The sequence below is a fragment of the Colossoma macropomum genome, unplaced genomic scaffold (genome assembly GCF_904425465.1).
Source record: "Colossoma macropomum unplaced genomic scaffold, Colossoma_macropomum, whole genome shotgun sequence".
In the NCBI taxonomy this organism is placed as follows: domain Eukaryota; kingdom Metazoa; phylum Chordata; class Actinopteri; order Characiformes; family Serrasalmidae; genus Colossoma; species Colossoma macropomum.
Window position 1 is genome coordinate 18,951,288 of NW_023494797.1, and position 72,089 is coordinate 19,023,376.

The window sequence follows — 72,089 nt, forward strand, 5'->3', positions numbered from 1 at the left end:
GGGTGGAACAACAAGCTCTTGTTCCCTCTGGGCTCCTCTCAATGAGAGCCAGCTGATCTGGCTGGCGGCGTGAGCGCCTTTTAAAAGAGCAGAGTTTGGGAATTGCTTTCGTGCCTCTGGTGGCCGTCATCATTCTTATTGTCCCCTCTCTTGTGGCTGACGTCCTCCTTCCGTTGTCACTCATGTCCCTCGGCGGTGGTCGGGATTTGCACACCGTTCCCCTCCCACTTGTGGCTCTCTCCCGGCCATCCTCGCCGGGGTTCGTCAACGCTCAGTGTTTGGCCCCCGTCTTCCTGCAGGCTCTCATGGCCATCATCAGGGCCGGGGGAACGGGCGCATGCTACGGATATATATATCTCGCTGCTGACAGAACAAAACCTCATATCTCCAAAATGACAGCTTTACAGGAGAAGGAAAAAAACATACTGTTAATGTAAGTCAATGGAACCAGACTTTTTTTTCAAGCAATTTTGGGCCGTTTCTTTTGATCCACTCATAATAAAAATTATGCACAATGCAGTCAAACTCAAAAACTGAAAAACAACAAAAATGGGCCGTTGCTTTTGGTCCATTGTTCATGAAATTTACACACAATATAAAGAGCAACAGGTTTTGTTCCAACAGAAGCAAGATATATACAGGGTGATTCAAAAAGATTCATCTGATTTCAAAATGATTTATTTCTCTTGTAAATCATTACAGATCAATGCAGTAAACTGTAAATGGTTTAAATGAGCATAAAGTTTATTATGTAATTGTACAAGGTCTCAGTATGAACCTCCTCCAGCTGTACAGACAACATCAATGCCATAGTCAAATTCATCCCATGCTGGATTGAGCATGTCGGGTGTCGCTGCACTCACAGCTCTTTCAGTGCGATTTCAGAGATCATCCAGTGTTGGGAGTGGCACATAAACAGAGTCCTTAACGTACCCCCACAAAAAGGTCACATGGTGTGAGATCTGGTGATGCTGGTGACCTTTTTCTTGGAACTGTTGGTACCAGCGACGAATGCTCTGAGCTGTTGGAGGTTCACTGCCGTACTGACAGTCAGAAACTCTACGACCCCCTCTTTCAATTGGATTGTGATTGGTTCCTTGGCACCTCACATTTATTAAAAAAGGGTCTTTGAAATCGGATGAATCTTTTTGAATCACCCTGTATGTCCTATAAATAATGCATGGAGTAGATCAAGTAAAGGTTCTATACTAATTTAAGGGTTCTTCCGTTTACAGTATGAATAGGCACTTAAAACTTTAACAAAAGTAAAGTGTTATTACTTGAGGTCTGATCTCATTTTCTCTGTGTTTGGTTAGTTCCTCTGTTTCTGTTTTTGACTCTACACTCAGAAAAAAAAGTGCTAAACTATCACTGGGGCTGGAACGCCGTCAGGATCTTTAATCAGGGGCAATAATTGTGCCATAATTCATTGCAATTATGTTTTTTTAAGTATTGACTCCTGTCTTCTCTCCAGCCTTTTTTATTTTATTGCTCTGTTTTAAAACATTAGCTTACTTTGGTGCAGAGTTGGACTTTTTGGAACTATTTTTTGTACCTTTGAGGTTACATTTATAATGTTTGTACAAAAAAATGGACCTGCACAGTTTGTTTGTACCTCGACTATGAGCAAGCCTGTCCTGTATTAGCATGTCTGCTGATATGTATTATTATTATTATTTGCTTTAGACTGTGTTCCCTTGTCTTTGTGGATTTATAAAACTGTCTGTGATGGCATCCACTCTCCTCTTATTGGTGACAAAGCTCTTCTATGACGTTTACAAGGTGCCCTTTTTAGCACTTTTTATCTTTAAGAATGATTTCTATCTTACTTTAAAGCTAACACGATTTTTCAATCATTTCCAGTGTTTCCAGTGGATTTAATATTATTGGTGTGGCTAACTTAGTATGAAGTTTACACTCTTACAAGATGTTTTTCGGGGTTCTTTAGCAAAGGCATTGCTTGAATGCTTAATTGGATCAATCAAAATTCAGAGAACATAATTTGGTAACACTTAAACTACATAACATTGATATAATTATGCCATAAACATGTTATATCCTGTCATCAGTTGTCAACACAGAGTTTATCCAGTAATATAAGAGTGTCATGTTACTAAAATGTTTGACATCACTACAGCTATGTCACATGTTAATTCTTGCTAAGTCTATGCACTGTTAGTAATAAAGGTTCTGTGCAGGTACATTCTATGTTCTTTAAGGTACAAACAGTGTAAATGTTCCCTCAAAGGTTCAACAGTGGTTTTAAGGTCTGATTGTGAACCTTAAATAAGTTTTTCCAGGTGAAAAGTTTGTATTTGTACCTTTTCATAACCAAATGTTTTAAAACAGAACAGTGAAATAAAAGCCTGGAGACGAGACGGGGTGTGTGGAGTCAGTACAGCTTAGAACATATCATTTCAGTGGATTATGGTTCAGTTATGTTCCCTGACTAAAGATACTGAGATGGAGCCTTGAGGGTTCCACCCCAGTGACAAGAGAGAGGTACTACTTAGCTGTCACAACATTATGGCAAATGTCATGACAATTAACAGTAATATGACACTTTTATGCTAAACATGATGCGTTTATGGCATGATTATGTCAGTGTTATGTAGCAGGGCTCAAGTACTGTGTTACCGATCATTCTCTGTAGCATATAAATGTTGTATGGAGAAACATAAATGCCATAAAAAGTTATAAAATTAGGTTCTTTTTTGCTTCTATATTGCACTAAAAAGTCATAAAACCTTATTTTTATTACCTTTTTCCTCTTAGTGTGTATCAAGCACAACACCGGGCTGGTTTTATTAGGCCAATAATGTGAACCTGCAACCTTTTGCAATCTCTCCCTCGCTCTATCTCTCTCTCTTTCCGAGCAAGCCTAAGGAATCAAGGGGGATAACCCTGAGGTCAACCATTAAGACTTGGCAGTGTTGGCGAGAGGATGCAACCGACCCTAATTAAAAGGTGCAGAGGCAGCATCTCCAGGCCTGTTGTAGAGGCGGCAGAGAGAGCGGACGTTTGGACGCTGTTCAGCAGATGCATGCGGAGGTATAATCTCTTGTGTTGACATGGCTAATTGCCCCGGGTTAAGGCGAAGCAAAGCTGATCGTATATCACGCTCTCCTTCTCAGCTCCATTTAGCATTCTACTTTGGGGGATTCCTACCCTTCTCCCTCTACCTCTCTCTCTCTCTCTCTCTCTCTCTTCTGTTCCACTGCATGGGTGTTTGGGCGGGTTTGGGGGGGTGGAATGGTGGGGAACAATATTAAAGTTAAATACTCATTTGTCTGGTTTCTAAATGAGAGAGAGCAGAACAAAACCTGGGCTAATATTCCAAAGGGCCTAATTAAAATTAGGCGTGATCTTGAGGAAGGCGGAGGCGCAGAGGTGATTTTAGTCTTGGCTCAAGCGAGAAGACCTAATTAAGGAGAGTGATGGCCTTTACTTACAACCCGCCGGAGACGGGCAGAAGGGGGGCAGCGTGTGTTTGTCCCCGCAGAAGAACACATGGATTAAATGCTGTCTGTGTTTTGTCTGTGCTGTCTGTTTCTGTGCTGGATGAAATATCATGTATTATTGTCAATTTCAGCTTTTGCTGTATTATAAATCAGTTTTTTTTTTTTTAGTTTTAGTAAAATCAGTGTCGCTTAATGATCCTTGGCTTGGACATGTGGTTCTACATGCTGTTACAATGAGCTCATTGTCCCTTTTATCAGCTCCACTTACTATATAGGAGCACTTTGTAGTTCTACAGTTACAGACTGTAGTCCATCTGTTTCTCTGCATACTTTGTTAGCCCCCTTTTACCCTGTTCTTCAGTGGTCAGGACCCCCATGGACCCTCACAGAGCAGGTACTGTTTGGGTGGTGGATCATTCTCAGCACTGCAGTAACACTGACGTGGTGGTGGTGTGTTAGTGTGTGTTATGCTGGTCTGAGTGGATCAGACACAGCAGTGCTGCTGGAGTTTTTAAACACCTCAGTGTCACTGCTGGACTGAGAATAGTCCACCAACCAAAAATATCCAGCCAACAGCGTCCTGTGGGCAGCGTCCTGTGACCACTGATGAAGGACTAGACGATGACCAACACAAACTGTGCAGCAGCAGATGAGCTATCGTCTCTGACTTTACATCTACAAGGTGGAGCGACAAGGTAGGAGTGTCTAATAGAGTGGACAGTGAGTGGACACAGTGTTTAAAAACTCCAGCAGCACTGCTGTGTCTGATCCACTCATACCAGCGCAACACACCACCACCACATCAGTGTTACTGCAGTGCTGAGAATGATCCACCACCCAAATAGTACCTGCTCTGTGAGGGTCCATGGGGGTCCTGACCACTGAAGAACAGGGTAAAAGGGGACTAACAAAGTGTGCAGAGAAACAGATGGACTACAGTCTGTAACTGTAGAACTACAAAGTGCACCTATATAGTAAGTGGAGCTGATAAAATGGACAATGAGCGTAGAAACAAGGATATAATGTTATGCCTGATTGGTGTATACAGTCATGAAATATAAAAAAAATAAAATCTATAACAACATAATAAGTCATTAACTGGACTCTGGAGCAGGAAAAATATTCTGTGGACGAATCACTCTTCTCTATCTGGCTCATGGACGAGTCTGGGTTTGGCTAATACTTTTGCCTATGTAGTGTATTTATATATGCAGCCATTAGAAAACTGGAAACTGCATTCACTCTGTGGAAATCATGTGATTTTCATGTCCAGGTTCTGCGTTCACATAATGGAAATTGTTACTGAATCACTGAAAGTAATACACACATTCTGATGAAGCTCATTTCGTCCACTCATACAGCTGTAACACATGCACTGGAGTCGAATTTGAGCAGCTCAGACAACGGCGATTAATGGTGGTTAGTTATTTTAGTGGTTTGACTGCCTTAGTTCCAAACCAACACCGCAGATATATCATCACCCCATGAGCACAAACAATAAGAACAACAACAACAACAAATTCTATTGACTGTCTCCATCAGAGAGATCAAGTAAGATGTATTTTATTTCACCAACTTTTCCTAAATGCTGTCAAAACAGTTTGGCCAAGTTTCAGACATGTTCACACTTCATATTCCTCCAGCGCCAGTATTGACGGTACATAACAAATCAATATTAGACTGCATTATGAAATGATTTGATTTGAGTTTGTCTAAGCTGTAAGTTTTGTCTGTCGACAGAAAGGACATGAACACTAATAAAGAAGGAATGGATCTCCAATAGGCTGTGGATATTACATAACGAGATTAAGCCTTCACGATCAGACTTTTGCTGTGAATTTAAGACGGACGAAAAGACGAAAAAGAAGAAAGGGCTGTAAGGCAATAAGACAGAAGACACAAGCCCATCTCTCTGAGATTTACAGAGCGCAATCCAGCATTTGCCAGGGATCCATTTGGAATTGTTACATGGCATCAATAATTTAGGAGGATTGTAAATTGATCCAAACAAAATATCTTAAAAGTAATTGCTCATCTGCTCTGAAACAGTGCAAGCGGCACCGAAGGTGTCTTCCCATTACCAATAAATCATCCGTGCGGTATTTGGGGGAATATTAAAGAGTGACACCAATAAAACATAAGGCAGAGACAGCGCTTCCTCTCTGACCTTGCATGACAAATTCATAACCATTATCTACGCCCACTCAGAACAGCAGCGGATCTGAGAGCAAGACCACTGAAAAGGACGGCTCTGAATATATCAGCCGAGATATTTCTTTATTTCCGCCTTTTCTCCATTGTGTTTCATCTTTCAAGGCGAAATAAACAGAAAAATAAATTCATGGACACAATTTACATTTCAACAGTGTTCAGAAATGCCATTTGAATGTGATTGATTTAAGCGTTATAGTGTAATAAGATATAATGTAATGAAACAGATTAAAACCATTTTACTCTTACTGTCAATAGCAGTGAGAGTAAATGCAGCAGAGCAACACCACTCATTCGTCAACGTTTGATCTAAAAAATGTTATTATTTATTTTCAAGGCCTGTGAATTGTTTGTGTACTGATTTGTAAATCTGCCTCTAAGCCTCGGAAAGAGTAGGAAAGGTGAACACACAAAAACAAGGCAGATATTTTCAACCTGTAGGTCAATGTAGGCATGTTATAAATCAAAGGCTCAACGATGACTTAAATAAAGGCTCCCATTAGAAACGTGACCTTGTTTAGAGTCCATTTAATACTGAAAAGAGTGAATCATTTATTGTTAAAACATGGAGACACACTACATGAAGACCTAATACCACTTTACTAAAAAATGGTTCTTCAGATTGATGGAGAATGTGTTGCGTATCATTCTATGTAGCACCAAAAAGGGCTCTGCTATTACTTATGATGTCAAGCTTGTGTACAATAAAAGAACCCTTTTTGGTGCTGTATGTAGAACCCTTCACAAAAAATGCTGTGTAGAACCATATACAACACATTCTCCATCAATCTGAAGAACAATTTCATTATGCAAAGAACCATTTTAGCATGCAAATGGTTCTCTGAGTGTTCATGGGTCCATATAGAACCATTGCCATACTAAGAGTGCAGAAGGAAAGAACCTTCTTAACTTTGAATTGAAGATATAAGAGCTACATTTTGGTCTATTTCTGTATTCTCCTTTGGTCTTTGGAAAATTTCAAATTCTGAAAATATTTTAAAAAAGTTCTGCCAATCATAATATTATATATATATATATATATATATATATATATATATAGTGCCTACATATACAGAACAGTGCAAAAAGCAGCTGAGGATATTATGTAAAGGTATTTACCAGCAGCAGTAAGAATTATGCAGTTTTTTTTTCAAATCATATATATATATATATATATATCCATTTTTGATGTTTTTCAGATTTTGACATAATTTGAAAATACCTGTGACTCTTTCCATGATTTGTAAATTTCATGATGAATAGACTAAAAGCAATGACCCAAAATGACTTGGAAAAAAGTCTGGTTACATTGACCTTCTCCTGTAAAGTCAGACAACGGTGATATATTTATATATATATATATATATATATATATATATATATATATATATATATATATATATATATATATACAGATATATACAGATATTTGATTACTATCCAAAAAAAGGTTTTATCTGGAATGTTGATGATGGTAAAATAGTGAAAAATCTGAAACATTACATTTTCTTCATAACGCCCTTCATGTATCCCTCCACCATGAAAAGACCTCAAGGCCAAAAATCTCTCAAAACTGTCATCAGTCAGAACAGCGACTCAGTCATCAGGCAGTGAATTCATAACCATTTCATGTAGTAACTTTCTGTGAGGGAGCTTTTAGAGGTGGATGTCTGGTTCCTATCACCACCACTGTGAACAATTCTGACTTTCACTAGGACACCAACCCACCCCTGAATGACTTTGTTTACATCTTAAACAATTAATTACGCAGACATTTTTACTATGGGTTGTTTGCATATATTCTAATTTACTTTTTTTCCTAACACATAAATGCTTACTGCCCTGATAAATGACTTCGCACGTCATGTTCTCGGATGCACAGTCTACTGTACCGTCACTGTCATATACAAACCTCGTGTGAACATTTCATGATGAATGGACCAATAGAAATAGTCTAAAATCTCATTACAATAACTTACATTAAAGTTCAAAAAAGTTTTTTCCTTCTCTTATAAAATTATTATTTCATAGGTACAGAGTTTTGTTAAGACAGTGATGAGATGTGATATTTCTGTGGAACAGCGTCATTCATCACCGTGCAGAAGTTGCCAAAATAAATGTCCCATTTTTGAAACACAATAACAGATGGATGATGTGTTTGCAATAATAAAAACACTAATCTATACATAACACATTGACTGCCTGCTAGGTGTGCCTAAAGGCAAGAAGGAGCTCAGTGAAAGAGGAGTGACAGCAGGAAGGCCTTGTGGCTTTATAGTGACTGACAAAAGTAAATTTAGCAACAAATGGAACTCGGCTATTTACACAGTGAAGTGCTCCATACTTCCCGCCAACTCTCCAGACTCTGAAATATACGGCACGCTGCAAAAGGCACCCAAGGACATCATTTAAAACCATTTATCTTGGCAATAAGAATGTTTTTTCCTTGTAAAATCACCATATATTATTAGAATAAATGCAAATAAACATAAATAGGTAAAAAGTAGCATGAATTTCATGTTTTCAAAAAAAAGTAGTTGAGATCTTGTGAGCTTTGAAGAGCAAATTTGGTTCCAGATTTCTCCTGGACGCCTCCAGCCATCACACACATTTATTAAATTCCACCAGCAGCAATAATAAATAACCAGCTTCAATAAACCAGGTGTTGGATGTATAATAATACTAGCCTGCCACGAGGAGAGGATTGGAAATGGCTGAAGAGACACATTGATATACATAAAATCACTACAAATATTATTAATATTACTTAACTAACTATTCAAATATGGATGTACAACTTTTTTAGGTGTTGTGTAACATTGTGTAAAAATTGTATTCCGAACGGACCAATAGAAATGTGCTAAAATCTTATGGAATAAAACCTCTTTACATTAACTTACATTAAAATGCATCTTTCCTGTAAAGTTGCTATTTTGGAGAAGCATGTTTTTTTTTGGACAGTGATGATATATATGTATATATATATATTGCTGCTGTCAGAACAAAACCTTGTATCTCCATATTTTTTTCTCCAAAATGGTAACTTTAAAGTAAAAGGAAAAAAAAACCACTCTCAACTTTTAATGTAAGTTAATGAAACCAGACTTTTTTCCAAATAATTTTGGGTCTTTTGCTCCATTCATTATGAAATTTACACCCAATGTAAAGAGAAAAGGGCATTTTCAAATGATGTCCAAACCTGAAAAACAACAAAAATGGAGATTTTCCAACAGCAGTGATTATATATATATATATATATATATATATATATATATATATATATATATATATATATATATATATATATATATATATATATACATTTTATAATAATGTATAAAATTTTAAATACACTACAAATATCAATTAAATAATTAAATGTATTGCTATTTCTCATTATGCTAGATAACTATAGCCAAAAATTGAAGCTCGTCCAATAGGAATGTTCCCCATCTCTACTCCAGCTGGTCTTAGCCAGGTTTTAGACCAACTGAGAAATACTACTTTGTGAAATACCTGCCTAATCCCATTACACTAGAACTACTATCACTGAAATTAGTACTGAAATTTGTATTGCACATTATATTTTGTGCTTCTTTTAGTATATTTTATTGTATATTTTTACTTCTTCTATTTATGCATCTGTGTAACAGCATAAGACAATACTTTCCCTCTTGTTTTGCTCTTTTCTGTACTTTGTGCTGCTGTAATAGACAACTTTCCTTCTGGGGTTAATAAAGTGATCTATCTATCTATCTGTCTATCTGTCTATAAAATAATAATACAATAATAATACTAATACCTTACAGAATAATAATTAACCATGCCTCAGTATTGAACAGCAACTCACTTTATTTTCAGATAAGCTCCAAATAGATTTTTAAAACTATTTTTTTATAAAATCAAACTATACTTTGATACTAAAACGTCTCAGAATACCATAAACAAGAAATGTAACCATTAAAATCTTAAGCTTATTACACACCAAGGCTTATTATCTGGTAACTACATGGACTTCAGTGCAAACTGGCTGAGCTGTTCTTAGCTTATAGAAATGTGCAATAAAACTTCGGCCCTCCTGTGGCCATTTAAGGAGTTAAATACATGATTTATGAAGACACTTACTGAGAACTTGCATCATTCAGGGAAGTGCTATGAAGTTTTCCTTAAGAATCTGATGGATTCTACTCGTCACTCTTAATATCAAGCGTTATCATTCATAAGAATTTGTTTCTCTTGATCTTTTAAAGTATATTTTAGCAGAAAAGGCTGATTTTATTGCTTTACACTCTATACTCTAAGATATTCGCAGAAGCTGTGTGTGTTGAAGCGTTTTAAACAGACTCTTTTATATCCTCTTAAAAAAAGTCTGACATAAATTGAGCTATAAATGATGTATATAAAATGTATAGCGGAGTTGCTCCAGCCAAGCATGCATTCTCTTTAATTTAAGAAACTGCAGGGCTTTATGAAGAAATCTTACAGGGAGACGACTGGGACATTTTGCTCTTTAATAATGTTGAGTCAATCCAGTTCACATTAGCTGTGCCGTCTACCGTCAGACACATAATATAGAAAGATAATTAAGGATGAATTATTATTAAGTCGCCCCGGTTTGAGCATCAGAGGCATCAGGCGAACTTTGAAGCTGTTAAAGAGAGTATTTTTTTTTTCTCCTTACCTTCAGTTTGGCACACTTAGTTGAACCACAATCAGTTCTCATTCATTCTGCCTGGAACGGTTTATCAGACAGTCTGAAATTAGGAAATCAGATCATATTATAATCAAATCAAGTAGGAGATTTTTTATTACGCTTTGAATTTGATGAAAACTTATAGTAGAAAACATTTACATGTTTGCCACATTTTTGTTATTGTTTAATATCAGAACAAAAAAAGACTGAAACTTGTCAATGCAGAATGTAATTTGTAATTACAGTTTAATTAATTGTTTAATACAGTTTAATTATTTGTGTAATTACATTATTATACTGGAATAGTGCAGTGCTGAAGAAAATGCAGTGATTGTGAAGTTGAAGTGATTTCAGAATGGCTGCTAAGGTGTTGCCAGGCGGTTGCTATGGTATTTTATATAGTCGCTAGGGTGTTGATAAGTAGTTGCTGTGGAATTCCAGGTGATTGCTGTGGTGGTGCTAGGTGGTTCCTATAGTATCCCAGGTGGTTGTTAAGCTGTTGCTAGGCATTTATTATGGTATCCCAGGTGGTTGGTAAGCTGTTGCTAGGCGTTTGTTATGGTATTCCAGGTGGTTGCTAGGTGGTTGGTATGGTATCCCCGGTGGTTGCTAAGGTGTTGCTAGGTGGTTGCAATGGTATCCAAGGCAGTTGCTAGGGTGCTACTAGGTGGGTGCTGTGGTATCCCCAGTGGTTGCTAAGGTGTTGCTAGGTGGTTGCAGTGGTATCCAAGGCAGTTGCTAGGCAGTTGGTATGGTATCCCCAGTGGTTGCTAAGGTGTTGCTAGGCACTTGCCATGGAGTTCTTCGTAGGGGGTTGCCAAGTGGTAGCTATGTGTTGTTGAAAATGAATGGGAGTCTATGAAAGGAACGAGGGATGGAAAACAACACATAGAGGAGTGCAGGTCAGTGTGTCTGCTGATCAAGTCATCTCAGTACTCACTATTTTTCTCCCAAAACCCAAACACATCTGCACCGACAGCAAAGACAGACAGATTTAGCCAATCACAGTAAACCTGTTTAAAAAGGCCTTCCACTGCCTTTGGCAGAAGCTGTTTGATAGCTGAGAAATGAGATAACAGAAACAACCCAAAAAGCTGCCTTCATTTTTAAAAATTCCTTAAACATACAGTGTAAATCTCACAGATCTGCTTCTGAATGATGATCGAGTCTGGTCTGGTTTGGGTCAGGTTGGGTCTCTTTTCTTCAGCACTGTTCAGGCCCGGCGCCAGAACTAAATCATGAGTAGGGCATCCAAAAACCACAGAGGGGCAGGGATGGAGGGACATATCATCACACATATTATAGTCAATATATTATACTACAGTGCTGCTGGAGTTCACTCACTGTCCACTCTATTAGACACTCCTACTTTGTCAGTCCACCTTGTAGATGTAAAGTCAGAGACGATAGCTCATCTGCTGCTGCACAGTTTGTGTTGGTCATCCTCTAGTCCTTCATCAATGGTCACAGGACGCTGCCCACAGGACGCTGTTGGCTGGATATTTTTTGGTTGGTGGACTATTTTCAGTCCAGCAGTGACACTGAGGTGTTTAAAAACTCCAGCAGCACTGCTGTGTCTGATCCACTCAGACCAGCACAACACACACTAACACACCACCACCACATCAGTCTGAGAATGATCCGCCACCCAAATAGTACCTGCTCTGTGGGGGAGAAACAGATGGACTACAGTCTGTAACTGTAGAACTACAGAGTGAAACTATATGGTCAGCGGAGCTGATAAAATGGACATTGATTGTAAATACAAGGAGGTGGTTATGGCTGATCGGTGTATATGCATAATTTATATAGAGGAAATTAATGTTTTTAATGCCTCACACATAATGAATGTCACTCTATTAGAGACATATCAGTAACTCAGAACTAACCCTAACCTCAAGTCTAAACCTACACCTAGTCCTAAACCTAACCCTGAGTATCACCAACATGTATGTTAATAATATAAGTATCTGTTGATCATCAATAGGGGACCATCCAAATAAAGTGTGACCAAAAATAGAAGTGCAGACTCTAGGCTGTCGATACAGACTATGAATTAAAATCTAATGTGTAATTGACTTTGTAACTAGTTATACAATTACATAAATAAATTTAATAAATGACTCTGGTCTAATAAAGAAACAAGCCATGCATAAAAACTCCAGCAGCACTGCTGTGTCTGATCCACTCAGACCAGCGCAACACACACTAACACACCACCACCACGTCAGGGTTACTGCAGTGCTGAGAATGATCCACCACCCAAATAGTACCTGCTCTGTGAGGGTCCATGGGGGTCCTGACCACTGAAGAACAGAGTAAAAGGGGGCTAACAAAGTATCAGAGAAACAGATGGACTACAGTCTGTAACTGTAGAACTACAAAGTGCACCTATATAGTAAGTGGAGCTGATAAAATGGACAATGAGCGTAGAGACAAGGAGGTGGTCATAATGTTATAAACAAGTAATATATGAGTAACATATACAAGTAAAGCACAATAATAACTCTAGACTTCTAAGGGTTAAACAAGCCATCTGTATTATTCAGCCGCGATTGCCAAAATGTTTATTTTAGATCCACGTCCTGTAACTGCTTTCATATGAAGAGCAGCGAGAGAGTTTGTTTTGATCTAGTGGAGTGAGATAAACCTAACTGCTTAATTTTTCTCAGGGGCTTTGGAGTTTCATCTCGTAAAGAGAACATCAATTGCGGACTCTTCCCGCTGCCAAGAAAGCGATGTCACTCACATCAATCAAGCCATGGGGGCTGGAGCCGTTTATTAATGCAGAGCATTATGTATATGAGCTGTTTGTCTTTTTTGTGCCCCTTTTTTTATTTTTTTTTACACCGATCGTATAAGTTCATCTTACCTTTGACACTGAAGGAGCACCATCATCTTGTTGTTTATGACACAGTGATAGAACCGGCCTTAATGTTAATTGATGGCGCTGTTACTCATCGGCTAAAAGCCGCCTATATTTATACGCTAGCCCGGCGTACTCAGGCTAATAGCGATTGCTTTCTGCCACCCGTCCTTGGGAAGATGCCGGGAATGCAGAAAGAGGGTAAGAAGTATCATCTTAATGCCTAAAAAGCCACACTATATCTTAGCAGGAAGGATATGCCTGGGCTTTTATGCATTAGTAGTATGCTCTAGCTAGCACACACCATACTCAGTTTACACTGACGTCCAGAGCATTTAGATGGACCAACATGGATCAGCAAACTATTATGCACACGCCTACAGGATTGCTGATGGATGACTGTCCAGACAGATTGATACACACAAGGGTTTGTTTTTCATACAAAGTCAGGACATAGAGTGTCCATATGTGTGATAAATATATACAGGACTGGGCAAAACTCAGGGTTTCTTGTATTTAATTTCCAGTCAGATGGACATTAAGTCCAGGTTATCCATTTTTCAGGAGATATTTCTGAGGAGATTAGACATGAGATAATCCACTTGCACAAGGAAAGAGAAAATAAGTGGAAACAGAAGAGTTTCTATGATAAAACATAAAAGTTTACAGAGAAAGTGTGGCTCCTAACAACCACCCGGAAGACCTGGTGGACACCAAAACTGCTCCCATCAGATAAACAGCACTTAAAGCTTTCATCTTCAAGACAGAGGAGAAAATCAAGCTGCTTCAGATCTGAAAACATCCAGTAAGACTTGACTTGAAGGGTGTCTACATAACACATTTATAACATCGTACATAAACATTTCATAACATGTTGATGAATATATAAATCAGCACTGATAAAGCATATATGTTTTATATGATATTTCTGTGGACTACTGTCATTTACTGACAGATATTTTACTGAAAAATCTAATATTTCATGAAACACCTCATTTCTGGACAGCCAAAATAAAAAAGACCATGCTTGACCCCTTTGGTCATTAAGTGCTTTGACACTTATGCGTCACCTACACTGCAAAAAAGTAGTATCTTGTCAAGTGATGCAGCTAATATTTCTTGTTTTGAGATGGTTCTGCACTTATTATAAGATTATTTAGCTTATTTCGAGATATTTTTACCTTTTCAAAGTAATTTTATCAAGTAAAATTATTTCACTATACTGGCAAATATTTTTGCTGGTTTCAAGCATGTTTCTTAAAACAAGCAAAATTATCTGCCAATATAGTGAAATAAGTTTACTTAATAAAATCACTAAAAATAGGATGCAATGATGTGCAAATCATGTAAACCACATTTTTAAAGGAAAATACTACAAAGACAACATATCAAATGTTGAAACTGAGAAATTGTATTGTTTTTTGAAAATTATATGCCCATTTTGAATTTGATGCCAACAACACATTCCAAAAAAGTTGGGACGGGGGCCTGTTTACCACTGTGTTTCATCACCTCTTCTTTTAACAACACTCTGTAAGTGTTTGTGAACTGAGGAGACACTGCTGTAGTTTTGAACATGAAATGTTTTCCTGTTCTTTTTTGTTGTAGGATTTCAGCTGCTCATCAATTCGGGGTCTCCTTTATCATATTTTTCATTTTATAATGCGCCAAATGTTCTCAGTGGTGACAGGTCTGGACTGCAGACAGGTCAGTTTAGCTCCTGAACTCTTTTAATATGCAGCCATGCTGTTGTAATACATGCAGAATGTGGTTTGACATTGTCTTGCTGAAATAATCAAGGCCTTCCCTGAAAAAGACGTCGTCTGGATGGCAGCATATGTTGCCAAAACATGTATATATCATTCAGCATTAATGGTGGTTCACAGATGTGCACGTCACCCATGCCATGTGCACTAATGTACCGCTATACCATCATGAATGCTGGCTTTTGAACTGTGCATTGATAACAAGCTGAGTGGTCTTTAGCCCGGAGGACACAGTGTCCATGATTTCCAAAAACAATTTCAAATGTTGATTCGTTGGATCACAGGACTTTTCCACTTCCCCTCAGTCCATTTTAAATGAGCTCGGGCCCAGAGAAGGTGGCAGCGTTTCTGGATCCTGTTTATATTTGGTTTCTTTTGGAAATAAGTTAAAATAATCTTAAAATTAGCTTACAACAAGAAAACTAGAAAACAAGACAAGAAAAACATTAGATTTATTGACTGTATTTAAGATCATTTTAATAGATTTGCAGTGTACACTTTCATTTGTATTTTGCACTTTGTTATTCTTTCTAATTTTTACTTGGTGTCTTCTTTAAAATATTTTTGTGTCAAAAAGTTAATTAACAAAGAGGTAAAGTGATGTCATTTGTATTTTGGCTGTCCAGAAATGAGGCATTTTACTGAAAAATAATATAGTTTTTTTTTGACAAAATAAAGAAATAAGTACTTGTGGTTATTGTTATTATTATGAATGTGTTGGTGTAGACACCCTTCAAGTAAAGTGTTACCAAAAATCCACAGGTGTTTCTGCCATCCATCCACTGTAAGATGGCAACTCAACTAAAGGACCTCTGCCTGTTTGGTAGCCCTGTTTTTTCCAGTTTTGCTACAAAGTCAGGTCCTGAAAGTGTACATAAAACAAACATACGCAAACACACACAGATGGTGATGGGAAGATATATGAGTTTAATTTCTGGAGTGCACTAACAACACCAACGTTATGAACCAGAGTCAATCAAGATGCTAAATTAAGGCTGGGCTTTGGAGAAGAAAGAGAACTGCGCTAGGCCGATTTAGGCCGTATAAATTTAAGACACACTCGCACCGAAACATATTTCAAATATTCCGGAGTCTAAAAATAGTCAGCAATATGGTCTAAACAAAATAGAGCTTTGAGTGCAGTAGGCCTCTCCAGAATGGAAATCCATTCTAATCCTCACCGATTCCCCTGGGTGCGTGTGTCGTGGTTGCCCCCTCTGCTTTACAGGGGGGGCTTGATCCTCTTAGTTCTCTGAATGTTGTGTTTGTTGGCTGCATCTCCAAGAAAACGCAAGCAGACCTAGAGAACGAATTGGTGAAACGGGGTTGGCGCTTTCCAATGTAATGAAGTTCCCTCTCTGCTTCCCAATGGAGGATCCATACTTATCATGCCAAGAGAGAGCCTGCTGGGTTTATTTATGGGTTCCTATAGAGCAGTAGGTAAAGATTTGGACTGCTGTACCAACCATCATATGAGTGCTTATATTAGCGATGCACTGATGCCACTTCATTCTCTTGGTATTGATATTGATAGCTAAACTGGGGGCTTGGCTGATGGTGAGCACCGATCTGAAACCAGTACCTTTTCTTTCTTTCAGTTAAAATCTATTTACTTCATTATCTGGATTTGAAAAGGTCCTAAGAAAAAGTCGTTATGTTCATGATGTGTTCTTAAAGTGCAGAACTGTTCTCAGCTTTGTGCTCTTGAGTGTGTAGATTCTGTTCTTACCTAAGAACAAACCCCACATAAGAGAACACTGGTGAATATCTTTGTCAAGACTGGGTTTTAAGTGGGTTTTAAGAGGACATTTTCAGTAACACTTTCTATAAATGTCATGTTTTTAAGCATCTATACACACATTCATAACATGTTATAATGTAATCATAAGGCATTATAAACATGGTTATAAATATTTATACAAATGGATTACACTGAACTACACTTCATAGCCATGTTTATTATACATTATAAATTGTTAACATAATGCATTATAAGTAGTGTTAATAACATGCTATACTTGATAGTAGAGTGTTGTCATCGTAATTTGTTCCCTCACTGGTTCTAACACCAAGCGTTAGAACCCTTCCCTCTGTAATATCACTACACTACAGTACAGTAATGCTAAGTTCTGCTAGCATTCTATTGGATATGCAGTGTTAAGTTAGTGCCAAGCTAACGGTGGTGAACATTACCTTTCCCACATTGGGTAAAACACTGATGGCAGCTCTAGTTTAAACTCTGACATTTGAAGCCTGTAATGTGCTTTATTGTGAATGTTTTAGTGTTTCAGTAAATCCTTCAGTAAATACTTCAACTTGAAGCCTCACTCTTAACACTGGAGGAGGCTTTAGTACAGCACGCTTCACTTTACTTAGAGCGGACAAATACCACTTATGAGCTCTTATAATTTGTTATGATCAGTACTTATAATGTATTATGTTAACAATACATACTGCATAATAAGCATGGCTATAATGTGTAATGCATTTGTATAAATATTTATAGCCATGTTTATGATGCCTTATGAATGCATTATAACAGGTTATGAACGTGTTTATAGATGCTTAGAAATGTGACATTCATAGAAAGTGTTACCGAAATTTCTTCCTAATCTTTTCTAACGTCACATAAAATTTTAGCTACTAAAAATAAATGCATAAGATGAGAACATGTGAAGTTTATGCGAAAGTAGGCTGCTGGACAATGCCCTGTAAAATATTTATAATGCCTGTAAACAATAAACAGTATCAAACATGGATTGGTCACGTTTAGCTGATACCTGATGTGTCTGATCCACTCAGACCAGCGCAACACACACTAACACACCACCACCACGTCAGTGTAACTGCAGTGCTGAGAATGATCCACCACCCAAATAGTACCTGCTCTCTGAGGGTCCATGGGGGTCCTGACCACTGAAGAACAGGGTAAAAGGGGGCTAACAAAGTATCAGAGAAACAGATGGACTACAGTCTGTAACTGTAGAACTACAAAGTGCACCTATGTAGTAAGTGGAGCTGATAAAATGGACAATGCGTAGAAACAAGGAGGTGGTCATAATGTTATATATGTGAGATAATTTCACTTAGTAAAATTATTTAAAATAAAAAGTAAACAATATTGAAAAATGCTGGAAATCAGTTAAATAATCTTAATATAAGCTCATAACAATCTGAACAGGAGAAATATTATATATATAGACTAGATTTAAGACAATTATACTTGACAAGATACTATTTTTTGCAGTGCACTGAGATATTAACACTAATAAACATCAATTTTGGACCCAGAGAAGCCAGTGTGTCCTACTGTTCTGTGAGTAAATCCAAATAAAGGATGTGTAGACATATAAGCACATCCCCTACATGTTTACTTATGGGTTTTTATGATACAGCAAGCCGACCACTGTACTAACTATAGACACAGCTACATTATACATGTACATTGTAAACTCAGTGGTGAGTGATGGGCAGCACCTTGCCTGCATCTTCCCCTCCCACGCTGTAATTGACTTGGCTGAAGTGTCTGTGTGTCTGTGTCGGTGTCTTCCTTAAATGGCTATTAATTAGCATTAGCGAGAGCAGTCTGCTCACACCTCGCCTCTCTTAATCCAGAGCGAGTGGCTTTCGTGAATCCATTAGCCACGGCATGGAACTCGCGGCTGCTCCAGAGTCAATTGCTTTATTCATGCCGCACTGCCAATTTCGAGAGGCTCGGCTTTGACACTGTTGACAGCCAGACGAAAACAAAAACATCAAAAGGATCCAGCTGCTTTGAAATATCGGGGCCTGGTTTGATTGATTTCACACGTGTCGTTTCGTCATAATCGTAATTGTTGGTCCTTAACCTTTTCGGATTTATTATTTGATGCCGCGGTGATTCATTGTCGGCTCGCTCATTTGCATTTTGTTTACTGAGCCTTTAGTCAAATTTCTAAGGGCAATTTTTTGAACAAGTGTTCTATTTTTGCATGGCAGGCAATTAGAAATATCAGACACGTTCACTTTTACGGCTGATATCACTGAATATGAGGGATGATTGTACACTTATAAAACAGATGTGTTTGAAACCGTCTGTCCAGCGGTTAAAGGGTTCAAGCCAATCTGTGTTTTATTGAACTGGGTATCAGATAAATTAATGCGGTTTCCAGTTTTAATCACTGTCCAGTGAGAGCAACAGTGGCAGGTTCTCTTGTTCTTGTTTTTGAGGGGAACTTGCCATAAATCTTGTTAGTTTGCTGCTAGATTATTTATCCACACCTAATCTACACTCCTAAAAAAGTGTTCAAAGGTTCTTTAGTAAAGAAAATGGCTAGAACCATGAACACTCAAAGAACCCTTAGCATTATTTATGAGCTCTTTGCATGGTGAAATGGCTCTTCAGAGTGATGTAGAATGTGTTGTACATGGTTCTATATAGAACCTTTTTGAAAAGGGTTCTATATAGCACCCAAAAGGGTTCTTCTACTGTTACAAGCTTGATACCGTAACAAGAGAAGAATAGAAGAACGCTTTTCAAAAAGGTTCTATATAGAACCATATACAACACATTCTACATCAATCTGAAGAATATATATATAGAACCCTTCTCAAAGGGTTCTAAATAGAACCATCTATAGCACAGTCACACACATTTTTCATCAATCTGAAGAACTCTTTCATGATGCAAAGAACACTCAAAGAACCGTTTGCATGGTTAAAGGGTTCTTCGCATCATAAAGGGTTCTTCAGCTTGATGGAGAATGTACTGTAGATGGTTCATCTACAGCACATTTTCCATTAATCTTAAGAACCATTTCACCATGCAAAGAGCCTTTAAATCATGCAAAGGGTTCTTTGAGTGTTCATGGTTCTATATAAAACCATTTGGTAACACTTTCTATGAAGGTCACGTTTGTAAGCATCTATAAACACATTTATAACATGTTATAATGCCTTCATACGGCATTATAAACATGATTTTAAACATTTATAAAAATGAATTACACTGAATTACACTTTATAGCCATGTTTATTATACATTATGTTTATTATACATTATGAATTAATATAATGCATTATAAATAGTGTTAATAACATGTTGTAATGTCAGTGCCAAAGAAGTCAGTCCCAGCTTGGAGAGCGTAAAGTAAAGACAAATACCAAGCTAACGGTGGTGAACATTACCTTTCCCACATTGGGTAAAACACTGATGGCAGCTCTAGTTTAAACTCTGACATTTGAAGCCTGTAATGTGCTTTACTGTGAATGTTTTAGTGTTTCAGTAAATCCTTCAGTAAATACTTCAACTTGAAGCCTCACTCTTAACACTGGAGGAGGCTTTAGTACAGTACGCTTCACTTTACTTAGAGCGGACAAATACGACTTATGAGCTCTTATAATTTGTTATGAACAGTACTTATAATGTTTTATGTTAACAATTCATAATGCATAATAAACATGGCTATAATGCATAATGCATTTGTATAAATATTTATAGCCATGTTTATAATGCCTCATGAATGCATTATAACATGTTATGAATGTGTTTATAGATGCTTACAAAGGTGACATTCATAGAAAGTGTTACCAACCATTTTCTTTAATAAAGAACCCTTGAATCACCACCTTTTTTAGAGTGTATGTATATTTTAATGAATTGGATTTAGGCTAAAATAAGCTCTTTGCCTTTGTGCCTTTTGTAGAGGTGCCATAAACACCCATTATCCACAATCTGAGGCTGAAATGGGTTCTTCTGTTGTAACAAACCTGACGTCGTAACTATAGAAGAACACTTTTGGTGCTATATAGATCCCTTTTCAAAAAGGTTCCATATGGAACCATCTACAGCACATTCTTCGTCAATCTGAAGAACCGTTTCACCTTGCAAAGAACTGTTTAATCGTGCGAAGCATTATTTAAATGTTCTACATAGAACCATTTTCTTTGCTAAAGAATGCTTGAAGCACCATCTTTTTTTGAGAGTGTAGGTATATTTTAATGAAATGGATATCGGCTAAAATAAGCTCTGTGCCTTTGTAGAGGTGCCATAAACACCCATTGTCCACTATCTGAGGGTTCTTCTATTGTAACAAACCTGATGCCGTAACTATAGAAGAACCCTTTTGGGTGCTATATGGTACCCTTTTCAAAAAGGTTCTACATGGAACCATCTACAGCACATTTCTACATCAATGTAAAGAACTTTTTAATCATTCAAAGGGTTCTTTAAATGTTCGTGGTTCTATGTAGGACCATTTTCTTTACTAAAGAACCTTTGAAGAACCATCATTTTTCAGTGTGTAAACTGGCATATCTTAAATAAATTGCGTGGCTGTATTATCTATGAAAATACAAAGGCTGATGTACTCAAATCAGATGGCAAAATAGAGTTTTAACAATGTTTTTCTAATCTGATTAGACTCTAAACTGTGTTGATGTGATAACAACATTCTTTTAGCACATTTTGTGTCAGGCCACCAGTAAAGGAAGAAAACGACAGTAGAACAATAAGAAAAAAGTAAAAAAAATAAGAACAGACTGCCAAACCTCATAAACCTAATGTAAAACAAAAAACAAAAAAAAAAAAAAAAAAACGTCATCCTTAACTGGACTTGCTTTGTGACTTTTTTCAACACATCAATTTTGGACGTGTATTGTTTGTGACCTATTTGGAACAGACTCCGGTAAGTATGGAGAGGAATTAAGGTGCAGCCACTCAGCCTTTGGCTCGGATCCCAACAGCAAAGCCCATTAAAACGTACAGCTAAAACTTCCAGATTGGCACTTGGTTTGAAGCCGTCCCCTCGGTATGAAATTAGATTTGACTGTGCCGTGTTCGGAGAAACATGTGTTTCTACACTCCCTGAAGGAGCTGTCACTTACTCAACATGATGCTTGTCCCACAGTGGACCTGAGCCCCTGGTTGTTGAGACAAAAATGGATGTGTTTGTGGGGCAAGCAAAGCAGTATTTGCAGCCCTTTACCACCCACCTTCCATTTATTAGCGACAAAGCTTTCTCCAAGAGCCTGTTGTTCTGACCTATTCCTGACTGACACTGGCATTTAAGAAATACCAAGACAGAGGTAGGTGGGATCGACAGGGTAGGCAACAGAACCAGCGCCTAGCATTTCAAACGTAAAGTTGCGGGGAGGACACACTGTCACACTGCTGTCTCGACCCCAGGCCTCCCGGCTGCTGGGTGACGAAGGTTCATTCATAGATGATGAGCAGTGTTGAGGGGGGTCACAGGGTCCTCTGAGACACAGGCCAGCGTGAGAGTCTCTGCAACATGCTAGCATGATGACAGCTGTGTCTGAAACTGCACTATTCACTATACAGTGCACTATTTTGGGGTTCTGCCATTTTGTAGTGGTGTTTGAAAACATGCACACTAAAAAAGATGGTTTTCAAGGGTTCTTTGGTAAAGAAAATGGTCCTATATAGAACCATGAAGACTCAAAGAACCCTCTGCATGATTAAATGGCTCTTTGCATCATGAACAGGTTAATGGTTCTATTTAGAACCACGAATACTCAAAGAACCCTCTGCGTGATTAAATGGCTCTTTGCATCATGAATGGGTTCTTTAGTAAAGAAAACGGTTCTATTTAGAACCACAAATACTCAATGAACCCTTTGCATGATTAAATGGCTCTTTGCATCATGAAAGTGTTCTAGGGTTCTTTAGTAAAGAAAATGGTTCTATATAGAACCATGAACACTCAAAGAATCCTTTGCATGATTAAATGGCTCTTTGCATCATGAAAGTGTTCTAGGGTTCTTTAGTAAAGAAAATGGTTCTATATAGAACCATGAACACTCAAAGAGCCCTTTGCATGATTAAAATGGTTCTTTGCATTGTGAAACAGTGCTTCAGATTGATGTATGAATTATGAATGTGCAGTAGATGCTTCTAAATAGAACCTTTTGAAAATGGTTCTATATAGCATCAAAAAGGGTTCGTCTGCTGTTACAAGCTTGACATCATCACAAAAGAGAACCCTTTTGATGCTATATAGAACCCTTTTTAAAAAAGGTTCTATATAGAACCATCTACAGTACATTCTCGTTGAGTGTTCATGGTTCTAAATTGAACCATTTTTTTGTTACTAAAGAACCCTTGAGGAACCATCCTTTTTAAGAGTGTAGTGTACAACCCATGTACCCTAGGGGTTAGGGGATATGTGCTGCATTGCGTTGTTTGGTCTGAAGACTCACCAGAGAACTTTGTAGAGAGGAGAATTTCCACACTGCAATGTCTTCGGAGTTGCTCAAACACTAGAGGGCGCTCCTGAGCGAGTCCAAAATGAATGGGTTAAGATGGAGCATTTAAGCAAAATCATAGTTTATAAATGCTTAAACATTTTTAATATAAAATAATACATTCATTTTCTGAACACAGAACAGAATAAAACATTTGAACACTGCTTTTATATTTTTAAGAGCTTTTAAACTCGATTTACAGGAGTTTAAAACGGCGCCTCATGTACGTTCATGACGTCAGTGAGTGCAAACAGCCAATGAGCTGCTCCGCTCACCAGCCAATCAGCACTCAGTAGCAGTAATGTTAGCGTTCTGCTGCTCTAAACCCATTTACTGTAGAAAAAGGAAACATACAGGTGAGATTTCTTTGCTTTTTTAGTGAAATACATCCTTCTACTTTCTAAATTCACGGAAAGTTCTGGGTGAGTGATTAGAAACTATTTTAACTTTTCGTTTTTAGCTGTTTAGCTCCATTTACTCCCGTTTATTGAAGACTTGCTCGTCACCCTCTGGCATTTTGCAGTCATGTTTTTTGATATAATGGGGGAAATAGGAAGTGGCCAGACTCCTCATACACCGGCTCTGGACTCACAAGCCCAGCTACAATGGCAGTGTCTCCACAGACCTCTCTTCAGGCCTGTTCCAGATGTAAGCCAGCTGTTCTCATTTGTGCAGTCAGACTCGGTGGTTATAGTGAACTGGTAGCATCACATTTATAGTGTTCATGTGACAGAATCATATCAATCAGTAATAAGAAGCTCATACGACATAGTGTCCGAAATTGTTTACCACCATCACCAGTTCTATTCCTAATAATAGTGTTCCATGTAGTGATCCAGATATTCTAAAGTAGGGTGTAGGCATCAGGGAACCATTTATGGATTAGGGACACAGCAGGTGTAGCCAAAAATAAACATATGTACACTTTCCAGGTTATTAGTTACGTCTACGTTCTAGCTACACTTATTGGCCATTTTATCAGAAACAGCTGCCATGTAGGTGCACTTTGTAAGTTTACAGTTACTGACTGTAGTCCATCTGTCACTTCACCATTTATCAGCCCATCCTCTACAACATTCATCAATGAAAAGGGACCACCATAGGACCACCACAGACCAGATATTCTTTGGGATTGGCTGTTCTCAGCACCACAGTGACACTGACATTGTAGCATGGCAGTTTTGTGATCTCAAAAATACTGTCTGGAGACAACTTTTTAACTTTATCTTCAACTTTTAGTGCAGGTAAACCCACTGCTCTAAAACTCTCCCATAAGTCTTCCAGTCTGGCTCTTTTAATGTCCGGAATGCATTCGATAACACAAGCGAAACAAGCTAGCTAGGGAAACACTATCATTACCTGCTGTTAAATCTTCAAAATGAATGTTTTTGGAGGTGCGCATGATGAAACCACTTTCAAATACTGTGTTTGAAGACCGTAGTTCAGGTATCTGATATCTTCTACAGCTAAAGTGTAGCTGGGTTTAAAGAAACTGTTTTCCATTGTAAAGGAAGCACATCTATGTGCTTACTTGTAGTTTTTTTGAGGACTTTCCAGCCATGCTAACATACATTACAATGACAGGCCTGGACAACATTGACGAGCACGCCCCTACCTTGGAATAGTTTAGAAATTTTACACTCAGCTTGTTCCCTCTTGAATATAGCCTAACATCATCCCCATTTTTATTTTAGGAATCCATGCCTGGACTTGTGAAACTAGTGGCATGGTAGAGTGTGTGTGGTATCAGGCACAGTGGTTTTGCTTGATTTTCTACACATGTCAGTGTTACTGCTAAACATCCAGCCAAGAGCAGCTCTGTGGTCAGAATCCAACCACTGAAGGACTAGAGGACAGACAGACTTCAGCAAGGTGGAGCCACAAGAGAGGGGTTTCCGATAAAGTGGCCACCGAGTGTACAAATATTGTCAGGATGGAAGGAACAGCAGAGGTGCAGAAGTTCAGGTATTCGTGACTAGAACTGAGTTCATCTACATTACAGCACATCAGTCAGAGCTGAACTCATTAACACCAGCCTTCCTGCTTCTCCACTGCGGATTTGAACCTCACTCGACAGACGAGGACAGACGTGCCTCTCAGCACCGCCGGCTACTGTTAGGAACACCGGAGAGAGAGAGAGTTCTCTTTACTGTGAAGGAGCCATGGGCACCCACAGATAAATCACAGTCTCAGCACCAGGTAAAATTCACTGATGTTACTTTACGTGCTGTAATTGTCTTATTTACAGCATGTTTTGTATGCCCACATCATGTTATTCATTCAGTTGTTGCATGCAAATTAAGCCCTATTCGAGCTGGATTAGTTTAGCCAGAGGACGTCTAGTAACGTCATTTGTAAAAAATTTGATTGGCCAATTCATACAGGACCTGCATACTTTCCCAGATACAGTCAGATGCAACAAGTTACATTACGTTATCATGAGGTTGTTTTAAACAGGTCTACTATTATGAAAGGAGCTACTGGTTAGATCACTTCCACTGGAGTTATTACTTGGCAAAATTTGTAAAAAATGACAGATGTTGTGGATTCATACAGGATTAAAATCACAGATACAGTCAAATTACAGCAACTTTATAGCTCCCATAGTGTACCTTTAAACAAATTTATCTTTGTTGCCTTAAACCATGGTAGGCAGCCTTAGTGCTGGAGGGCTGGAGTCCAGCACAGTGTGGTGATTTCCTTTTCTAACACACCTGCTAAACCTGATAATTAACCTGATAATTGATAATTAAGATGCATTTGGCTTGAAAATCATCAAACTGTGCTGGACTCTGGCCTTGGCCTGCCCTAAACCCACATGAAGCCCATCTTTATAAACATCTTTGCTCAACAATAAGCTAAATGGCTGAACAGTAACTATGTTCTATGTTCTTTCCTTCTAGAAAGGTTTAACTGGGACAATATTCCACTACATAATATTCAAAGTTGCTTGCATACAGATAATAAACCCATCTGTTCTCCCATATGTCCAGTATCCAGACAGCCCTTGAGTGAATTCAGCTACTTTTCAGTGCACCCATTGCTGATCCTGGCATTTAATCACATACACTCAGCTCATATAATCCTCATAGAGAAGCATAATAGCTAATAGAATAGGATGCTCTGGTGCGTCCATAGAAGGGTATAGAGCCCCCCAGCACTGGGCTCTAGAGCAGTGGAACTGCATTCTCTGGAGTGATGGACCTCCATCCAATACCTTTGGGATGAGCTGGAGTGACCAGAACTGACCATCCAAACTCAGTACCTGACCTCACTAACGCTCAATCAAATCCTCACAGAAATGTTCCAACGTCTAATGCAAAGCCTTCCCAGAAGAGTAGAGGCTGTTACTGCAGCACATCACACCCGAATCCAGATACCACAACACAGGCCTGTGAAATAAAATAGTAAAATATCAACAAGATATCAAATGTTATTAGTAATTACCATGCAACGTATGAATGCCATAACATGTCATGTCAAGCCAAAAGGCACTAGGGCTCACTAGAGCTGAAAGATGAATCATTTTTTTATATGAAAATTGCAATTTAACAGATATTTAACCCAATAACACAGAGCATAGATGTAGATAAGACCAATTTGATCCAGCCAAACCTCAATGTGTTATGACATCACAACCACAACTTACTGGCCGTCAGGCACACTAAATTCAGGGGTCAAGCCTTGAGCTAGACAAGGTGCATTTTCAGGTCTTCTTGGCAAAATAAATAAATAAATAAATAAATAAATAGACCTCAACATTTATAGAAAATAATCGCAATTTAAATCGGGTCAGAAAAATCACAATTAGATATTTTCTCCAAATCATTCAGTACTAGAGCTCACTAATGCTCTTGTGGCTTACTGCAATCAAATCCAAACATGCAATGTTCCAACGTCTAGTAAAGCCTTCCCAGTAGAGTAGAGGCTGTTACTGTGGCAAAGGGGGACAACCTCTCTATAAATACCTTTCATTTCAGAAGACACGCTGCTGTCTACAAAGTTTTGGACATATAGAGGTCAGTGTAGGATCATAGCTGAAGAATCAGTCTACACTCCAAAGTCACGGCATTGACTGAAGGAGTACGCGGGAGTGGAGCGCAGAGTGAATGTGTGGTTTATATTGATGGAAGCCAGTGGGTGAGGGGTTATTGGAGTGGATTTTGGGGGAAAAGCCAGCGGTAGCAGGAAGATGATGGAGGGGCTGGAGTTGCACTGTTCTGATAGCAGACAGTGCGCTGATACCCCTCTGAGTGGCATACTCACTCTGGGCTCAGGCTTTAGGATCAATAGGATTAAAGGGTTTGCACTAAAAGCTTGTCTTATTTCTCCCAGTAGCTTATGTTGCACTTTCAGGCCAACTTCTGCTCTTGGCTAACCTCCTGCTCCTGTTCAGAACCATGCAGAGGTTAGACTATTACACTGCCATCTTTGGTGATGTTGGTACTAGAGTTAAGCCTTAAAGTGATGGATTAACAGTCCAAAAAATTCAAATGTTGCATTTGATTTGTCCATCTGAATTTACATGACCAGTCGTAAGGCAAATTATTCAGTAACTGCGTGAAATAAATGTAAATATTTATTTTATTTATTTATTCATTTTTTGTGAAAGCTCCCCTCAAATTAACAGAACATGTGTTTTATGATCACACATATTGCTACATGCTTACAATTTACTGCTGAAAGCCAAAAATCTTAGACGATCTTTGTATTATTTTATAAAAGTAATTTTTACAGAGCAGATCACTGAAAGACGCCATCTGTTTATAGTTTATAGCCCAGATTTGTGGAAAAATGGGTCGACTTTCAGTAGACAAAATAACTGAGTTTAGCTTCTTTTATTATAAGAGTTTAAAATTACATCACCCGTCTATTTGACTGGAAAGAAGACAGTTACAGCTCTCATATGACCCCCACCTTTAGAATGTATCTTATGAAATATGAAAGTTATGAAGAAGTGCGTTTTGGAACCACCGGTGGTCTCAAGGAGTTGAAAAGGTTAATTAGTCAAAACATGTTTGCTGTTGAGATTTTGCACTGCAGCTACGAGGCTACTGTAGTGAACAAGCGATGGAAGTTCATACCCCACCGATTAGTTATTTGGAACTGAAACACCATTTTTTATCTGTTTCTTTTTATTCTAACTCAATTTACCATTAAGAAAAACAGAGTCTAAGCAGGACCTGCTTTGTGAATTTACTCTATAAAGTAGAATCAGCTCCACCTTCGCTGACTATGATCCAGTTTCTCAAAGGCACCACAGATGAAAGACTATGGTAGAGTGAGTATCACTTACAATGCTCTCTTTAATTGTTAATCTTAAGTTCTTTAGTGTTTCTAAGACACTGGGTTCTGTTTAGCTAGCATTAGCTTAGCTGTTTTGGATATTTGTTACATAGAACACATTGTATATAGGCTGTTAAAATACTATAATTATAATTTTAATAATCATAATAGTAATCCTTATTTAAAGGAATTCAACTAAACCTGCTTACATAGTTAACAATGGAAAAGCTAGTACACTGTAAAAAATGATCAGTTCAACTTAAAACAATACAGTAACTGATTACATCGCTTTTCTTGAGTTGACTCAACTTGAGGATCCCCGAGTTCACACAACTCAAACTTCTTAGTTCAGTCAAAAATTCAGCTACTGTTTCTAGCTCTGCATCTCAGTTAGATAAACAAAACTGAATGTGTTTTTTTACTCGATTTCCCCACTAGCTGGCGCTCCTTCTATCACACAGTCCCATCTGGCATATTTTTGTCTTGGGCTTCCGGTTATGGACAGCTGTGGTATTGCTGGGATTCAAACTCACAACCTCCTGATGTTGGGATGAATTATTAGACAGCTGCACCACATGAGACGACACCATGATATAAAGTTGATACAACAAATATTCTCTCCAGTATATTAAACATTTGTAGACACAAAATCTGAGTGGATTCATGTGTTCCTGAGTGGTGCAGTGGACTAAACCGTCACCCCAACAGGAGGTTGTGAGATTAAACCCCAATGATGCTACAGCCATCCATATGTGCATACCAAAGAGGAAAAATGTCTAAGAGGGTTGTGGCTGGTGGGGGAAGCTGAGTATAAAAAACAAGTTCATTTTATTTACCGCAACTGAGACGCAGGACTAAAACATTAAGAGAACTTTTGACTCAACTAAGAAGTTTGAGTTGTGTGAACTCTTGTGTCCTCAAGTTGAGTCAACTCAAGAAAAGCCATGAAATCAGTTAACATATCATTTTAAGTTGAACTGACTTCTCATTTTTAACAGTGTATCCACCTATTGGCATGATGGAATTTACATCATAAACATAATGATAATCTTAATGTGTAACACTTTTTATTTTAGCTACAAAACATTTAAATGCTTTATGCAGAAAATACACAAAATATTGGACAAAAACATAATAGCTTAAATGAAAAGGATTACATTTACAGTCTATACCTTGTGGGACAACATAAGTTTGGGTCAGGAAGGTTTGGGTGAAGTAAGGTTTCATACGGCATTATAAACATGATTATAAACATTTATAAAAATGAATTACACTGGATTACACTTTATAGCCATGTTTATTATATATTATGAATTGTTAATATAATGCATTATAAATAGTATTAATAACATGTTATAATGTCAGTGCCAATGAAGTCAGTCCCAGCTTGGAGAGCGTAAAGTAAAGACAAATACCAAGCTAACGGTGGTGTACATTACCTTTCCCACATTGGGTAAAACACTGATGGCAGCTCTAGTTTAAACTCTGACATTTGAAGCCTGTAATGTGCTTTATTGTGAATGTTTTAGTGTTTCAGTAAATCCTTCAGTAAATACTTCAACTTGAAGCCTCACTCTGAACACTGGAGGAGGCTTTAGTACAGTACGCTTCACTTTACTTAGAGCGGACAAATACCACTTATGAGCTCTTATAATTTGTTATGAACAGTACTCATAGTGTATTATGTTAACAATTCATAATGCATAATAAGCATGGCTATAACATGTAATGCATTTTTATAAATATTTATAGCCATGTTTATAATGCCTTATGAATGCATTATAACATGTTATGAATGTGTTTATACATGCTTACAAAGGTGACATTCATAGAAAGTGTTACCAAAAGTTTAATTGTTTAATATGTGCACTAGATGATCACTTTTTTGCTAAAATATTGATTGTGCTTCTGATTAATGGTCTGTTTCATCAGTCTGAGAGAGATTACGCTGTATTAGAAATAAACTACAGTGCTTTTTAGCCAGGTACAGTGCTCCCTTAGGGCGGACATTACACCGGGCAGCTTTCCTCGTCTTTGCAAATTGCAAATAGTTTTGCATTCCCAATGCATTTGCATCTGCTCCGAATTAGGTTTTAGCTTTTTATCCAGTGGCAGTGCTTATTAATGGAGGAAGACAAAATCGGGAAGACTACAAAAACAAAGACATTGTTTTTAATAAAAACAGACATTAATGATCAGGGTAATTTCCCTAAAGCAGGGATTGTAGTAAGAGCTTTAATCAGGATATTCGCTCCACTATCTCATGACGATCCTTTCCTGCAGTGGGCCTAAAACCACAGCTAGCTCTATGCATTTGAAATGAAGACGCCATAAAAATGAATTCTGACTATTTCCAATGTCCTTGTGCTCAGTATACACAGTGAAAAGATGCCTTTGGATACTTGTGGCTCAGAATTGCCTGGCAGAATCCTGTCCAAATGGCTTTTTTAATACATTCAAACTATATTTTTACCCCCAAAATGTTCCTATTGCTCTGTATCGAAGGGTGTAATGGGATTCTACCTCATAACTCATAACTCTCTGGGAATTTCAATACCAGAATCCAACCTGAACCCTTCTCATCCAGCACACAAACACTTTTCCTTATCCCAGTAATCCCGTGCCCTCCCAGCGGGTCCGTTTTCTTTCCTTTCCCATGGTTCTCCGCTCTCCACGAGCTGTCCTGCAAGACATAATGGAGTCAGCTGACACCTTCTGAGAGAAATGAATATTAAAGAGGGATGCACAGGGGAATCTAAGCAAAACAGTGTTTCCTGCGCATTGAAAAACATTGGAGGAGAGGAGCTTTGAGAGAAAGAGGGAGTGAGAGCGAGGGGGAAAGTGGGAAAGAACAAAGAGCCTAGAAAAGAACGAAAGAAAGAAAGTGGGAGAAAAAAAGAGAGAGAGAGGGAAAGAGAGAGAGAAAGGGCCGGGTTGGTGCTGCATGAGCTGAGACCAGATTCAAAGGGGATTTTGTGCATTATGATTCCACGGCTGCGAGTTGCGCACTTCAAAGATCCTATTACAACAGTTTATTAGTATTCATGTGCCATTCAAAATGTAAGTCCGACACCTGCATGGGTAACAGGGCAGAATTGGAAATGAGGGAGGACGCGCAGGGGCGCATTACAAAGGGCACACCATGTCTGGAGGAGCTGCCGTCTGAGGGCCTTCCATAAGACATTATGATTTTAATTAACACCACTGTCTCAGCCAGCCAAATTGTACCCAGCTAATAAGGTGCACTGGGCTGAACACCAGAGAGCCGTGTGCTGGAATTAAGGACGGACGGAAAATAAAGCAAAATAAATAAATAAACAAATTAAACACCTGCAGTAGGCGCATGAAAATAAAACTGCCAAAAGGTTTCTTTGGAGCGACGCCACTGAAAAACCAGCTTTTATTCCCGAAAAAGAAGCTTTGGTAACATAACCCTGCTACATAACCTTGACATAACCATGCCATAAACGTATCATAACATGCTGTCTTGCTTGTTCTCTGTTTCATAATATAATACTGTCATGTTGCCATTACTGGCAAGGTACAGTTCATAAGGCTACATAACACCTACATAAGGTTGTCATAACAACTGACATAACCCTACATAAATGTTTATTAAGGCTAATTCCAACAGGCATCATCTGTCATGAAGGTTACTTTAGTTAACCTTAATCAAAATTGGCAAATGTAACCTTTATAGCAAATGACACCTATTGGAATAAGCATTTATAAACATTTATGTAGGTCTATGTCGGTTGTCATGACAAGCTTATGTGGGCGTCATGTAGCCATATGAACCATCACCTACAGTAAAGTGTTACTGAATAAGCTTTGGTAACATAACCCTGCTACATAACATTGACAATAACCATGCCATAAACGTATCATAACATGCTGTCTTGCTTATTTTCTGTTTAGTAATATAATACTCTCATGTTGCCATTACTCATAGTTATCAATACAGGCAATTGTCACTGTTACAGTACTGAACATGGCAACGCAATACAGTGTATGACATCTACTGTGACATGTTAATGGCAAGGTTATGTCAATGTTATGTAGCAGCGTTATTTAACCAAAGCTTCTTTGGTAACACTTTACTTTAGGGTACAGTTCATAAGGCTACATGACACCTACATAATCTTGTCATTACAACTGACGTAAACCTACATAAATGTTTATGCATGCTAATTCCAATAGGCATCATCTGTCATAAAGGTTACTTTAGCTAACTGATCAAAACTGGCAAATATAACATTTATAGCAAATGACACCTATTGGAATAAGCATTTATAAACATTTATGTAGGTCTATGTCAGTTGTCATGACAGTGTACCTTATGTACACCTTATGTAAGTGTCATGTAGCCTTATGAACCGTAACCTACAGAAAAGTGTTACCGAATAAGCTTTGGCGGCGTTACCTTGCTACATAACATTGACATAACCATGCCATAAACATTTCATAGTAGATGTCCTACATTGTTATGAGTTGCCATGTTCGATACTATAACAGTGTCAGTTGCCTGTAATGATAATTATGGGTAATGAAAACATGACACTATTTTATTACTGAACAAAAAATTCAGGACCGCATGTTGTGGTATGTTTATTACATAGTTTTGTCAATGTAATTTTGCAAGTGAAGTGTTACCAAACATTTTAATGTTCCAGTAATCTCTATTTATTTTTATTTAGCTTTATCTGTAGTGTACAGTTGATCACCATGGATACTAATGCTTTAAATGCTTTTATCTCTACTGTTTACTCAAAGCACACATATAATAGAAATGGTAACACTTTCTATGAATGTCACCTTTGTGAGCATCTATAAACACATTCATAACATGTTATAATGCATTCATAAGGCATTATAAACATAGCTATAAATATTTATAAAAAATGCATTACACATTATAGCCATGCTTATTATGCATTATGAATTGTTAACATAATACATTATAAGTACTGATCATAACAAATTATAAGAGCTCATAAGTGGTATTTGTCTGCTCTAAGTAAAGTGAGGCATGCTGTACTAAAGCCTCCTCCAGTGTTCAGAGTGAGGCTTCAAGTTGAAGTATTTACTGAAGGATTTACTGAAACACTAAAACATTCACAGTAAAGCACATTACAGGCTTCAAATGTCAGAGTTTAAACTAGAGCTGCATCAGTGTTTTACCCAATGTGGGAAAGGTAATGTACACCACCGTTAGCTTGGTATTTGTCTTTACGCTCTCCAAGCTGGGACTGACTTCTTTGGCACTGACATTATAACATGTTATCAACACTATTTATAATGCATTATATTAACAATTATAACATATTGTATAATAAACATGGCTATAAAGTGTAATCCAGTGTAATTCAATTTTATAAATGTTTATATTCATGTTTATAATGCTGTATGAAGGCATTATAACGTTATAAATGTGTTTATAGATGCTTACAAACGTGACATTCATAGAAAGTGTTACCATAGAATTACCATGTTGAAATTACTGTGGTAATCAAAAATACATTGCAGACACAGTACAGACATTACTAAAGTTTTATTTTGCAGAACCTTGCCTTGAAAGGTTCTTTAGGGACCCACATTATGTGCTTTATACACTTAGTGTCTTTTACATTTAAGTATATTTTTAACCTGTACATGGACTACGTTGTGTTTCTATGTGCTTGTAGTGCCTTTTATACTGTTTATACTATATGGCCAAAACTACTGGGACACCCCTTCTAATTATTGAGTTCAGGTGCATCAGCCCCACCCATTGCTATCAGGTGGATCAAATTAAGCACATAGCCTTGCAGTCTCAATGGACAAACACAAGCAGTAGAATGAGTGAGCTCATTGAGTAAAAGTGTCACTGTCATAGGATGCTCCTCTGCCACAAGTCAGTCTGTAAAATTTCTGTCCTGCTAGATCTGCCCCAGACAACTGTAAGTGCTATTGTTAGTGCATTCTATGGAGTTTTGAATCAGCTTCTCTGTCTGTCAGTCTGATGGACGAGTCTGGGTTTGGCGAATGCCAGGAGAACGTTACCTGCCTGACTGCACTGTGCCAGCTGTAAAGTTTGGTGGAGGAGGGATGATGATATGGAGCTGGTTTTCAGGGGTTGGTCTAGAACCAGTATTTAGAACCAGAACAGTTTGGGGAAGAACCTTTTCTGTTCCAGCATGACTGAGACCCAGTGCACAAAGCAGCTCCATAAAGGCCTGGCTGGGTGAGTTTTTTGTGGAAGAACTTGACAGAGCCCTGACCTCAACCCCATCAAACACCTTTGGGATGAACTAGAACGAAGATTGTGAGCCAGGGCCTCTCATCAACATCAGGGTCCTCACAAATGCTCTTCTGGATGAATGGACAAAAATTCCCACAGACAGTCCAAAATCTTGTAGAAAGTTTCCCAGAACAGTGGAAGCTCCTGTAGGTGTTCCAATACTATTATTATTATTGTTATTATTATTATTATTATTATTTTTATTATTAGAAGTAGTAGCAGTAGTGGTAGTAGTAGTGTTATCACCAATGTCTATGAATAGTCCATCACTTTATTTTTAACTCTAATCATGGTCTATTTTTGGGCCATGAAAGGCTGATCCCTAATCAGTCCTAAATCAGTCTTAGTCATAAATTTCATAATTTAAAAATATTCTGAAAAAAGAAATGAGGTGAATCATTAGCAGAAGCATTCCAATGAATCAATGCAAAGTGATGACTAATGGTAAGTCTGTAAAAGGTTATCTAAAAAGAATCAGAATGCAAATGAAGTCTGGTGGACTAATAATTGAGGTAAAGTGTTAGCCATCAGGGCAGGGTGTTCAGTTCAGGTCGCAAGTTTTTATTCCAACAAAGCAGGAGCTCACCTGCTCAGTTGTTTTGAATACTGAGGCCAAGTGATTAAACAGTCAGCTTTGTGTTGTATCTGCTAAGGCACAACATGACCGGTGTGTTTTCTCATTGTTTACCTTTCATAGCCTTCTGCTGTTAGTCATCGGTTTTCCTTGATTCACGAAAAAGCCTTTGCTAATGAATCACCTCTTTTCTTTTTCCATAATTTTAGTAATTCACTGTTCTTGTTGTTATTTGGTGTCGACCAGAGGAGGATGGGTTCCCTTTTTGAGTCAATGTTATGTAGCAGGGTTATTTAACCAAAGCTTCTTTGGTAACACTTTACGGTACAGTTCATAAAGCTACATGACACCTACATAATCTTGTCATTACAACTGACGTAACCCTACATAAATGTTTATGAATGCTAATTCCAATAGGCATCATCTGTCATAAAGATTACTTTAGCTACATAGATAGATAGATAGATAGATAGATAGATAGATAGATATAATTGCACATGAACGTACATATCGCTGCCATCAGACCAAAACCTTCTATGTCCAAAATGACAACTTTATAGGAAAAGGAAAAAAACATAGTTCACTTTCAATGTAAGTCAATGGAACCAGACATTTTTCCAAGTAATTTTAGGCTGTTTGTTTTGGTCCATTCATCTTGAAATTCACACACAATATAAAGGACAGTAGGTGTTTTCAAATTATGTCAAAAACTGAAAAATGACCAACATTGAGATTTTTTTGGTATGACATCAGCGATATATTTGGCAGAAATAAAAATAGAAATAGAAATAGAAAGTATGAGAGAATAGAAATAGAAGTATACCAAGTATATAATAGAAGCATCAGGGAGTTTTTTTCTCGCAACTCTCACCTCTGGCTTGTTCGCCAGCAGCTTGGACCAGGATTTCTGTGAAGCTGCTTTGTGAAGGCACCCACTGTTACAAAGCGCTTGAAGTTTTTACTCTGTAACTACTTGCAAAACAATACAAATGAATGCAGGAACTCTTCTACATCAAACAACAAGTCAATCTATTGCAATTGGGCTGTCAACATTTCACAAATAAACAGATTACCAACACAAGCTGTTTGGATTTAGTGATGTTCTCTACTAAATAATAGATATCGTACACTTGTCAGTAAGTGTGCGGGGTGTGTTATTTAATTCACATCGAACAGACGATCACTCAAGAACAGAAACGATCAATATGTGAGAACTCCATATATCCATAATCTGATTAGAAGGATAGTGTGACTTCTGCACTGTATTCAGATGCTGGAAGTGTAAGGAGATGAAGGACTAGAGAACAGACTTGACTTGTAAAAGGATTCAGAAAGAAAGAGGATCATAAGACATGAACAGCATCAGACATCACATATGAAGTGTTTAACCAAAACTAAACTAAATGCATGACATTGACAGGTGTTGAAAAAGCAACTGCAACAGTTGGTCCAGCATTTGATATGATTCTGTTAATACATTTCTTATTCTAATCTTATTCTAAGTGGAATTGAAGGGTCATGTACTAGCCATATTAATTGGTGGGGGGATGGAAAAGAAAGTGATCAAATGATTGGCTGAATCTGGACACCTGTTCCTCATTTCCTCATTATAATTATTTTGGTAACACTTTCTATGAATGTCACCTTTGTAAGCATCTATAAACACATTCATAGCATGTTATAATGCATTCATAAGGCATTATAAACATAGCTATAAATATTTATAAAAATGCATTACATGTTATAGCCATGCTTAGTATGCATTATGAATCGTTAACATAATACATTATAAGTACTAAACATAACAAATTATAAGAGCTCATAAGTGGTATTTGTCTGCTCTAAGTAAAGTGAAGCGTACTGTACTAAAGCCTCCTCCAGTGTTCAGAGTGAGGCTTCAAGTTGAAGTATTTACTGAAGGATTTACTGAAACACTAAAACATTCACAGTAAAGCACATTACAGGCTTCAAATGACAGAGTTTAAACTAGAGCTGCCATCAGTGTTTTACCCAATGTGGGAAAGGTAATGTTCACCACCGTTAGCTTGGTATTCGTCTTTACGCTCTCCAAGCTGGGACTGACTTCTTTGGCACTGACAGTATGACATGTTATCAACACTACTTATAATGCATTATATTAACAATTCATAATGTATAATAAGCATGGCTATAAAGCGTAATTCAGTGTAATTCATTTTTATAAATGTTTATAATCACTGTTTATAATGCCGTATGAAGGCATTATAACATGTTATAAATGTGTTTATAGATGCTTACAAACGTGACATTCATAGAAAGTGTTACCATTATTTATATTCACTTAGCAGATGCTCATTTACCAACAGTTGGAGGAGTGCCTGGAGATTCAGCAAGGATTCATGACCTAAAAGAAAACATTGCTATTTATATAGTTTGTTTGAGTTAAACTGACACCAGCCTGGACCATCAGGACACATCATAAGTGCAGTTATGTAAAATACAAAATCATTCAGCTCAAATGCTAAAAGCAAAAGACTCCACTGCATAAAACTGTTCAGACGAGTGTGGATCTTAAGTGTTGTCTGAAGAGATGGGTCTGAAGAGAAGGACAAGAGGCACGCTTTCCACCAAGGGCAGAGCAACTAATGTAGCGAGACGTTTCCCTACTGGCGTAATTAGATCTCCAACAAGAACGTTAGAAGTGGCTGGAAGTTGAAGACAGATAAAGACCTGCTACGTTGTTTTCTTGACCAGTGAAAAACCTGCTATGGACTTTGAGGCTCTAGACTGAAATGAGTTGTGTTTTTTTTTCTTTAGTTCTCTGGGAAGCAGCAGTATTTCTCAGCTGGATGGATAGTTTAAATGAAAAGTGAGGATTGTCCAATAGAAACATCCTTTTTAATCCTTGCTTTTGACTGAAATGCGATTGTCTTAAATTTGCTTAATTAACCATTAAGATCATTAAAACATAAACAAGAAGATATTTATAAGATATATATACAGAAGATAAGATATATATAAATCGCATTTGTCAAAATCAAAATTGTTCACAATAGGGATGCATTCAAGGTGCAAAATATAGGGGGTCCTGGGGGATCTGGGACCTCCTAATTAATGTCTTTGACCACCTGAATGTCTCAAAATCATTTTTTTTTGGTTATGAAGTTATGCTGTTTGTTACGGAAAAATCGACACTCAAAAAAAAAAAAATCATGGAATGCTCTTTATTTATCCTCCTTCACAATTGACGAGCTTCTGTCTTCAATTTTCTCAATTAACTATGCAGCACTGGTCTGACTACAGTGGCGCTGTAGCAAACTAGTTTACCCTATTGGTCTTTCATAGCCTAACAACTGTAACTGTGCTCAGAATACCACTGAAAATCTTCACAATGTGCTGTAGCTTATTTGTAAATCTGCAAACTTGCCCAATTTCACAAGAGTTTAAAGGAAGGAGTGAATTTTTGCTTTTGTTGATTTTCTCCTATTCAAGCTCATAAACTGCACAAAAACAAATAATTCAAGTTGGCTGTAAATGAGGGTCTGATCACGCTGAGAAGTGTTGGTGACTCCGTGGAGGTCAGATAATTAGATATTTGTGTTGTAGTCATGGCGACCCCTGGCTCCTATCACCATCGTTGTAAAGAAATCTGAACCATTTCACACCAAACCACCCTGAATCACTCTGTTTACACTCAATGATTTAGGTATGCAGGTATGTATTTGAAAGATTGGTGGAATTCCAATGTAAGTTATCCAGTTCACTGCTTTGTCAATTAAACCTCTGGTGGCTACACAAGTATCTAGATAGTTAGCCTGTTATAAATGTCTTTAGACAATGTTTCTATAAGTAACCACTCAGAGTAGAACATCACTGAGCAAAGTTTTAAATTAAAATATAATGTGAAGAACAACACAGTGAGTTAGAATGAGCACAACAGCAGCAGCTCACTCTCATGATAACGGCTGCCTGATGTGAATCTCCCTCTGAATAAACACTGAATAAACTCTCAGGCTGCACAGCAGGTTCTGATCCTAACAGGACACATTTTACACATTAAATATTAAACCTGCACAGTGGCTTTCAGAGCTTCAGTGGCCAAAACATCATCACAAGCTGATGCTCATCCAGAGTGTGAGGAGAAAATACGCTTGTCAGTCAAATTACCCTCCTGAAAAGACCAGAGGGAATTTTACAAAGCAGGATTTCTCAGTTTAGCCAGATAACTTAGGCCCAAAGTCAAGCCTGTCCAATAGGATAAGAGCTGAGGGACATTCCCATTGGACAGTCCTCATCTTTGGGCTTATGATATCTGGCTAACTGAGAAATCTTGCTTTGTGAAATACCCCCTGACTTTGCCCAGAGGAGAATGGGCTCCCTCTTTTAGCCCCTTTTTAATATTTAAATAATATTCTCAAATATTGGTTCCTCAAGCGTTCTTTTTTAAAGATAGTGGTTCTATATGGTTCTATACAGAACAATTTTATTTTATGCTTAAATAGTTCTTTGTATGGTGAATTGGTTCTTCCGAGTGATGAAGAATGTGTTGTAAATGGTTCTAAACAGAACCTATTTGAAAAAGGTTCTACATAGCACCAAAAATGGTTCTGCTATCATCAAGATGTCAAGCTGGTAACAATAATGAGAAGAGTTTTTGGTGCTACATAGAACCTTTTATATATAAGTTTTATATAAAACCATTTACAACACATTCTTCATCAATCTGAAGAACCATTGGTAACACTTTCTATGAATGTCACCTTTGTAAGCATCTATAAACACATTTTTAACATGTTATAATGTATTCATAAGGCATTATAAACGTGGTTATAAATATTTATAAAAAAGAATTACACTGAATTACACTTTATAGCCATGTTTATTATACATTATGAATTGTTAATATAATGCATTATAAATAGTGTTAATAACATGTTATAATGTCAGTGCCAAAGAAGTCAGTCCAAGCTTGGAGAGCGTAAAGTAAAGACAAATACCAAGCTGACGGTGGTGAACATTACCTTTCCCACATTGGGTAAAACACTGATGGCAGCTCTAGTTTAAACTCTGACATTTGAAGCCTGTAATGTGCTTTACTGTGAATGTTTTAGTGTTTCAGTAAATCCTTCAGTAAATACTTCAACTTGAAGCCTCACTCTGACCACTGGAGGAGGCTTTAGTACAGTACGCTTCACTTTACTTAGAGCGGACAAATACCACTTATGAGCTCTTATAATTTGTTATGATCAGTACTTATAATGTATTATGTTAACAATTCATAATGCATAATAAACATGGCTATAATGTACAATGCATTTTTATAAATATTTATAGCTATGTTTATAATGCCTTATGAATGCATTATAACATGTTATGAATGCGTTTATAGATGCTTACAAAGGTGACATTCATAGAAAGTGTTACCGAACCATTTCACCATGCAGAGAACAATTTACATATGAAATGGCTCTATAAAGAACCATTCTCTTTACAAAACAACCCTTGAAGAACCAATATTTGTCAATATTGGTAAAAGATCAAAAAGGGACCAAAAACTCTTTTCTTCTTTGTTACAAGCTTGACATCATAACAATGGCAGAACCAGTGTTGGTACTATATACAACCACTGTCAAAACGGTTCTGTGTAGAACCATATACAACACATTCTCCATCTTTCTGACGGATATATATAGATCTTATTAAGAGTGTAATATAACCCTAAAGAACCCTAAAAAACACTATTAGAAAATGAGATTTATGTTTTAAGGAACCTTCACATACTTTGAAAGTTCTATAACAACTGAAGGGTTCCTCCTAGAATTCCTCTCTTTGTATTACGTAGAAGTTCCTTAAACTTTGCAAGTGTTTGTGAACTGATCTTGTTTACAAAAATGGTTCCCTAAAGAACCATTAACTGAGAGGGATTTTTTTGGCAATCAAAAGTGGTTCTTAAATGGCGCTGTGTGAAAAATCCTTTTACATCAAAGTCTTGCATGGGTATATGTAAAAACATTTATTTATGTATGTATGTATTTATATATTTTTTTATTTATTTTCCAAGAAAAAGAAAGATTTTGTAAAAATTTCTATCTGATAAAGTGAATTGAATGGAAATGGGCTGCTCGTAGCAAACTTCTTTTCTATGCATTTCCATTGTTTTGCTTTCAAATTCTGAAACGTCGAAAGCCAAGCAAACATTTACTGTAGAAAGCATCAAATAATTAAACCTGAACTGAATTTGTTGAACTGATTGGTCACTCCTGGTTCTCTTTCCTCGCACTGCTGAAGTCTAAACAGAGAAGAAAATTCCACCGAATTCAGCGGAAGAAGTTCTGATGTTGCTCTCCAGCCTGAACATGAATACATTTCTCTTCTAACCTTATTTGCCTTGTCGTGTTGTTGTTTTTTTTGCCAACACGTTGTCAGCCGGGTGCCTTCGACGTCACTTTTGCACGGCTCAGCCACGAATGCGAAGACGCTAGCATGTTTTCACAGTTCCCCGTCACGGTGAGTGTTATTCACGGCGATGGATACACTCCATTCTCTCTCACCTTCAGGAAACGGTTTGTTCGCCCAGGCATGCCACTCTCTGCTTTGAAGTGATTGCACCCATCTGCTACGCCCCGCAAGCTGCTTGTGGTGCTTCATTAGCTTTACGTTGAGTTCGCTGTTTACTGTTGATATTGTTTCAGGCTGCGTGAAGAGAGGAAACTCCCTCACGTGCCGCTGGTGGCCAAACTCAATCTAACACGGAGGCTGCATATGCTATAACTGCGAGACATGAGCCTTTGTACTTTTGCAGTCTGCTTCATTCTCATTCACAAATGCTTATGCAAGGCTTGCGGTACTGAGGCTTGTTTTACCTGCTGAACATACAGGTGTGTTTACAGGCTTGATCTGGGAGCAGAACAGTACAGAACACAGCCAAGGGGCTTTGACAGAATACAGAGAGAATAACTACTGCAAGGAAGCTGCCGTCATACTAGATGAATACATAAAGTTCACTCCCCAAGTCACACTATCAGAAACCCCTCCCATGTAGCTCCACATTGCTGGTTTAGGGTTAGAAAGGAGGATAACAAATTGTGCACCAAAAGATGGGCTACAGCCTGTGACTGTACACGTCACATGTAGTGGGCCTAATAAACATGTAGAGCCATAAAATAAGTAGCACTATAAGAGAGGTCGCCAATTAATGGATGTACAGAGCAGGTGTTTCTAACATGTGGCCAGTGAGCAGAAGCACAAGGTAGGAGTTTCTAATAAACTGGCCAGTGAGTGGAAGAACAGAGTAGCTGTCTCTAATAAAGTGGCCAGCCAGTGGAAGCACAAAATTGGTGTTTTTAATGAAGTGGCCAGTGAGGGGAGGCACAAGGCAGGAGTTTCTAATAAAGTGGCCAGTAAGGGGAAGCACAAGGTAAGTGTTTCTAATAAAGTGGCCAGTAAGTGGAGGCACAAGGCAGGAGTTTTTAATAAAGTGGCCAGTGAGAGGAAGCACAAGGTAAATGTTTCTAATAAAGTGGCCAGTAAGGGGAAGCACAAGATAGGTGTTTCTAATAAAGTGGCCAGTGAGACGAAGCACAAGGTAGGTGTTTCCAATAAAGTGGCCAGCGAGTGGAGGCACAAAGGTAGGTGTTTCTAATAAAGTGGCCAGTGTGTGGAAGCACAAGGTAGGCGTTTCTAATGAATGGCCGGTGAGTGGAATCACAAGGTAAGTGTTTCTAATAAAGTGGCGAGTGGGGGGAAGCACAAGGTGGGTGTTTCCAATAAAGTGGCCAGCCAGTGGAAGCACAAGATTGGTCTTTCTAATAAAGTGCCCAGAGAGTGGAGGCAGAGCGAAGGTGTTTCTAATAAAGTGGCCAAAAAGGGGAAGCACAATATAGGTGTTTCTAATAAAGTGGCCAGTGAGTGGAAGCACAATATAGGTGTTTCTAATAAAGTGGCCAGTGAGTGGAAGCACAAGGTAGGCGTTTCTAATGAGTGGCCGGTGAGTGGGATCACAAGGTGGGTGTTTCTAATAAAGTGGCCAGTGAGGTTTTTTTTTTTGTTTTGTTTTTTTACTAAAAACTATTTGTGCTTAGTCTTAAGTCAGAGTGGTCAGCATGACCAGCATCACTTTAAAAAAAATGTGTGGATATTTGCAGTGTTGTGATCCCTCAGAATTCAATGTACTGAATTTTAGACAACCAACGCCGGAAGCTACATTTGAAAGAAGACTTGAATGTCAGCCAAGATACTTTTCACTCGTCCTTAGTTGGACTATTGCTGTCCTGGCTGTTAACTATTTTGTTGCTAAACAGTGTTTAGATTGCTTTGAGCGAAAAAAGTTCAGCTGTGTAATATCCAGGCATTTATTGTCAAGTCTGCATTTATCTGTTTCTTTCGAGCTATAAGTTCGAGCATCTTATATTCAGGGACTGAACCTTTTTTTCTTGTCCTCATGAATTCTTAAACGTTTCCCTGTCATTGCCAACTTCACATTTTATTATACTGACACATACAAATGTGAGTGTCTTTTTTCTTCCTTGTTTGCTCCCTGGATGAAAAAATGTTCACACTATATGAAAGCTAATAAGTTGCTGAACAGCTTTGCCTGACTCTGAGGCTTGGCTGGATTGAATTTCTTCTCCCATTTTGCTCTAGGCTCTGAAATTATGGCTGACTGCACAAGCTATATGTAAGTTCAAACGTAGGTTAGTTACAACATAAATGTTTTAAGTTCATTAACACAGTGCTAAGTGTAATTCGCAGAGAAACCAACAGCAGCCACATAGGAATTTAAAAGGCATGACAACTAACATTACTTTTTAACTTAACTTTACTAATTAAATACTGTCATCTAGTTTAACTTTCAGCTCCCTTTCAAATAACCTGAAGATGCTCTAACATCCATAAATCCAAAAAAAAATGTTTTATCGCCATAGTGACACTGCAAACAAGTAAACGAAATATAAATATCCAATGACATTAGTTCACCATATGTGTTTCAGTAGCAGTAGGTTGATTAATTGGTTCTGAATTTGTCAACAGTGTTTATCTTTAGTCACTGTGTAGCATTAGTTAGTGGTTAAGATGGTACTTATGAATTGATTGTGCGGTAACACTTTCTATGAATGTTCATTCATAAGGCATTATAAACATAGCTATAAATAGTTATAAAAATGCATTACATGTTATAGCCATGTTTATTATGCATTATGAATTGTTAACATAATATAGTACTGATCATAACAAATTATAAGAGCTCATAAGTTGTATTTGTCCGCTCTAAGTGAAGCGTACTGTACTAAAGCCTCCTCCAGTGTTCAGAGTGAGGCTTCAAGTTGAAGTATTTACTGAAGGATTTACTGAAACACTAAAACATTCACAGTAAAGCACATTACAGGCTTCAAATGACAGAGTTTAAACTAGAGCTGCCATCAGTGTTTTACCCAATGTGGGAAAGGTAATGTTCACCACCGTTAGCTTGGTATTTGTCTTTACTTTACGCTCTCCAAGCTGGGACTGACTTCTTTGGCACTGACATTATAAATGTTATTAACACTATTTATAATGCATTATATTAACAATTCATAATGTATGATAAACATGGCTATAAAGTGTAATTCATTTTTATAAACATTTATAATCATGTTTATAATGCCATATGAATGCATTATAACATGTTATATATGTGTTTATAGATGCTTACAAAGGTGACATTCATAGAAAGTGTTACCGATTGTGCCTCTGAATGTAGTTAAACAGTAGTTTGACTAACTAGTGTTGACCAAGGACTGTACGCATTAATGATCATGCCCTTTGGCTTAAAAGATGCAACCTAGTTTTCAGGAATAGTTCTGTTAGGGCTGAATCTTGATCTCCTGACCATCCACATTTTTCTAGACTTTGGTACCACCATTTACACTTGGCCATCTCATGCATACTGAGCATCAGGATAACATCTGGATAAGGATTATTCATTTAAAAAGGCAGATGCAAATGCACCATAGACATACACACTATTCTGACACCTACACATTACACCTGCAGGAGCTTTTATGAATCAAATTCTAAATCCATAGGCATTAATATGGAGTTGGTCCTCCTTTGCAGCTCTAACAGCTTCCACTCTTCTAGGAAGCTTCTACAAGATTTTGGAGTGTCTGTGGGATTTTTTCCCTCATCCAGAAGAGCATTTGTGAGGTCAGACACTGATGTTGGACGAGAGGGTCTGGATCACAATCTCCGTTCTAGTTCATCCCAAAGGTGTTTGATGGGGTTGAGGTCAGGGATCTGTGAGGGCCAGTCAAGTTCTTCCACACCAAACTCACCCAGTCAGGCCTTTATGGAGCTGCTTTGTGCACTGGGGCTCAGTCATGCTGGAACAGGAAAGGTTCTTCCCCAAACTGTTCCCACAAAGTTGGAAGTGTACAACTGTCCAAAATGTCTTGGTGCTGAAGCATTAAGATTCCCCTTCACTGGAACTAAGGGTTCTAGACCAACCCCTGAAAAACAGCCCCATATCATCATCCCTCCTCCACCAAACTTTACAGCTGGCACAGTGCAGTCAGGCAGGTAACGTTCTCCTGGCATTCGCCAAACCCAGTCTCGTCCATCAGACTGACCGATAGAGAAACTGATTCATCACTCCACAGAATACGTTTCCACTGCTCCAGAGGCTAGTGGTGGTGTGCTTTACAGATTGGGTTTGTCCCAATACTTTTGTCCATATAGTGTATATTTGAAATAGATTTATTTTGAGCTCATTTGCAGATTAAGCAGCATTTCAGCTTTAGCTCAACTATAGCTGCTTTTCTTGCATCTCCATCAGGAAACACTTCCACAAGGGTAGAACAGTTACTTGTAAAATGTCTCTCAATGTTCGAGTTTTTACTAGGCGAAAGAGAAACAGTTTCTCGTTGCAGATTAAACAAATCAGGAAACCAGCTGGAGTGATTATAAATGCAATTAAGTCCATTCATCTCCAAATTATTAATGTTGGCCTTGAATCTTTCTCTTTGCCTTTTCATTAGCTACTGGCTAGGTGAGACAGCAGCACTGCTGTGTCAGATCCACTCGTACCAGCACAACACACACTAACACACCACCACCACGTCAGTGCAGTGCTGAGAATGATCCACCACCCAAATAGTACCTGCTCTGTGAGGGTCCATGAGGGTCCTGACCACTGAAGAACAGGGTAAAAGGGGGCTAACAAAGTGTGCAGAGAAACAGATGGACTACAGTCTGTAACTGTAGAACTACAAAGTGCACCTATATAGTAAGTGGAGCTGATAAAATGGACAATGTGTGTAGAAACAAGGAGGTGCTCATAATGTTATGCCTGATCGGTGTATATATATATATATATATATATATATATATATATATATATATATATATATAAAAGATACAAGATGCGTGAAAATGATCAGGTTTAAATGGGATGAACATCATTTCTCAACTTTCAACAACAGACCAATCTGCTATGGTCACCTTTACATTTCTGCCCAGTAGAAGTCCCGGCCAAAGCCTTGCTGAAGATTAATGCCTTCTGTTCGTCCACTCAGTTGACGTGGGACACCATAATTTGAATCATGTCAGCTGTATCCTTAAGGCATCTTGATAATTGCATTTTTGTCTTAACTCTTATTAATTAAAGTCTCTAAACAACAGCGTCCTTGAAGAGCACAGCCATATCACACAGAGCGAGGAGGCAAATAAGTTCAAAAGAGTGCAAAAGGAAAATCACCTGCACATTAACACGAGTTGTAATGCAAATGTTTTAACGAGCACGCCATTAATTAGTGCAAAAAGAAAATCGATAGATGTCCCCAAATGTGTATCATTAACAAATGAGCAGAGTGGCCGGCAGGGGGACATGTACTGAATAACAGCTGACTGTGTGTGTGTGTGACAGAACTCCTCCTGGACACAGTTAATTTTGAGGTGTTGCACAACAGTATCATAAATATGTTGGACAAGAAGTGACCATGGCCTTACTAGAACCAAAAATAAACTAGAACACTAAAATGAATGAATAAACTAATGTCCTTGACCATCTTTTCTAAAGCAGTGCCTGATTTGCCCATAATAGACATTCTTGTGCTTTCTCTATTCCAGTATTTTTCACCTTTACATACCTTCACATCATAAACTCACAACATTTCTGACATCATCTTGAATATATGGAATATATATTACATAGACAAAAGTTGGCGGCACGGTGGCGCAGTGGGTAGCGCTGTCGCCTCACAGCAAGAATGGCCTGGGTTCGATTCCCAGCCGGGCGACCGGGATCGTTTCTGTGTGGAGTTTGCCTGTTCTCCCCGTGTCTGCGTGGGTTTTCTCCGGGTACTCCGGTTTCCTCCCACAGTCCAAAAACATGCAGTCAGGCCAATTGGACGTGCTAAATTGCCCCTAGGTGTGAATGTGTGTGATTGTGTGTGTATGTCTGTCTGTCTGCCCTGCGATGGACTGGCGACCTGTCCAGGGTGTATCCTGCCTTCCGCCCAATGACAGCTGGGATAGGCTCCAGCACCCCACCGCGACCCAGAAGGATAAGCGGTTTAGATGATGTATGTATGTATGTAGACAAAAGTTTTGGAACCTCCTAATTATTGAGTTCAGGTGTTTCAGACACACCCATTGCTAACAGGTGGATTAAATTAAGCACACAGCCTTGCAGTCTCCATAGACAAACACTGGCAGTAGAGGGTCGCACTGACGAGCTCAGTGACTTTAAACATGGCACTGTTATAGGATGCCATTTCTGACACAACTCAGTTCATGAAGTTTCTGTCTTGCTAGATCTGCCCCAGACAACTGTAAGTGCTGTTATTGTGAAATGGAAGCATCTAGGAGCAACAACAGCTCAGCCACAAAGCGGTAGACCACCAAACTCACAGAGTGGAGCTGCCGAGAGCTGAAGCACACAGTTCCTATCATCTGTTGAGTCACTCGGTGACTAGTTTCAAATTGGCTCTGGAAGCAACATCAGCAAAAGAACTGCATGTTAGGAGATTCACGAAATGGGTTTCCATGGCTGAGCAGCTGCACACAAGCCTAAGATCAAAACGCAAAATGCCAAATGTTTAATTATTTTATGCGCTGACATATTTTTGTGTCGAGCCTTAACTCAGCCTTGCTTATAAAGGGTATGCCATTCTCAGATATTTTCTGGACAATTCACAATGTTCCTAGTCTTAAATGACCTTGTCTCAACATTTTCGGAACATGCAGCAGGCATCAATATTCGAATAATCATCAATTCACAAAAAATATTGACGTATATTAAGATATCTTGTCTTTTCTTTTCAGTACATGTCACGTTTTATACTAATGCTGTTTTTATACTAATGCTGTTTGCTATCCGGTGTCGACCAGAGGAGGATGGGTTCCCCTTCTAAGTCTTGGTTCCTCTCAGTGTTTCCTCCTGTTGCTCTTAGGGAGTTTATCCTTGCCACTGTCACCATTGGTGACGCTCATGGGGGCTCAGACCCGGATTTCTCTGTAAAGCTGCTTTGTGACAACACCTGTTGTAAAAAGTGCTGTGTAAATAAACTTTGACTTGACTTGATATGACATGAAACTGCTTTCTGTTTTTGTTTTTTTTTGTTTTTATTCGGATTTCACATACTGTCCCAACAGATTTGTGATATTTTTCATTAGGAGATGTATATGTATGTATATGTATATCGCTGTTGTCGGAAGAAAACCTGGTAACACTTTCTATGAATGTCACCTTTGTAAGCATCTATAAACACATTCATAACATGTTATAATGCATTCCTAAGACATTATAAACATAGCTATAAATATTTATAAACAATGCATTATACATTATAGCCATGTTTATTATGCATTATGAATTGTTAACATAATACATTATAAGTACTGATCATAACAAATTATAAGAGCTCATAAGTTGTATTTGTCCGCTCTAAGTAAAGTGAAGCATACTGTACTAAAGCCTCCTCCAGTGTTCAGAGTGAGGCTTCAAGTTGAAGTATTTACTGAAGGATTTACTGAAACACTAAACATTCACAATAAAGCACATTACAGGCTTCAAATGTCAGAGTTTAAACTAGAGCTGCCATCAGTGTTTTACCCAATGTGGGAAAGGTAATGTTCACCATCGTTAGCTTGGCATTTGTCTTTACTTTACGCTCTCCAAGCTGGGACTGACTTCTTTGGCACTGACATTATATTAACAATTCAAAATGTATAATAAACATGGCTATAACATGTAATTCAGTGTAATTCATTTTTATAAATGTTTATAATCATGTTTATAATGCCTTATGAATACATTATAACATGTTATAAATGTGTTTATAAATGCTTACAAAGGTGACATTCATAGAAAGACTGTTACTGAAAACCTCATATCTCTATTTTTATCCTTTTTCAGTTTTTGACATAATTTAAAATTGTCTGTTGTCCTTTACAATGTGTGTACATTTCATGATGAATGGACCAAAAGAAACGACTCAAAAATACATTAAAAATAAAGTATGTTTTTCCTTCCCCTGTAAAGTTATCATTTGTAGACATGAGGTTTCCTGCCAACACAGCGACATGTTATTTAAGAAAATAATAAGAACTTTTCATTTTTTATTTCCTATTTTTAGACACTGTCAAGTAACTTCCTCTAGTGTTTTTATTTTGTTCCAGTGGCAGATAATTCTGCTCGTTCCCAGCACTTCCTTAGAAAATTTGCTCAGCTGTAACACTTTTTGTGCCTGTTTTACATTTTAAAATGGTCACTTTCTCACTGGAAAGTGATCTTTTTGGACAACTTCAGAAGAAAAGAAGCAAGAAATAAAGAGAGAAGAGAGGAAGTAAAATGGTTTTAAGTGTTTGCCATGGCAGCGCTATAGAGTAGAATAATCCCCAACTCACAACACAAGCAAGTCACGCATCAGGGTTTCAAATTAGGGGCAGGAGAGTGGAGAAAGCCAGCACGTGTTTAAAGAATTTCGAACTGCAGTTACAGTTTCTTGTTCTTATTTTGGTGCCGCTAAATTGGAGATGAAATTGCATTGCATTATAACGTGCGCTCAAAGAGCACACGCTTTAGTGGATAATTTCGCCGTTCGCTGGGGGAATACGCAAACGCCGAAGTCTCTTTAAATGGATATTGCTGCAGCGAGTAAAAGAGGGCGGCCTACTTGCTTGAGCTCAATCTCTCCGCTTTTGCCAGAGCCTGATATAGCGCTGGAGCTTTAGCAGAGAGACTAGGCCTTTGACTTTGATGGACTTATGGGGTGAAGACTTGGCACGCTCCAAGGAGCTTGTACACTTTCTAATCTGTGGTGGAACTGATCGGAGTTGACCAAATAATCTGCCAATTCCCGTCGCAGGACTGCTACGCCAACAAAAAAAAAAAGAAACCAAGTCCACGGCCCGCTCATCCCTGAGAGCTTGTTCAGCACTAAAAATGAGACGAGCAATCCCAGGAAAGGAAAATGAGAATTTTTTGAGCTGCTGGATGATGAGTGGGGTCTTTACAAAGTTTGAGGTCAACAGGGGCTTTGCCCTCGAGAAGACTCTATTTACACTCTTAAAGGGCTCTTTAAAAGCAATCGTTATAGAACCGTAACACTTAAAGAACCATTTGAACGCAGTTCAGAAAGTGTTGCACTCTTTTTTATTTGTGCCTAATCTTTTTTTTATGTGTTGCCTCCACAAAGTTATGTTGGGAAGTGTATTCAATTATATGTTTAAATCAATGTTGAAATATCATTGTGGATCAAGCAAAAATAATAACCTTTGTAAGGTAGTTTAACATAGTATCACTTTTTTAAGTTCAAATCAAATCACGTTTATTGTCACATCACAATTACACAGGTGCAAGATGTGGATAGAAGATGTACAAGTTGTCAATCTGTATATGTTAGTATAGATTTGCTAGATTGGAGGTGCAGCAAGATCAGAGTGAGTCTGTTGAGGTGTGGATTGTCCATGGAGATCATCATGATGATGACTCAGAGGTTCAGTGACAGGCCTATAGACCGATACACCAGCACTACTGGCTGTTCAGCAGCCTGATGGCCCGGGGGAAGAAACTGTCTCGGAACCAGCTGGTTCTGGACTTTATGCTTCTGTACCTCCTCCCGCTCAGCAGCTGTGAGAACGGACAGTGGCTTGGGTGGGTGGTGTCCTTTAGAATCCTCCTGGTCTTCCTCAGGCAGTGGCAGGTGTATAGATCCAGTAACTTTGGGAGCTGGACACCAGTGATGTGCTATTCATGGCTTTAAACCACAAACTGCGCAATTTTTTATACTTTTTCACATATTTTGAAAAAGCCTGTTGACCTTTCCATTGTGTGTAGATTTCATGATGAATGAATCAAAAGAAACGGCCCAAAATCACTTGGAAAAAAATCTGGTTCCATTGACTTACATTAAAAGTAAAGTATGTTTTTTTCCTTCTCTTGGAAAGTTACCATTTTGGAGATACAAGGTTTTGTTCCAACAGCAGCAAAATACAGGAAAAACATGAGCCCAGATTATTTCAATACACTGCATTCTAATAACACCCCAGATTGAACAGCTGATTAAACAAAATCAGACTTACAAAATGAAGCACAAACAAATGTGTAACGTCTGAAGCTTCTAAACTCACTGCCTCATGTTTGCTCGCCATTCTAGTAACTCTGAAAAAAAAAAGGCTATAAAAATGTACGTCTAGAGCAAATAAGACATCCGAGATATTCAACGTAATCTCCAAAACCTTCCCCCCTGAAACGCTACCCAGTCAATCTCTAATCTAATTTTTAGTGATGTTTAATTTTTCATACACCTCGCTCAAATCATCTGAATAAAACTGTCCATTTCACTGCTTTCATCGTCCAGGTATTCATGTGCAAGTGAAGTGAATTCCCACACATCCCATCCGGCCAGACACTCTGGTGTATATTTATGTGTTTGCTCAACACCGTGACGGCCTTTATCTGACCCAGCTCTCAGTCCAAGTCCAACTGTCCTAATTACCACTGCCTGTAGTTCTGGCCCTCTTACTCCATCTCTGTGGCATGAGTGGCTCCATTAGAGCTGCTTTGGTTTTAAACTACATCCAGCAGACAGACTTAAACAAAAGGTCTCACTGAATACTCCCAAACACTGGTCATCACACATGGTAGGCAATGAAGGCAGGATGTATGCATGTATTTAGATATTTTTAAGAATAATAATAATAATTATTATTATAATGTTTATTTATATAGCAATTTTATACATTAAAAATGCAGCTCAAAGTGCTTCACAATACAAAGCGAAACTATAAAGGAAGAAGACAAAAAAGCTAATCAAATATAAAATAAACTAATAATTAATAAAAGAAAAGTGGCCATAATAATGATTACAATTAAAAAGCATAAGATAAAACATAAAAACAAAACCTCTCTGCTCTTTTTAAGTTTCGTAAGTGGAATATGGAGCAGCAGCACTGGATGATTTTAAAGCTCGATTAGGAATATAATCTATCAGCACTCAGAGATATAAAAAGGCGCCAAACCATTAAGAGATTTAAAAACTAGTAGTCAAATTTTACAGTCGAGTCTAAAAGAGACAGGCAGCCGGTGCAGTGAAGCTAAAACTGCTCTAATATGGTCGTACTTTCTAGTCTGATTTAATATTCTTGCTGCTGGATTTGGCACAAGTTGTAGTTTGTTGGTTGTACTTGCAGGACGTCCTATGAACAAAGAGTTTTATTAAATATGACCCAAAAACAAACGGCAACGCTTTACTAGAAGGGTGTCTACATAACACATTCATAACATCTTACATAAACACTTCATAACATGTTCATGAATGTTTAAATCAACATTCATAAAGCAGACGTTTCACATTACCTTATTATGGACTACTATGTTTTTTTACTGACATATCGTTTTCAATTTTTCAATTTTTTTTTCATTTTGAAAATATGTGTTATTAGTGAAATGTCAAATTTCTGGATGGGCAAAAATAAAAATGACATCACTTTAACCGTTTGGTCATTTAGTACTTTGTATTTTGCTCTTGGTTATTCTTTTTTTCCCTTTTACTCTGTCCTCTTTAAAGTTTTGTTGTGCCAAAGAAGTAAATTTAACAGTCTATGCATTGTTGAGGAAAACAATATTTATCCTAAGTGTAACTCTTTTGGGGTTAAATGCTGGCACTGTTATCCCAAGAAGGTTTTATTTTATTTCTAGTGATGTTCTTCCTTGCTTATGGTATTGGTGAAGACACAAGTATATTGTGCATTGGTTATTATTGTTATGCCATTTAATTGACATTCTTTGAGGCTAAATTTTGAACTGTTATCCCAAAGATGAATAAATTCCATTTTGCCTTTTCCTAAAAAGTAATGGAAGTTAAGCAGATTGAAATGCATGTTATGTGGATCTTTAAATTGCAATGCAATGTAGTCGACTTACGTTAATGTGGTTGTTCAGCATCTACAGGGAATGGATGAGTTTTATAGCCTATATGTTCATAGCATATTCATGAGTAATTCACTGTCTATATAGTAAAGTGGCATGTAAAGAAACAAATGCTTAAAAAAAAAACTAATAATTAAAAAAAGATGTTGACAATATAGGTGATATATCACTGCTGTCAGATCAAAACCTTGTATCTCCAAAATAGTAACTTTACAGGAGAAGGAAAAACCTACTTTACTTTTAATGGAAGTCAATGGAACCAGACTTTTTTCCACGTAATTTTGGGCCATTTCTTTTGGTCCATTCATCATGAAATTTACATACAATGTAAAGGACAACAGATATTTTCAGATTATATCAAAAACTGAAAAATGGAGATTCGAGGTTTCGCTCCGACATGCCTAAATATCAAAGCTCTTAATGATCAAAGGGGTAAAGAGAGGTCATTTTTATTTTGGCTGTCCAGAAATGAGACATTTTACTGAAAATAATATAGATTTTCAAAATAAAAATGAGTGGTTTTATTTAAAAATAAAAATCTCTCAGTAAAATAACATAGTAGTTCATATTAACATGTTATGAAGTGTTTATGGAAGATGTTATAAATGTGTTATATAGACACCCTTCAAGTAAAGTGTTAACTATGCATTGCAAGATAAACACATTCGACAGAAAATAGTAAAGCAGATGTAAGACCAGACAAATCGAGTCTGAAACAAAGGGCTACTTATAAAAGAGACAAGACTAGCATGGGAAGTCTTGTCTGGGGAAGGAGGTGAACCAGAATACCGTCAGATAGGAGCACTAATGAGAGGGCAGGACACAGGAGGAGATAAGAGAACAAAAAAATCGCCTTTGTATGTGATGTATTTGTATTTGTAGGACACTTTCTACAACTGACATTGTCCCACAGTAACTCACTAAAGCTCAGGCTGATTAGTAGCAGTTTGCATTGTGTAAACTGCAGGCCTAAATCATCACACGCCTTTCTCCAACCACGCTGTAATCTCTAATAGACCTGATTATGTGGATTCTGACATTGGAGAGCATAATGTTATCTATAGACATGCACTGAAGTACATAGCGTAGCTAAAAAAAATGTGCAGCTTGGTTTGCACAGTGCTAACTGGTATGGATAAGCTTTGTTTTCATGATTAGCCTCAGAGCTCCAGTGCAAAACTAAAGAACTTTATTCCATATTTTAGTCCATGTTTATAGGTAACAGTGCGTCAGGCAATGTCAAAAAACAGTCTAGTCTACTAGAAATTACCGAACAACTCCACACAGTTTGTGGCAAGTATGTGATGATTTATGTATGCAGTTAGCATCATGCTAATTGAGACTAATAAGCTTTATCTGGATGCTCGTTTCTGGAAGCTGCTGTGGGACAACAACAATAATGCATACAGGAGTCTGTTAGTTAGATTTCACACCTACCTACTCTGGTCCAGACATTTTCAGTTTGGTCCAAACCAAACGATCAGGTGTAAAAGGAGCCTCAGACCACGTGAAATTGGTTTGACCAAAAGAGAGTCTTGGTCTGGATCATACGGAGCCCCTAAGGGGCTGTGGTTAAAAAAAAATAATAATGACATCGCATTCCCTCGCAAAATCTATGCTTATCAGACAGCAAGCAAACGTAGGACCAGAGATGGCCAACTACACTGCCTACATTAGAGCTTTGTTTTTAGCACAGCTAATGTTAAAAGCTGTTTTCCCAGTTTCGCCAGTTGGTGCTGAGTTTATTCAGCTGTTGTTCTGCAGTGTCTGTAAATGTAGCTTTTACTGTACGAGGAAACATGACCTCAGTCTCAGTTTGCGTCACTAATAACAATTGTTTGATTTTGAGAAACATTTTTGGTGCTACACAGAACCCTTTTTCAAATAGGTTCTACACAGAGCCATACAGAACACATTCTACATCAATCTGAACGTTTTCACCATGCAAAGAACCCTTTAATCATGGAGATGGTTTTTTTGAGTGTTCATGGTTCTATATAGAACCATTTTGTGTACTAAATAACCCTTGAACCCTTGATATTTTTTTAAAAGTGTACATTGCCAGAAAGGTTTCTATGCAGCACCAAAAAGGGTTCTTTGATCCTTGACAGAACCATATACACCAATCAGGCATGACATTATGACCACCTCCTTGTTTCTACACTCATTGTCCATTTTATCAGCTCCACTTACTATATAGGTGCACTTTGTAGTTCTACAGTTACAGACTGTAGTCCATCTGTTTCTCTGATACTTTGTTAGCCCCCTTTTACCCTGTTCTTCAGTGGTCAGGACCCCCATGGACCCTCACAGAGCAGGTACTATTTGGGTGGTGGATCATTCTCAGCACTGCAGTAACACTGATGTGGTGGTGGTGTGTTAGTGTGTGTTGCACTGGTCTGAGTGGATCAGACACAGCAGTGCTGCTGGAGTTTTTAAACACCTCAGTGTCACTGCTGGACTGAGAATAGTCCACCAACCAAAAATATCCACCCAACAGCGTCCTGTGGTCAGCGTCCTGTGACCACTGATGAAGGACTAGAGGATGACCAACACAAACTGTGCAGCAGCAGATGAGCTATCGTCTCTGACTTTACATCTACAAGGTGGAGCGACAAGGTAGGAGTGTCTAATAGAGTGGACAGTGAGTGGACACAGTGTTTAAAAACTCCAGCAGCACTGCTGTATCTGATCCACTCATACCAGCACAACACACACTAACACACCACCACCACGTCAGTGTTACTGCAGTGCTGAGAATGATCCACCACCCAAATAGTACCTGCTCTGTGAGGGTCCATGGGGGTCCTGACCACTGAAGAACAGGGTAAAAGGGGGCTAACAAAGTATCAGAGAAACAGATGGACTACAGTCTGTAACTGTAGAACTACAAAGTGCACCTATATAGTAAGTGGGGCTGATAAAATGGACAATGAGTGTAGAAACAAGGAGGTGGTCATAATGTCATGCCTGATCGGTGTACAGCAGGCACCCAATTGTGGTGAAGATCCATTTAACCATGTAAAGGACGACTGAAGTGGTGGTTGGTATGGTGTAGTGGGTAACACCTCTGTCTTCTGTGCTGTAGACTGGGGTTCAATTCCCCACCTGGGTAAACCCCCTACACTATACCAATAAGAGTCCTTGGGCAAGACTCCTAACACTACCTTCACCAACCTGTGTAAAATGATCAGACTGTAAGTCGCTCTGGATAAGAGCGTCTGCGAAATGCTGTAAATATAACAATTTAAGCATTCGATTGGTTCTATTTAAAACCACTGTCTTTAGTAAAGAACCCTTGGAGAACCTTGTTTGGGTGTATGTGAATATTTTTAATGCTTTGAAAAGCTCTTCACTCTCACAAATCCCTCTTTTCCAACATGGTTCTTTAGGAAACCGAACTTTTTTTTGTCTACAGCAAAGAACGCTTTGTGGCACCTTTATTTTCAGACTGTAGTCACTTCCTTTGAGAAGCGTTATGTTCCTCTAACTTCCACAGTTGTGCGTTTACACGAGTCAGGCGAGTGCGTGTTGCAGTGTGTACAAGCGTGTTTTCATTCCTCCACTGTTTTTTTTCTTTTTCTCCTCTCCTCTTCTCCTTCCTGCTCCCCGTCCTCTTATCGTGCTGCCAATTTGAGCGGAGCGGCGGGCGCGGGGGCTGGGAAGCGTTCCAGGAACCTTTCTGGAGCAACTGAATATTCATCTTCATTAGGGCATCATCAGCCCCACCACACTCCAGCGCGAATCCTGCTAACAGCCAACGAGCGCAAAATGAGAGCGGGAAGACGGAGGGAGGGAGGAGGAGGGAAGCGGCGGATCAGAGTGAGTGACAGAGAGCGCAGAGGGTGAGGTGAGGACAGGACATGCGTGAAGAGGACGTAAAGGACATCCTGTTCTAGTCTGATTAGCTCAATATTTCAGTGCGTCAGAAAGAAAATATCTCACATTTTTTAAAAGCCTGAAATAACTGATGGTAAAAAGGTTGGAGATTTTGTTGCTGCCATATCAAAACCTAATTTCTTTATGCAAACCAGTCACCATTTACCCTTTACACAGTGTAAATATTCCATGATGAATGGAGCAAAAGAAATTACCAATCCAACATTACTTGGAATGAAATCTTGCTACATTGACTTTTATCAAATTTGATGTGCTTCTGTCCTAATTTGTGCTGGTTTTCTTTTTATTCCAGCTTTCATCCTTTTCAGGAGACTCACTTTCAGTTTGTCACAGAAATCTGCAGACACACCTCCAAAGTTCAGTCTTAGAAGTTGGTTGAACACATTCACATTCAGTGGTGTTGAGGTCTGGACTCTGGGATGGTCAGTCCGTCGTTCAGCTTCTTTGTTTGATGTGTCCGTCTCCTTTTCTCAGTGAGGTTCTTCTTGATCAGCTACACATCCTTTCAGACCCACAGCGCTGAGTCGTCTTCTCACAGTGGAAGGATGGACAGAAACACCTGTGGATGTTTTCAGATCTGAAGCAGCTTGATTTTCTCCTCTCTCTCAGAGATGAAAGCTTTAGGTGCTGTTGATCTGATGGGAGCAGTTTTGGTGGGTCTCATTTCTCCAGTGTCTGGGAATCTTTTAATTGGTTTTTGAACTCCAGTTTGCACAGTAATATAGTTCATCTATTATTACATATAAATATGTTTGAATTAAACCTTGAATGCATAGCTTGGATTGCTATTGACCCATGACCTCATTTTTCTAAAGTGTCAACCAAAGAAACAAAACAAAATGTATAAGATCTTTTACACAGTCATGGTAGTTTTCAGATCAATTTGCAATCAATAAGTGCCAGTTTTCTTATAATGCTAACCACACTAACTATGTATGAACAGATTAAGAAACGTGCATTCTGAGCTTAATGTTGAGCTTCTCTACATGAAGCTCATAGTCATTGTTTAATGTCAGATCTGCTGAAGAACAGAACCAAAGCAACTTAAATGGTGTCACCAATTTCTTGCAAATTTTGAAATGCGCAAAAGCCTGAATGGAAAAAGCCTGAAATTCGAAGAAAAAAAAACAAAACAAAACAAAAAAACACCCAAATATCACAAAAAGAATTTTACACTCGGACAAAGTGGAAAATTTAGATTATCACTAAGGCCAAAATGCAAAAGAGAGTGATGGAAACGGTTTTTCAAATAAACGATGACCTATCAAGACCTATCATGATTCCATGATTCTGATGGTCAGATTGTGGCGGACAGCAGTCCAGCAGTCAAACACCGCCAGTCCAGGCAGCCTCTTAGCTGCAATGCAGCTCCAGACAAGTGGCGGCCCAGACAGCCACATATCCGCAATGTAGCGTCAGTTAGGCAGCCGCCCTGAGAGGCCTCGTAGCTGCAGCGTAGTGCTGTTCATGCAGGCGAACACTGTCAGTCCAGGCAGCCCCACAGCTGCAGTGCAGCATCAACCAAGCAGCCAGCCCAGGTCGATGCCACGTCGAACAAGTCCCCAGTCCAGAGAGCCTTATAGCTGCAATACATTGTCATTCAAGAGGCTGGTCCAGGCTGCATCATAGCTGTAATGTAGCATCACCCAAAATAGGCCCCCCAAAAAGTCTCTGGCTGCTATTTCAGTGGATATTATAGAAAACTCCTCAGCCAGCAGGGAAACATCAAAATATACACACAAACGATGCAAAATAAATGAAAAAATGTGAAGTGGCAGCCATATTGCGCCAGTATACTTAGAGTGGAGCATGCAGGCACACACACACAAACCAAAAATATCATAAAAATATGGCAAATGTCTGTAAATGTGATTCTCCCTCCATCTTTCTCGTTTCGATGCAGCCCCTAATCATGGTAGTCTACGTCATCTAGGTTCTAAGTTCTGTCGCATAACTGTAGTGGACGGAAACTTCATTTGCTTTTTTCTCAGCTGAAATTTCCTAAATGTGCATATCGTTTGGAAAACCGGCCCCAGACCTTTTATATTCATATATTTGCATCTTTATTGTTAAAAGGATGGATGCTTTTCAAGAATCATCCAGCGTGATGTGGTTGACATATCGATTTTGTCAGGCAGTGGTGCACACTTTTCCTCCGAGATGTAACATCAGGTTAAACATCTTCAGGCTGTTCATCTTTTTTGCATGCTGGTCGTCAAAGCATCGACCACTATAAATAAATTACACTCAGGATGAGAAACATGCCTTCAGGGCTTGATATGAAATGTTATGGCATTCATACGTTGCATGGTAGTTACTAATAACATTTGACATCTTGTTAACACAATATGTCCAATTGGAAGAAACCAGTGTTTCTTCTGAAATGAAGGGTATTTATAGGGAGTTTGTCCCTATTGAACATTAGTGAGGTCAGGAATTGATGTTGGTCAGTTCTGGATCACTCCCACAGGTACTGGATGGAACTCCATCACTCCAGAGAACACAGTTCCACTGCTCCACAGCCCAAAGCTAGAGGGCTTTAAACCCCTCTAGCCCACGCTTGGCATTAGTGACCTTAGTCAAGTCAAGTCTTAGGCTCATGTGACTTTATGCTGCTTCAGAAAATCCTATTCTTTTGGTCAATACTTTTCTATGAGGATTATACACGCTGTGTTTATACAGTTAAACACCAGCATCAGCAATGGGCGCATCTTAAAGTTCACAAATTCACTCTTTAGAAAGGCTGTCTGGATACTTTTGGACATAGAATGTAGAATATTCCTAAAATAGAATATTATGTAGTGGGATATTACCCGAGTTATACCTTTCTAGAAGGAGAGAACATAGAACATAGTTACTGTTCAGCCATTTATCTCATTGTTAATCAAAGACGTTTAGAAAGATGGGCTACATGTGGTTTAGGGCAGGCCAAGGCCAGAGTCCAGCACAGTTTGATGGTTTTCCTGCCAAACACCTCTCATTCAACTAATCAGTTAATTATCAGGTTTAGCAGATGTGTTAGAACAGGAAATCACTGCGCTGGACTCCATCCCTCCAGGACTAAGGTTGCCCACCCTTGGTTGAAGGCAACACAGATAGATTCATTAAAAGTGCAGTATTGGGGCTGGATTTGTTTTATCTGGAGATGTAATTTTAGTGATTATTATACGATTATTTAGTGAGAGCTGTGATTTTAATCATGAATGAATCTGCAACATCTGTAGTTTTTACAAATTCAAATACAAGTCCAGAGCAAATGACCTAACCAGTAGCTCATGATAACATAATAATAACTGCTGGTTATAATTTGTAAATAGAATCTGGTTTATAGTCCAGACCCTCCAGAACTTCAAGTCACCACTGCCATGCCTCCAGGGCTGACAGTTGCAATGGAGTCTTCAGCCCCACCAGATGCTGCCGAACTTCTTGACCCTCCAGCCGCCAAGCCCCCGGGTCCTCCTGCTGCTGCTGCTGCTGCTGCTAAGCATCTGAACCCTCTGGCCGCCGGCTCCATGGCCACTGAGCCTCTAGACCTGTCAACCTTCAGACTTTTTGGACCTTTCAGCCACCTCGCCTGGCCCTGCAGCGGCCCAGGATGTGGCTGCTGCACCCCCAGTTGCCCAGGATATTGCAGCTGTTCATGCAGACAAGTGCCCCTCTGCCCAGCCGCCATTGCAGTTCCCTGCTTGGCCACCCCTCCAGGTCCCTGCCTGCCAGCCTTCCATGTCCCTGCCGGCTACTTTACCAGGTCCCTGCCTGCCAGCCAGCCTTCCAGGTCCCTGCCTGCCAGCCTTCCATGTCCCTGCTGGCTACTTTTCCAGGTCCTTGCCTGCTACCGTTCCAGATCCCTGCCTGCCAGCCTTCCAGATCCCTGCCTGTTACCCTTCCAGGTCCCTGCCTGCTACCTATCCAGGTCCCTGACTGCCAGCCTTCAGGGTCCCTGCCTGCTACCCTTCCAGGTCTCTGCCCGCCAGCCATCCAGGTCCCTGCCCAACCAGAAAGTTCACATTCTGTGTGTTCCCTGTATCTGTTCTGCCCCCAGCCCCAGGGTTTGTTTCTGTCCCTCGATCTGTTACTGCGCTTTTGCTCATTACTGTTTTTGTTTTTGTCCATTTCTTCAGGTTTGTTCTTGTTCGTTGTTGTAAATAAATTCAGCTTGCAATTACATTCAGTCAAACATGTCAGTATCCCCCAATCCCAAGCTTGGCACTGGGCATGGCGACCTTAGGCTCATGTGTAGCTCTTCCAGACAGTCCCATTCTATTGATCAGTACTTTTCTATGAAGGTCAAACAAGCTGTGTGAACTCTTGTGTCAGCAATGGGTGACAAAGTATCTGAATTCACTCATTTGAACAACTGTCTGATAGGTTTGGATACATGTATTTGTAAAGGCAAAATCTTTATGATCTGGATTATTGTTGTCGATCAATGTATGTTATGCATTCATAAATTCAAAGTGCATTCAAAAATCAATAAGGGCAATGTTGTAAGCTGCGTATATATTGTCAGATAGAATATAAAATTATCCGCAAACTTGATGTATGTAGTTAAAATTGAAGCAAAAGAGCTATGCCTGTGATGAATCCTATGGGTGAGAAAAAGGAACATTTTGAAAACTGGACCAAAACCTGTCAGGGAATGAACGATCTTTGAACACAGCATTGTTTCTGGGACACTTGGACACATGGTGATTTACCTCTATCATTTCTTCTAATTGGTGTTCCTGTCCAGCTCTCCACTAAAGTGATTTATTAATGCAGGCTGAACACAATAGGGGTATCTATGGGAGGCCTCCTGGATTTTTCATTGCTCAAAAAGTGAGAAAAAAGGCCTAACATAAATAAAAGAAATTGCTTTGCTGCATGATCACTGCCAATAAAAGTATCTCCAAAATGGTAACTTTATAGAAGAAGGCAATGATGGTCTTAACTTTTAACGTACGTTAATGTAAAGAGGGTTTATTCCAAGTGATTTGGCAGAATTTTGGTCTAATTGTTCTATGAAATTTCTACACAATGTAAAGGACAGCAGCCTTATTTAATGCTGTGGAAAAAAAATGACAAAAATAGAGATACAGGCCTTTTTTTGATAGTGATATTTTGCTCTGTTAACTGTGAAATTGATGCAGAATGTGAGGTCATTGTTTAAGCAGTCATACTGTTAAAATGTATTTTCTCACCAAATGCAGCTTCTTGGTTGTTTCTCCTGAGTGTGGGAACTTACACTACATGAATTTTTGCCTGATTTTAACCCAGATTTGTCCCTTGTGAGAGATTTCCCAGGTCGGGAGCTCAATCAAAAGCAACTGATAGCACGGAAGATCTGGTAGAGAGGAGTGAGAGGAGAAATGAGTGAATCTTTAGCTCTCCAATCAAACTCAAAAGGTGATCCACAGACCCTCCAATATTATCAAACATGTTTGATATTTACCACTCAAAACATTCATGAGTCCTGTAGTGTGAGAAGGTCAGAGATTTACTCAATGATTCAAACAACAGCCAATCAGAGAGCTAGAAGAGCGGAGAAACAGGAGGAGAGACGTGCTTTAACAGCGGAGACAGAGGAGCTGCATGTAAAACACCTACAATAATACTAATAAGAACTGTTAACATGTTTATAATGTTGATCCAGACGTTAAAACACTCTTCACAATTTCAGCTCAGCTGCCAGTTTCTCCAGTTCACAGTGTGATATCAGCTTTTCTCAACCCCACATTAATCCCCAGTTTGCGCTTTTGCTGTGCGTGAAAGCACAAACAGGTTTGGTTTAGCTTTGTTGTCGAATGTTGTCTGAGGAGATCTGGGAGTTTGAGTTCTTATTCGTAGCCCAAACTCATTGTGTGTGTTATTCTCTCTCTTTGCCCTGTTGTCTAGTGTGAGCGCCCTCATGACAAAAAGACAAGGAATTCTGTGATAAACTGAACTTTGTGATGCTCTTCATTTTAGAAATTGTGTAAGTCGTGTAGTGTACGCCCAGCCTTAGTGGTTTGGCATCGTCTTGCTGAAATAAGCAAGGCCTTCCCTGAAAAAGATGTCGTCTGGATGGCAGCATATGTTGCCAAAACATGTTTATATTGTTCAGCTTTAATGGTGCCTTAACAGAAGTGCACGTCACCCATGCCATATGCACTAATGCACCCCTATACCATCATGAATACTGGCTTTTGAACAGTATGCTGATAACGAGCTGAGTGGTTTTTGGCCCGCAGTCCATAATTTCCAAAAATAATTTCAAATGTTGATTCATCAGACCACAGGACACTTTTCCACTTCGCCTCAGTCCATTTTAAATGAGCTTGGGCCCAGAGAAGGTGGCAGCATTTCTGAATACTGTTTATATACGATTTATACACGGTTTGTGTTTTAGACTTTTAATTAGCATTTGTGGATGCAGTGATGAACTGTTTTCACAGACAGTGTTTTTCAGAAGTGTTTCTGAGCCCATGCAGTGATTTCCACTACAGAATCATGTCTGTTTTTAATGCAGTGCTGCCTGAGGACCCAAAGATCACGGCCAGCAAATACTGTTTTTTGGTCTTGTCCCTTACATACAGAGATTTTCCAGATTCTCTGAATCTTTTAATGATATTATGTACCGTAGATGATGAAAAGCAAAGGTTCTTTGCTGTTTTATGTTGAGAAACATTATTCTTGAATTGTTGCACTATTTGATCATGCAGTCTTTCACAGAGTGGTGAACCCCTCCTCATCTTTACTTCTGAAAAGTCTCTCTGGGATGCTTTTTTATACCCAATCATGTTACTGACCTGTTGCCAATTAACCACCAGGTGTTTTTTTTTTCAGCATTACACAACTTTACCAGCCTTTTGTTGCCCCCGTCCCAACTTTTTTGGAACGTGTTGTTGGCATCAAATTCAAAATGGGCAAATATTAAAAAAAAACAAAAAAAACCAATAAATTTTCTCAGTTTCAACATTTGTTATATTGTATTTGTGCTATTTATAATTAAATAATTGAATATAGAGTTTAAATGATTTGCACATCATTGTATTTTGTTTTTATTTACATTTTGCACAGAATCCCAATTTTTTTGGAAATGGGGTTGTACATTAGCAGTATTAGCAGAGTTTCAAAACCATGACAAAATATTGACAATCTTCAAGAATCACTCTGGATGTCTAGACAAGTGCTGTAAAAGGTAAACCTGTGTTTAATTAGCCTATACCTGCTGTAGCATGCTAACAGTTGTTATAATGGGCAGTTAAACACAATATAAACTGAGTTTTAAAAAATCCTGAGTTGCGTTTAGGATTTTTTTTCTCTCTCCCTGATTATTATGTTAATGAAAGTAGCTGGAATGATGTAGCATAGTTGGTGGTTGTCATCCACTTTATGCTACCTAGCTGTCTATTAACCCTCGACTTGTAGCCAGGCCCCCCTGCAATAAAATCCTGGCTTTGCTTTTGGAGCACAGACATATGGCTGAGCGCTGGAGGCCTGATCTTCATCCCCTCCTGTCTGTAGGGGTGTAAAGAGCCCACTGGAAGCTGTTAGATGGGCCCTTTAACGTGAGCTCCCAAAGCGAGCTGAGAAACAGCGCTAATCTGCAGCGCTGGGCTTTAAAAACCCACGTTCGCAGGCAATTACACCACTGCTTTCTCCCACATTATGGCTTGCAGGCACAGCCATCACGTTTCCTGATTCAGTGATGCCTGTCACATTGCGTTGAGGGTCCGCTCCGAAGCCTTCCAGCGGAGTATTGAAATATACATTAAGGCTTTGTTTACGGCCCATTTCCCCTGCCTTCGCAATTAAATATATGCATTTACCCGGCCGTGTTTTACTTACATGGACAAAGCTACAATAGCCGGGGAAACAGATGCCGCCTTTAAAGACGCATATGCGATGTTGTTTAAAGACGGGTGGTGTAATAACATTACGCTGCCATTTTTAGCTTTTGGATTCGAAAACAACTGTAATTTTCCCTTTCGGCCGTAAGACAGGGGAGCCTAACAGGATTTGACAACTGTGGCTCAAAGAAAGCCGACCACGCCATTGCAAAACATAAAAGGTGCGAAAAAGCCCTCTTGAAATAAGAAAATGAGTACATGAATTGATGCTGCCACACGACACAAACAAAAATAGGTGGAAAGGCACATTTTCTGTACCTACTCATAAAGGCGCATTTACTGCAGCCAACGGTACTGCTAATGCTCGTAATACAGCGGACCCAAAAAGTGTTTGGACACTTGGGCCATGAAAAATGGATTAACTGTGGAAACAAAACGTGAAACCAAGCAGCATTTATCGTAAACAGACCGTCGCAACACTGTCGCTGCCTTTTTGCTAAGGTTTTCTTTCAAAACTTGGCTAAAGAGCTTGAGATGGTTACAGGTTGAGCAAATTCTTTGCAGATCTTCTGCAGGTTTGCATCCAGAATGTCTTTGTCCTTTTCTCAGAGACACCACTGTCAGAAAAACAAGCTCAGACTGTGAGGTTTCCACCGTAGCCTTAGTGCAGTCTGGCCATCAGGTTGATCCTTCTCTCTGAAACTAATATAATTTTGTTGAACATTTTATAAATTAAACTGAGAAAGCTCAGTGAAGTTTACCAGTGGTTAATGGTTAAAGTGTCCAAATACTTTGTGGTGCCACTGTGTTACACGTAAATAATGAGAGATGCTGGCAGGATGTATGTGCTGAGCAGCTGTGTCTGGGGGTCTCCAGCACTCAGGGTCATCCTATCAGGCAGGGGTCAAGAACAAACTAGACGTGTCCGTAATCAGAAAAACAAAATAAGAGTCAAACACAAGAATTTTTATTATTATTCTCCTGTTATTCTCCTGCTTTTCTTCTGGTTTTCTTCCTCATTTTTTCCTCATTCCCTCATTTTTTCTATTCCTTCCTTTATTCCTTTTCTTTTCCTTCCTTCCCTCCTTCCTTCCTTCCTTCCTTCCTTCCTTCCTCCCCTTTTTCTCTTCTCTTCTCTTCTCTTCTCTTTCCTTCTTTCTTTCTTTCTTTCTTTCTTTCTTTCTCTATCTTTCTTTCTTTCTTTCTTTTATTCCTCATTAATTTTTTTCTAATCCTCCCTTAATTCCTTCTTTCCTTCCTTCCTTTCTCTCTTTTTCTTTCTTTCTTTCATTTATTTTTGTATTTCTTCCTTAGTTCCTTTTCTTTCTTCCTTCTTTCCTTCCTTTCTCTTTCTTTCTTTCTTTCTTTCTTTCTTTCTTTCTTTCTTTCTTTCGTATTTCTTTTTCTTAATTCCCTCATTTATTTTTTTATTCCTTCCTTAATTCCTTCTTTTATTTTTCTTCTTTTCTTCCTTCCTTCCTTTCTCACTTCTTTCTCACTTCTTTCTTTCTGTCTTTCTTTTATTCCTCCTTTTTTCTGTTCCTCCCTTAATTCCTTCTTTTCTTCCTTCCTTTCTCCCTTCTTTCTTTCTTTCTTTCTTTCTTTTCTTTCTTTCTTTCTTTCTTTCTTTCTTTCTTTCTTTCTTTCTTTCTTTCCCACTTTACCATATTTAAATTCTGTGACTAATTCCTTACAAATACTATTATATGATACTGTATTTGCTTCACGAAATCTGATTAAGTTATTTCATAATACTGTAAAATTAGTCCATATGACTGCCTGAAGTCCAGTCAGCCATTCAGAAGATGACACCATCGTTTGCCTGTCTTGGCTCAGATTTCCGCCGTGCTGAGTGGTTAAATGTGTGATTGTCCATAACGATTAGAGCTGCTACTGTCCTCCTACTGTAACCTGCACTCGTCTCGTGACCTTCCTGCTCATCCTCATTCATCAGTGTCAGAACATCATCACTCTCCCCTCATATTAGACAGTGCCCTGTTTAAAACCGGCTGGTCTGATTAGCTTCATACTGAAGTGCTTTGTCACAATCATAGAAAGAGCTGTGATTCCAGGCTGATTTGCCCAAAATGAATACAAAAATACCTTCAAACTCCAGATAACTGCATATTCATAGTCATTGTTTCATTTCTAAACAATCCAACAGCCAACAAAAACAAGAGGAACAGTAAATCTGTGCCATTGTCTATTCCCTTTCAGACTGCATGTCTATATCCTCCTGTTTGAAGTCTGTTTTTGATTTCTGGAGGTACAAGTCTGAACAGTAATGTACAAAAATCACTCGGCGTCCTTGCCGATAAAATTACACCCCACACAGACATCACAGAGAGACTGATATCAGATACCTTCAGAATTCTTTTTTCTGATCTTCTCTCTGCTCTCTCTCCCTCTCTTCATCTCTTTCTGTCTTTTTCTCTGGTATGAAGTGAATCTGTACATGTCTAGTTAACAGACTGAACTAAGCTGTCTAGCTAATGTTATTTACATTCTACACTGGGCTGACAACCCTCACGTTATTGGATAATACATTTTCGTGAATATATAGTTTTTACAATGGTTGTTAAGTAGCTATTTGGGAGCTTGGTTACCACTGGGCAGCAAAACATGTTCTGTCTGGCAACAAATGATGTGTAACATTGGGAGAGACGAGCAGGCAGGATGCATAAGGTCCTTTGATTTATTGAAAATGCTGAAGGACATGAAACTGCAAAAGTGACTAAACAAATAAACACTAATAACTAAATGAGTGTGTTTACGTGCGCTCAATAATCTGATCATAATCGTGTTTCTGCATTTATTCAATTATTCAAATGGTCATGTAAACTCCATACTCTGATCTAGAAATCTGATTAAGAAATCTGAGGCAGAATTTTAGCTCAGTAATCAGATTTCTCAGTGCGTGTAAACTCTTACTCTGATTTCTTTCGAATTTCTCAGTCTGAGCGTGTGCAAAAACAGACAGCGGTACCGGAAATAAGTGAGCAGTGTTGCTGCGAGACACAGCAAAACACTTTCTGAAAACAAATAGATTCTCAACGAAATTAAGGATTTAAATATTCTTCATCTTCTAGATCAGAGGTCACTAATAGGCGGACCGCAGTCCGAGTCTGGACCCAGATGCTGTCCTATGCAGATCTGGACCTATAACTGATAAACTATGTAGAATTATTTAATTTTGACGGGGTGGTCCTATTTTAATTGGCGTAACTTTTCTAGTCATTACAGTGTTGCTTGAGCGGCCTGGGAGACACACGTGGCGCTACTCAGCCAATCAGATCAGAGTGAGTGACGCACACACAGGGGAGGGACGAGGAGAGAAACAGCAGTCAGAGAAGAAAGTGAGTCAGAGGGAAGTTATTTCACATGTCGTGCTCTGAAAAGAGAAAACTGACCATAAATATTGTTGAAATATGACTGAATTGGACTTTATTTGATTTGGCATTCAGTTGTTGACTGTATAAGATGTTGATATACCTACTAGGCTACTTCAGTAAACAGTATATGGCACTGAGTCATGATGCAACTTAGACATTATGATGTTCTGGACCTTTGCTTGAGGAAATTTTCTCTAACTGGAACTTACTGAATTTTAATTAAGTAATCCTGTTCTAGATGATGCAATGTTTTTTTTTAAAGCTGTGGCATGAAATTTGAGGTTTATGTTAAATTTACATCACATCTTCTTCTGTGAGTTTACTGGCTGGTCGTAAAGCAGAAATCTGATTACTGTCTGATTCATGTAGACCCAGAGTTTCCCCATTATCTGATCACTCAAGTACAGGTGAAGGCGTGGATCGGATTACTAACAAAATCTGATTTTCTGCAGTTATTGGATTATTAAGTGCATGTAAACACACTCAGTGTTACGACCCGGTCTAGAGTCAGGGTGTAAAAGACCAGTGTGGTGCGAAATATATATTCCCGAAGGTATGCAGTGCATAATAATGAGGCCAAAAATGGCAAATGATTCCTGTTAGCAAAGTCAAAGTGTATTATACAACCAAGGCCAAGGCCAACACAACAAACAGAACCCAAAACAAAAGAATAAACAAAAGACAAACAGCTTACCCAACTACCTGACTGACACAAAACACAAGGTTGATCTGACGAGCCATTTTTTACAGTGTGCTTTATGACTTTTGTATCATACAGACCAGGGGTGAAACTCAACCATTAAAAGGGTCGTATTAAAAAATCTCAACAAACCCCAAGTGGCCGTTGCTTATTCAAAATATACAAAAACTGCAACAGCAAATGGACACTGAATGCTTGAACTATTCAAAGATAATTGTAAATAAAACATACAAATTTTAAAACTAATTTTATATATTGTTTTATATAAAACAATAGGCTGGATTATCTACAGATAATTGTTAAACATCTGTAATGCAACCAGGAGGTATTATTATTTTTTTTTGCCTATTTGCTTGAACTAGATACCTGGCATTTTTCATTTTCATCTAACCGCTAGTCAGAGCATACGTTATGTTGCAGTGCATGCTGGGAATTGTAGTGCAGCTCATGGTGAAACAGGCTAATATTAGTAGAAAATTAAAATAATTTTATGGGCTGAATAGGGTTGTGCCACAGGGCCCCATTCGCCCCACGGGCCTTGTGTTTGACACATGGGATACAGACCGTATTATAATTCTATCTTCCAGATCAAGCAGTAAGAGTAGCCCTGCATTTTTTAGCCATTTTTCTAGGCTGTGTTGAGAGTGCGAGAGGGATAAGAAAAACTGGATTTTGAAAAATGCCTCTGAATCCTCAGTGGAAATCATGCCTATGCATCCATCCTCAATCATGAATCAGCATGAGGCCGAGGTCTAAACCGGGCTGTCGTCTCCAGATATGTTTGAGCATCAGTAATTATCATAGCATTGCCTCCCCGATGACCACTTTAGTGGTGCTTTACACCTGTCACATGGCATCAGCGTGACGTGGCCCTGGCCCAAAGCAAACAGCGGCCGAATGAATCAGAGCTTTCAGAATACATCAGACGGCGAGAGGCGGGGGTCTCTCCGTATCAGCGCTCACATCACCGCGCCGTTCGAGGAGAGGGCAGGGCATCTCCATTTAAAAGCTGCTCCCTCAATCTGGTGGCCATGATTTGACACACTGTGCAACGGTCAGATCAGATCAAAACAAAGTCATCGCGCTCTGAGCTGAAGCTCTTGTGGCTTTTTCACTTTTCACATGTCAATTAGAGTCATGCTGCTATAAGCGTCAGCGCTGAGTCATTTGCATTACAGCGCGTGGGGTCTGTGCAGTTCAGGACGTCTAAGGCCAGCCTATCATGGCATAAAATATATATATATATATATATATATATATATATATATATATATATATATGCCAAATGCATATTGTTGCCATGACTTTATCATGCTGCCCATTCAGCTGCATGAGAAAAAGAGGCTTAATGTCATTTATAGGTCTACTGGGTCTACCTGTATCATAAAATAAGCTTAATTATGATCGAATGTTCTAATTCAGTGCTGATTGAATTAACCATTTGAATTTAATTTTGTATAACACTTGCACTCAAGCATAAACGTGCAGTTTATGGGCCATGTGGATGGAAAAATGGAAAATGTGCTTTGCTCAAAACGTGCAAAACATGGAAGCACTGCACAGAAAATAGGTGAAGGTATTGGGAGTGCAGCTGATTGCATGTTCTGCTTGATTTACTAAAGTTTGAGCGGCGGGTTTTATGTGGACTCTTCTCCCCCTTTTAAAATCAGGGGTAAATTATCGGCACCATCTCAAAGCCGTTTGTCAGGAGGCTGCTTTCAACAATTACAGCAGACACAGTGGCTAGAAAATGGCTGTAAGATGTTATTTACCCACAGAATAGCACTGTTTCACCTCTGTATATCAGTTGTATGTGCACAAGAATATGCAGAGCGAAATGTGATGTGATGCAGCTGCAAAATTCACTTGCAGTTTGCTTTATTGTCGTATTTATTTATTTTTTTATATAGCTGGAGTAGAATTACACCCTCATGGAATTTTGTGGTGGGAAACACATGGATATCTCTTCATCAGTTACCTTTCATTTCCCCTTTTGTCTCAAAGTATTTTTTTTTAATATATGCATCTTGATCACACACATCAAAACCCCTTTTTAACTTCCACATTGTTGCTCACTGTTAATTGTTGGCAGTTGGCTTCATGTAAGTCTTCTGATTTCTGAAAAAAATCACTTATTGTCAGGAAGGAGGTGTAGAGGCGGGACGCACGTGCAAGTTGCTTTTATTACAAAACCAAAGTCCAAAAAGAACAGAATAACAAAGGTCCACAAAAGAAACAAATCCATAAAACAACAACAACAAAAACCAGGGAACAAAAAACTAAGCAACAGAAAGAAAATGCAAGACAAGGACTGGACCAAACATGGGGGTATAAACAGACAAAGGGAAAACAAGGAAGACCTGGGGAAAACGAGAGGGCGGAGCTACAGACTACAGACAGATCAACACAATTACAAGGGGGCGGGACCAGGGGGGAGACCAATCCAAAATAACAAAAGCATAAGGAAAAACGTAAACAAAAAGCACATGGCAAAAACAGGGAAGACAGACAAAA